General features: G+C 24.7%; 4 protein-coding genes across 4 annotated transcripts; 2 read left to right on the forward strand and 2 right to left on the reverse strand.

Moving 5' to 3' along the window:
* The first annotated feature begins 12298 nt into the window (after nt 1-12298).
* Nucleotides 12299-14952, forward strand: LOC129609780 (uncharacterized). The gene is made up of 3 exons (XM_055521900.1): nt 12299-12683; nt 12743-12859; nt 12962-14952. The coding sequence occupies exons 1-3, from the start codon at nt 12617-12619 to the stop codon at nt 14950-14952; spliced, it is 2175 nt and encodes a 724-aa protein (XP_055377875.1). The 5' UTR covers nt 12299-12616.
* A 4127-nt stretch (nt 14953-19079) lies between these two features.
* LOC129609599 (uncharacterized) lies at nt 19080-22538 on the forward strand. Its single transcript, XM_055521617.1, has 7 exons — nt 19080-19463; nt 19517-19681; nt 19741-19935; nt 19990-20256; nt 20629-21578; nt 21665-21991; nt 22186-22538. The coding sequence occupies exons 1-7, from the start codon at nt 19329-19331 to the stop codon at nt 22349-22351; spliced, it is 2205 nt and encodes a 734-aa protein (XP_055377592.1). The 5' UTR covers nt 19080-19328; the 3' UTR covers nt 22352-22538.
* A 399-nt stretch (nt 22539-22937) lies between these two features.
* On the reverse strand, nt 22938-32561 carry LOC129609518 (putative uncharacterized protein DDB_G0282129). Its single transcript, XM_055521470.1, has 7 exons — nt 31718-32561; nt 26774-27045; nt 26358-26658; nt 25716-26221; nt 25216-25633; nt 25057-25155; nt 22938-24552 (listed from the first exon to the last, which is right to left on the reverse strand). Exons 1-7 carry the CDS (start codon nt 31979-31981, stop codon nt 23209-23211), a joined length of 3204 nt encoding a protein of 1067 aa, XP_055377445.1. The 5' UTR covers nt 31982-32561; the 3' UTR covers nt 22938-23208.
* A 4899-nt stretch (nt 32562-37460) lies between these two features.
* LOC129609614 (ubiquitin-conjugating enzyme E2-17 kDa) lies at nt 37461-45690 on the reverse strand. The gene is made up of 5 exons (XM_055521641.1): nt 45185-45690; nt 43032-43095; nt 42880-42911; nt 37773-37956; nt 37461-37701 (listed from the first exon to the last, which is right to left on the reverse strand). The coding sequence occupies exons 1-5, from the start codon at nt 45206-45208 to the stop codon at nt 37562-37564; spliced, it is 444 nt and encodes a 147-aa protein (XP_055377616.1). The 5' UTR covers nt 45209-45690; the 3' UTR covers nt 37461-37561.
* Nucleotides 45691-72089: the final 26399 nt, after the last annotated feature.

The following is a 72089-nucleotide window of genomic DNA, read 5'->3' on the forward strand; positions in this document are numbered from 1 at the left end:
TTTTAAATTGACTTCAACCTTTTAATTCTTACTTATATGCTAAATATAGTATAGAAAACTATTTCTAAAAGTTATTTTTTCTCAAAAATATTCAAAGGTAAATAAATTTATTCAATTTTTTTCGCATTTGTTTTATATTTTTAGTTTTGCATATACAAAACAAATTTAAATTAAATAAAAAATGTTTTAAATAAAAATTTTTCCTAGCTAAATTTATTAATAACGAAAAATATATATTTTCAGTTACATTTCAATATTTACATAGTATTTACGAATTCTAATTAATTTCGAAAGAAAAAGAAGCTAGAAGTAAATTCAATCCCCCCCGCACCCCCTTTTATTTGTAACTGTATTATTACACTAAACTGATCACTCTACTATGCTATTTATTATTACATGTAATAAATAAGAGTAGCAGAGAAAAATTATGATTGCAATGCATTATAAACCAAGCCAGAATTTCCATGAAACCCTAATAAGTCCCGATTTCTTTTTTTCGAATAGAAGCAGATATATGCGATATTAAATATATTCCATCTTTAAAAATTTTTAAGCACTTAATTATTAGTCATTCGGATTTTAAAAAAAATTTTTGAAAACTCAATGATAACCTAGAGAACTACAAAGACAATGTGTTCCAAAATTAGTTCTCTAATACAACCAGAAAAATTTCATATTCATTCTTTAATAGCATTCTTATTATTTAAAAAAATAAGTTCTAATTATTTAAATTGAAAATTTTTTTATAAAAAAATTAATATCTTGTATATGGTGCTGACTATCTCAAAGCACCATACACAATATACTCCTATAAATATGCAATTTTTATATTAGTTTGTAACTTCAAAACGAAATGATATTGTATTATCAACAAGCAAAATATGTTTTATAAGATGTGAAAGCATTTTTCTCATTCATACTCTAAATTTTATCAACAATTTTAATAAATTTAAGTATTAATTAAGTATTAATTAAGTATTAAATGTATTGAATTTAAATAATGTAGATTTGTGTATCAATTTCCAAGTTATATGTATAATTAATGTTGAAATTCATGTATGTCTTACAAGCTCAAAATACAACAAGTTAAATTTTTTTTTTATATATTATAGATGATTGCTTAGTACAAGCATTTAGTATAGCAAATTAAACATAACTTAGCCAATTTAGAAAAAAGTAATATTAGTAGTATTAATTTAATTATTAATAAATAAATTAAAAATTAAACAGCCAAGACTAAACGTATACAACTGTACAGCGAATTAATAGAAAGCGTCACATAAATTAAGAATAATTTAAAGAAAATCAATGCTACCGTATAGTTTGATCTTAAGCACCCTCTTACTTATGATCGTATAAAAAATAGTCGAATACATGTTAACTTTCTGCAAAATATCTGTTTGCGGGCTCATGAATCCCTCATAGTCCGTAATAAGACGCGGAACATTGAAAAAATCTTAAATTACTAGGATTCTACCTGTAAGAAATTCAATCCAATAAAAATGGGCCAACCACGTTATCAATACAACTTGTTGAATGAAAACTAAATCGGAATCCAACCTACAACAACGAAGCACTCTTCCAAAATCTGAAGTTTACTCACATAAGAGGGCAATCTAAACAGATAAATTTGAATACTTTCATTCATAACAACAAAAATTGAAGAATCACAAAAAAATTATGCATATTAGTGCATTACCTATTAAAAATAAATATTCTTGGGTTGAAAAATATACAAGGCTGTTAAATGTAATTTTTACATTTTCTCATAATGTACATTTAATATTAAAATTAAAAATTTAAGTATAGAAAAGAAAATAAGAATAATCTACGACAAGATGTTAACCAATATATTGAATAAATTCTAAAAACTCAAAATTACAATAAGAACAGCCCAACATAATTCTGCAGACCAATGATTAATAATTAATTTCATATACAATAATAACACTATAAGTACATGAGTACATGAGTAATACGATTATGATCCCATATGTAATATTACATTTAGAACACCTACATTAAAATATTATTCAAATTTTCGGAAAAAAAAATTTTTTTTTTCTTGTTGAAATCTAATAAACGTTTTAATATTTCATTAAATATTCAAAATACATGAAATATAATACACTACACATACATATTATAATTAATATTAAATATAAATTAAACAAATAAAGTGTAGGAGTTAGTGATATCATATTATATAATAAACGAGTACATATACACATGTACATAATCATATATTAATCCCATCATTTCCAATAAACAAAATCTATTTTTTTACAAAGAAATCGAATTCTTAATCAAATATCCTTGAACCTAAAATTGTTGAGAAAAAAACAATATTCAATTTGACTAGACTTAGAATTGGTTATATAGAAAATTAAATCAATGTTAATATATGCGTAAACATACATATACAGGGTGATTCAGTGACAAGTTAAGTACCATATACCATCGAGTAAACGGTTAAAAAATAAGTAAAATTTTTGTTCGTAACAGACTCAATTTGAAACCGTTTGAACAAAATTTAGTTCCTTTAACAATATAACAATTCTTGAAAATGTCAACTTCTATCTAGAATGTCTATTTTGTTCAAAAATTATTGCATAATCAAATTAATAAAATTCAAATTTTCATCATTTTTTGAGTTTATATAAAGTCTTTGAAATCTTGAAATTCAATACTGGTATTATTATATCTGGTGTTACTATAACTCCTGTACCATAAAAGCTGGACAAAATTCTGCGTAGAGTGTTTTAAAAATTTCAAAAAAATTTCATGAGAAATTTTCGGGACAAAAAAATGTAAAAATATAAAAGATAAGGAAAATTTGAATTTTCCTAAATTTCGAATGTTTGTATTTCCGAAAAACATTTAAAATACAATAATACATTATTCTTTTTTTAAATCCTTCTAATAACCCTTTCAAAAACTGTTTATTTGAAGCGTCTATCTTTTTTCGAACGGAAGTTACATTATATGCAAAATCAGCTTAGAACTGGTAAAATCTCGCCAAATTTTATTAAAATGCCTGTAGCTCTGTCACAGTTCCGATTTGATACTATGTTCCGAACAAAAATTTTATTTATTTTCGACCGTTTATCTAATGGTATATGGCTCTTTACTTATTGTTGAATCACCCTGTATATAAATATATATATAAATTACAATACAATTATAGATTTTCGATATGATCTATAAATTGATTTAATTATTATCAATAAATGTACTAAAATAATATTAACAAAAGAAATATAAAATTTATAATCATGTTTTATACACACAGAAAAAAATCGCGTATCTGAAGTGGTCATAAACAATTTCGAAAATCATATTAACATTATCAAATGATCAAGAATTTATTTCTAATATGACTATAAATATTTCTCAATTCTTCAAAAAATATTTTGAATTTTGGCTACAAAATTTATACAAATTTATACAATTTGTGCCAAAATTAGCTACAAAGTATGGTTGTCGTGATTTCGAATATAGTTTTTGTCTGTTCTCTTAAAAAAAAAAATCATCTAATTTAGATAATATTTCCCTCAGTGCACATGTAAAATTTTCATAAATAATTTCGTTTAATAATAGCCCCGATTATGAATGTATACTGAAATTAAATTAGGTAAAGTATTAACAAGTTTATCGAAAAAAAAAACCTGCAAGAGAAACTGTTTTTTTTTTTCAAATTGCTCTCTATTACTCAAATTTTTCATGAAAATTTGAACTCTTTTACACTTCCATCTATTTTTTCATCAGAAATTTTTCATGAAACAAAGCGATAATTATTTAAAGCCAAGGAATAAATAAAAATTTAACTAATAGACATTCATAATACAATATCTACTGTTAGCATTCAAGATGGGGACCTGCTAAATATTAATAAGTTTAAAAAATTCATAATATGTTTTTATATTCTTCAGAGTAAGCATAATATGTTTTTATATTCTTACCGTTAAATTTTTGTTTTGTAAATATGCAATTCGAAATTCCAAAAAACAATTAAGTTTTTTCCAAAAAAAGAAATTAATTACTATTTAATATAAAATTGCATACACTCCAAAATTGTAACATTATTAAATTTCCATAAAAACATATTTTCACATAAAGTGCCACTTAATCACTTTTTTCTTATAATTTTAAAAATTTCATTTACAATTACATTTTCATTTGTGTAACAATAGAAATAACAAATTCTCATTTAAATCGGAAGTTTGTTCAATTACAGAGTTCAAAAAATTTCAACAATTTTAATAGCAAAATCCGCTATTTATTCCAAAAAATTTCAAAAAATCCACAAACTATATGAAAAACATGAAAGAAAATTAACACATACACAAAGTTTTTTTTTGTTTTTCTTTTTCTTTTATATTCAATTTCAAGAATTTATCCGTGGTTATAATAATCCGTAAAAATAACTAACATCGTTCACAATAACTCTTTATAAACTAAATTATGAAATTTTCATCATTATTGTAGAACGGCTTAATAAAATCTATTTTTCATTAAAGGACATTTTATTAAAGTTCCAGGAAATTATTCAATGGGATATCCTGAGAATATTCAAATTTTTACTCATTTGTTTAAAATAATAAAAGAAATGTGTTTTTTTTTTCTCATTTTCACCTGGTATTCTCTTACTACCTTAATTCTTTTCTTTTAATTTTATGTAAGTATACAGGGTAACTATTACAGTTTAAACACAACCTTGTATTAAAATGAAAAATAATTTGGATCAAACTAATGGTTTATAAAGAAGCACATTTCTCTTTAAGAAATTCCATTTTTTTAAATAAGAATTACTTTTTCTTTAATTATTGCATACTTTTAGGGCCAGAACAAAAAATTAAAAGATATGTTCACATAATAGTCGAATGCGACGATCAATTGGGTGAGTTGTAAATTAAAATATATTATGGTGGAAAAACATTTACCGTTAACTTTTTATTTTTATAAAAATTTGGAAAATCTTATACAATATCACGAAAATAAGAAAATTAAGATTTCAGAATTCAACAAATTACTGTGTAAGAGAAAATTGATGACAAAAATTTTAAAATAAAAAAACGGGTTCAATCTAAAATGCAGTTTTGTCACTGTAATTCTCATATATAATATTTTACCGAAGAAGAAACAGCTCTCTATATTCCCCCTTTTTCGAAATACGGAAAATATTTTTATGGTTTCTTTATAAAAATTTTTTTGGAAAATTACATTTTTGGTTTTTGAAGTGGTCATAACTTTTAGAATGAAGAACGTACAGGTTTTCTGCCGCAAAAACTCTTTGGTTCTTTAATTGTTACAAATGTAAGGGAAACCCGGTTGTTAAATTGAACATTTTCATAACATAGTACTTCTCTTAAGAGAAATACTATTTTTAACATTTGTTTAGGACATTGAAGAAAAATAATTGCTATAAAATAATATTTGCAGTTTAGGAGATTTTTTTCTCAATAACAGTTAAGAAGTTGATTCATATATCAAATTTAAGCTCAATTGCCAGGGCTACCAGCTATACTAGTATTAGAAAAAAACTCCAATGAAACGTCACCTGAAAAATGAACGTTTTTAAAAATGAAAAGCGATGAGCCGTTTATGAGTAATATAGATATTAATGAGAAAGCCTGTTATTCTAAGATTTCCAAATCATATTTAATAATGCGCGTATCGGGTACATATACTGAGTTACCCTTAAAAAATTAAAAAAAAAAAAAAAAACAGTCGAAATTGACTTTAAGTTCCTTTAACTCGGAACTTGTTGAGTACGGAACATCGTCTATATACAAAAATCATTTAAAAATTGTACGACACTCTGTACGAATCAGAACAAATTCTTAAGAATATTCTGATATTCTTAATTTAACATAAAATAACATTCATTATATGGAAAACTAAAATTTTTTCTTATACTCACATTCAATATTTTCACTTCCTTATACAACCTTCACAAAAAAAGAACTTAAGTTCAAATATAAAAGTACAATTTATAATGTATTACATTACCTAGACAACAGAAAGAACCAAAACATAAAAGTTGCCTGCGCACTTAAAATTGGTCAAAAAAAATTTTTTCATCCATGCTGGGTTCTTTATCAATAATTTGTTGTATATGTATTTTATTAAAACGGAAAGAATAACGAAAATTGTTTTCCTTTTTTATTCTTGTAATACGGTTGTATACAGTTAATTTAGTTTAATTTAGTGGTGTGACATAATTTTTGGATTGAACTTGAAAATTATTTAACAATTTTTTTAAATAATTTTCTTAATATCATATAAAAATTTTAATTGAATGTGATAATGGTATAATTAAAATTTGGTATAATTACAAATTTAATTAAGAATTAACAAAAAAGAAGTGCCATGGATAGATTTCTTATACTGTTATACATTATATGTATACTATGTATATCCATTAAACTTCTCTTTATCCTAATTATTGAAGACTTATATTTACTTGGATATATAATTTCAAGTTTATTGCTTTAAAAAATTTTATACAAAAAATTTAGTACATATTACAAAATTTCACTCAAAATATGGGTTAATTGGTTGTGAATTTTCTTTCGCATCATATACTAAATGCCAACAAATGAACTTTAAAATTAAATATTTTTATAAATTTTTTACATAAACTAACTGTATTTACTATATATATAGAATCACTCAAAAATGAATTTATTGCAATTTTGGTTAAAACATTTATAATGCTTCACTTGTTCTCAACACGAAAGCAAAATCAATGTTTTTCATATATAGCCAAAAAAAAACTGTGATATACTCATATCAAATCAGATTCTTCAAGTATCTATTGGGAAATCATGTATTTTTATAAAGGATCTATAATAAACAACTTTAGTATTTTAATCCTGTTACATGTTCTAGATATCATCGTAATAAAAGGTAACACATAAAGTCTATAATTTATATACCAAATGTAATACTAAAATGGAAAATTCACTCGTATTTTTTAGTTCATATTTTTATTTTGGTATATTTAAATAAAATATGTACATAAAATAAATTGAAAAACAAAAGTCTTTTATTTTAAAAAATCCGATTGGTTTAATTTTAGACACATACTTGCGAATAATTGCTCACGATACATAGAAATATTGCATAAATCGCTGTTAAATACACTGATTTTCCAAAAATTACATTCATGTTTTGCTATTTTCTGAACAATTATGAAATAGTAGATATATTTCAAATAAATGAAAGAAACAATAGTAAACTGAACATATTCGCACCAAAAAAAACAAAAATATGCAACAAATAACGCACAGTTTGCTTATCGTAAACAATACTCGTAAGTACACGTAATTCAAACTTTAAAATTTTTGAAGTGGAAAACTATAATCAAAGTTAAATAAAAGTTTACCGTATGTGCCTTTTATAATATAGTTACATATATCGTATATAGAGTAACATATTTAGTAATTTTGTAATTTTCTTTTTTTTTACAATTTTTTTTAATTAAAAAATTTCCCCGCATGAATATTTTTTTAAGCTTTAATAACAAATTTAACATTTGATAGCCTGATGGTAATTGATACGAGTACAATTAATTTTTATACAAAATATATAAAAATATAAAATTTGTGTGATTTTTTATGTTATTAGACATAACATTTTATTTTCAATTATTTTTATATCCACATGTAAATTGCATAAAGCAAATACTATTTTTCTAATAATAGATAGTTTAATTGAACTTTTCCATAAAATTTAATTGGAAATTTATTAAAACTTTTACAATATTTTCCACATAAATTACAAGGTCTTTATCATTTTGATTGGACAGCCTTCTCTTGAATGTATTAAAAGAATCGAAAGAAAGTAATACAGGATTTCTACAGAGTATCGCCAAAATCTTTGCATTTACACATAATTTGTGTAAAAAAAATTAAAGATTTACTTTCAATCAAATATTTACTTACATTTGCAATTTCCAGAGCATTAATTTTGTTTCAAATCTAAATCTTGGAAGTTTAGTTTACGTATGGATATGAGGAAGACAATTAAATTAAACATGTAAGTTAAAAGAATTCCAAAATTAATTATTATGGAATATTTATTAAACGGAATATTTTCGTGCTGAGTATTTGTTACAAAGAACTAGATCAATTTACGCAGGATGTTTCGCAAAAATGTGGCATATAATTTCAGGGATGCTTCTTTGATCAATTTCCAGCAAAATAAAATGCATAGGTGGGAGGAATGCAGATGTACTCGTTTCCGAACTGCAGCCTGTTGAAAAAAAAGGACCAAATTTTTCCTGCATATAAATAAATGATTATAACTTCTTAACCATGTGGCATAAAGCAACCATCGGCAGCTTACTTTACAGGCTCGTTATTTTCTGTCTTACGATTAATTTTATTTGAGCAATAGTTTTCGAGATAAAGCTGATCAAAATCTGAATTTTTTATTTTTTTGAAAAACTCAAAATTTCTCGAAATTTTTTTTTATTTTTTTTTTGTTTTTTTCGGTGCTCTACAATGACATCTAAAAATTAACCCATATAATATTTTCATCTATCTCTCATAGTTTTACCAGTAAAAAGTGTTAAATGTGTTTAAAACATGTGCGTACAGTGCAGTCATACATTTCATACAAATTCCATATTATACTAAACTAATAAACTTGGGTCAAATCCAAGTTGAGCTTCGGTATATACTTATATGATCAAATAAAATTATGTCGCACACGAAAATTTCTTTTAGAAAAATATTGGAATGTGAATTATTTCACCAAAAAATTTTTGTTTTATAAACAAAACTTTACATATGAAACAACAACAGGTAGAGTTGATCGTGATACATCTTTTATGCCCGTGCGAATAAATGATTTAAAAAGTTGAATATTAACATGATATCTTCGTTTTTTGCAAAATTTCAGTACTATATAGCTTCAATCACTTCTAAATTATGTAGAAGTAAATTCTAAAGTTTCATAAAAGCTACCATAAGGTGCCGTATTAATTCAATAATTTAGTAGCTAACTAACTTTTGATATTACATTGCAGCTACTCGAACTACAGCCTCGATCACATACAATTTAAATAGGGTTCTAATATTTCTTAAATTTTATACCCTTATCATATTATTTATAAAGAAAAATTACTTTATATCTAATATGAAAATAATATCATAATTATTGCTTACTGTATTTTAGCCGCTTTCATAAACACAATAGTTCGCGGTATATAGTAAAAACTGCACTGTCTTAATATTCATAACAGAATATTGAGAACCAATTCCGTTTAAAAATTTCGAACTTGCATATCAATATAACGAAATTGTTATGAATAAAATTTCCAAAAATAAGGCATTACAAATGCATCAAATTATTGTTCTGCTGCAAATTAATCCTGTTTTTTTTAATTCTCGGAACATAGTAATCTTTTTATATTTAGTTATCATACATATTCTTAAACTTTCTGTTTAGGGCTTTGTTCATCTCTTTACTCCAATAAATTTCATCATTATGTTATGCTAAGGTAACTATATTTATATATATATATATATATATATATAAATATACTATAGAAAAATATTTTTAGATAATGTACATAATCTCAGACATATCAACAATTATTATTATTTACCCTAAATAAATTCTATTATTTCATAAATATATCAGCAAAAAAAATAAAGAAAACAAAATTAAACTATTTTATTATTTTTTTTTTCTTCTTTTTTCCATAATAAAAAAACAAAATTATACAAAAACTCACCTTGTTATCATGAAACGATTAACACATAAGCATGTGAAGCAAAAAAAAAAAAGTTACAAAATGCCACACTTAAGTGCATAAATTATAATATGTTATTGTCCTTATGTAAATCTAAACACTATTAATATATATACATATAAATATAAAATTATTAAATACACTATTATATTCCAATAGACAAATTCTTTTTGGTTGTTTATGCATAAAAAAAAGGAATATATTTTTAATCCTTTGTATATATATATATATATATATATATATATATATGTATATGTAAACGAGTTTTCAAAAGAATGAACAATTGCGAAAAAAGAAAAGTGGAAAAAAAAAATTTTTTTTTTACTACAAAAATGTTTCAAATTAACACGTTTATTACAATATTCTTGTTAAAAGAGAAGAAAAAAAACAAAAAAAAAAAAAACATAGAAGAGAAAATCAAAAAAAAAAAAGCCTAAAATGAAATTTTTGTTTTTATTTTTGATATTTTGGTTTGACATACATGTGGTACGTATGTATAATGTATGTATGTTAAGAGCATATGATATTTCAGTACTATACACATAGACAGTCATAAAAAAAACCCTGTTTTAAATAATTCGCTCACATGCTAGACATTTTATATCCTGGCTTTTTTTTTTTGCATTTATTTTTATAATTGTTTTGTTTTCAAAAATAAAAATATATAGAACGCAATGTTTTAATAATATAATAAAAAGCACATGCTATAATATCCACATAATTAGTATATATATAATATATACATATATGTATATATAATATGTATACATATATATATATATATATATTATATATTTAATATATATATATATATATATAAGATTTCAATTATTGCTCATTCTAACGCATATATAAAATTTTCACATAGAATTAGAATATATTTTAAGTGTATGTGTGTTTGTATTGTATTGTACTCCAAAAAAAACCCATTTATTTTTATATTTTACACATATATATATATATGCACATAATATTTTATTAAACACTCTACATAATATATACACTTTTCATTACAATATGTTGGATTTTATATATATGTATATAGGTACTTCAAAAACAGTATGATAAATACATTTATACTTGTATATATGAATGTATGTAATGCATGTACATAATTATAATATGCAAATTTAGCACATTTCTTTAAAAAAAATGGTATATTTTTATAAACGTTACTAAGGTGAACCTATATAATAATTTGATGTTCGTTTTGTTTTTTTTTTTTTTGTTTTTTGCTCTATTTTTATATTTTTCTTTATTTTTTCGAACATTTTTTAATTTTTTTTTTACCTTATTTATTGTACATATTATTATAGTTTTAATAAACATTAATAAAAAAGAAAATTAAATAATCAGGCGACATATTAATTAATACAATATAAATAAAAAAGAATAAAAGCACTTCAAAAACACTTTCTATACAAAATTCTTTTAAATGCAATTAATAAAATATACCATATAGCTATATATATATATATACATATAGAAACTAAAATAGAAATCACACAAATATTCTGTAAGTAATTTTAAGTATTCTGTTAATTTAAAATACAAATATCCTGTAAATAATTTTGGGATATATGCAATGAATTTTTATCTTTTAATTTCTCATCTGATTATTTTATTAATTTTCATATTTATATTTTAGTTTATTAGATTTTTATTAGATTTTAAATATAATCAGTTGAATATTTATTTTTATAACAAATTAATATATGAAAGCACCTATATAATTACCTCTAACGTTTTTATAATATTAAATTCTTACATTTTAACATTACTGTTAAAATAAATTTTTTAAATTACATGTGTTAATATAGATGTTAGAATTTTACATTAATATCGCACCCCTAAAATAATATCGCCACAACTCAAAATGTTGCAAAAACGAGTTAATAGTATAGTAAAATCCGCGCATTCATTAGCTTTATTTTGGTCTATTCAACATTCTTCTATGACAAAAAGTATTCACTGTAGAAAATATTTTATGAAAGAGGGTTTTGTATGGAAATTTCAGCAGAAAATAAAAAACTGCATTATTTAGTCTTGTCCACCTTTAATTCTAAATATTTAATAACTAAGTTTGCTGAATATAGCTTTATTTTGAGTTATAGCAGTGTTATGTTGCTCAATTAGTAAATTATTTGTTCCATTTTCTTTTGTGGCACTTTTATATTCACAATTTTCAAAATTTTGACGTTATACATTGCCATAACAAAAAATGTGGCATTTTAATATTTGGAAATAGTTGTTAAATTTGTATTATTTTTAGTTGTGCCCTTAAATAAATCAATTTTTACATGAATTTGAATTATATTGTCACACAAATACAAACGCATTTCGTTTTGTTTCATTTTATTATAACATTTATTGAATATTATTGTCCATTATTTCATATCAGTGCACTTTATTTCATTGTTTTGTTGTTCTTTTGTTTTGCAAGAATAAACTTGCCGAGAAATATAAGACGTAATAATGTTAATTGATAAAAAAAAATATTACATTAGATGTTCTAGTATAGTGCGTGTTTGAAATAGTTTATACCGTTGCACTTTACTTTTATCAATTTTTGTGGTTTTTTTTGCAAGAATGATCCTGTCGAAATAATGTGACGATTTTGAAGCTTTGTTGCTTTTATTTAAAAGAAAAAAAAAGAAAATACATAATTATTAGATAAAATATTCATTGTGTCGTGAGTGCTTGGAGTGTTTAGATTACTCAAAATTTAATTAAACAAATAAAAAACTATCAGAGCTATTTTAAAGGTACCAGTATTTTTTTTAAATTTAAAAAAGTTTTTATTTTATTTGCGTTCGTGTAGTACATTATCGTACTAATATATAATAAAAAATGAATAATTGTTCTCGTGGTAAATTGCTGGTCGATTTAGTGAAAAAATATAAGGAAGCAGAAAAAGGTATTTTTGAAAATAATAGTTATAAAGAATAATACTACATGTTTTTATTTTTCTTAAAGTGGAGCAAAATTTAAATGCAATTTCGGAAGAAAATCATAATATTATGCAAGAAGTAGCAGCCTGCACATCATCACAGAATCCAATAATCACAGAATCATCCAGTCAAAATTATGCTGGTGAGGAAATTATTTTTAACTATTTAGTTAATTTCAAAATTTTGTTCCTATTAAATTTTATTAAAATAGTTCTTCTTATTAAAATTATACCTTCTTTTATAGATTTTGACGAAATTTCAAACGATTTTAGCAGTGACGATACTATCAGAGATAAAACATGGCAGCCTGAAGACGATCAAGAAGTCAACTTCACTTTAAACGAAACGAATTTCAGTGCAGAAGAAAACATTGATCCTAACAAAAATAGAGAACACGAGAATGTAAGTGTAATAAGTAGAAATAATGATGGTACTGAGGAAAATAACGAAAATTGTGAGGGCGTTAAAAAATCAAGGAAAAGAAAACGGAATGTGGAAAATTGGAGCCAAAATATAAGAAAAAGCAACAAAAATTCGGGAAAATCGTATACAACAATGAAAGGTAAAATAATACCTGAAAAAAAAGTCAGAATAGCATGTCCAGGCTCTTGCAAATTTAAGTGCAATATGTTGTTTGATGAAACTATGCGTCAAAAAATTTTTGATAATTTTTGGGGATTAAGTGATTTAAGCCTGCAACGAAATTTTATTGCCAAAAATGTTGACAAGGTTGTCACAAAATACCGATATACAAGAGAAGGCTCCAAACGAATTGGACTGAACCACGCCTATAATTTTTACAACTCTGAAGGTGATCGAACTAGAGTCTGTAAAAAATTTTTCATGACGACATTAGATGTTGGTGATAGATTCATAAGAACTGCCATTTTGAAGATCAAAGACAATCTACATTCAATAGATGAAGATCGAAGAGGAAAACATAATAACCACCAAAAAATACCGGAAGATGTTTTAACTTCAATCAAGGACCACATTAATTCGTTTCCACGCATTGAAGCTCATTATATAAGGAAGCAAACGGAAAGGGAATATATTGAAGGAAGTCTAACTATCGCTGAAATGTACAGACTGTACAAAAAAAAGTGCGCTGAGAATAATATTGAACCAGCTAAATTATGTACTTATTCCAAGGTATTTAATGAGTGTTTCAATATAAGCTTCTTCTTACCAAAAAAAGACCAGTGCGCTTTTTGCGCTAAGTACAATAATTGCAGCAACGAAGAAAAATGCCAAATGGAAAACGAATATGAGGGACATAGGAAGGAAATAGCAAGATCAAGAGAACAAAAAGAGAAGGATAAAGATATTTCCGCAGCTGATGCTGAAAATTTTATCACAGTGTGCTACGATTTGCAATCAGTATTAAGTACACCATCATCTCACGTTTCGAATTTTTATTATTCTCGCAAATTTTCATCTTATAATTTCACTATGTTCAACATGGCAAGCAAAAAAGGTTATTGCTACTTATGGCATGAAGATCAAGGCAGAAGAGGAGCTAATGAGATAGGAACTTGTATATTTAAATTTTTAACTACTAATTGCTCACATAAAAATGTAATATTTTATTCGGACAATTGTATGGGTCAGCAGAAAAATAAGTTTATTGCTGCAATGTATATTTTTGTTGTTAAAAATTACAACATTAAATCAATTGAGCACAAATTTCTTATTGTCGGACATACTCAAAATGAGGGAGACTCAATGCACTCCGTGATTGAAAAAAATATAAGCAGAACCGCTAAAGCTGGACCGATTTATTCACCAATGGAGTGGCGTATAATATTGCAAAATTCGAAAAAAAAAAACCCAACATATGAAGTTAATGAACTAAACTATAAAGATTTCTTGGACTTAAAAAAGCTGACCGAGGATTTGGGAAAAAACTTTAACATAAATTCAAGAAAAGAAAAAGTCAAATGGAGCGACATAAAAATTTTAAAAATTCAAAACGAAAATCCTAATATTTTGTATTACAAAACAAATTATGATTCTGATTTTTCAGAAATACATATTGTTGAACAGAAAACAAGAAAATCAACTTCAAATATTCCAACAGAAATGAGCAACGTGTTCTCGGAACCAGTGGGAATATCTGCCCAAAAAAAAAAAGACCTGACTGATTTGTGCGATAAATTATTAATTCCTGAAAATCACCACTATTTTTATAAAAATTTAAAAATATCAACACAAAGTGTTGATGAACACAAATAAGTTATTTTAAAAATAAGTAACTATTAAAGATTTTGTTAAGTTTGAGCACCATTTTAGTTTGTTTTTCATATTTTTTTTTATTTATGAATGTATAAGTTGCCATACAAAACAAAAAATAAAATATTAAAATACTTTAAAAATATTAAAAATGAAAGTTCAAAAAATGTCAATATAATTAGTATTTTACGGTAGAATGCCAGTTATGTTTAAATTAAAATTTTTTCAAAAAAATTTGAATAGAATTTGAATAAAATTTATTAAAAAAAAAATAAAAACAATATTTTATGTTTTTCAAATGTTGAAACCATACCAAAAAAAACAAAAATTTAGCCACATTTCAAGTTATTGCATAAGTTTTCAATTTTTAGTTTAGTAAAAAAGGACTTTATTTTCATTTGAAGCAAGCGATGTTAATAAAATAATTCTCCCATTTTAGTAAAAAACGGACTTATTTCAAGAAAATGCATGTATACCGATTTGGCATGTAGTAAAATAGTTCACAATTTCGTTTTGTTGCGCTTATATAATTTTTTTCTTGGTAGAATACCGCAATATTTGATTTTAAAGCACGAATTTTATTTCAATTTTTAATATAATAGCGCAATATTTTGTGTAGTGGCATCAAAATTCTATATTTTTTTGTAAAATAACACCTTAAACAAAATTACTACAAAAGAAAAAATTAACTACTTGTGAAATACAGCCATAGCTTAAAAAGTGGCTGTTTTCAGTTTCCATACAAAATTTTGCAAATTTTGAATCTTAAATATCTCGAAACTTCAAATTTTGGAATGTGGCGATATTATATTAGGGGTGCGATATATTATTTAATTATATAAATAATAATAATAATATTATTTAAGAATAATATTGCATTTTTATAAAAATCATAAGAATTTTTCCTTTTATTTTTACAACAATTTTGCAATTTCTTTTTTTGTAAACTCTTCTTGCTTTTTATTATTAATTATTTTTAACAAATGTATATACATGTATAATTTAAATTTATTTTTTAAAGTTGAAAAATATACAATAATATAGCTAATCACTTTATAATATTTTAAAAACAATAATAATAAACAAAAAAAATTTAAAAAAAATAAGCTGCAATTCGTTTTATTCCCTATTATAACACTGTACACTGTCGATAACAAACTACCAAAGAATTTTTTTAAATAACTTACCATTTTTTATACAATATTTACCATTTTATATATTTTATTGGAAATATCTATATATATACATAATATATAATGGTATTAGGTATATGTTTTGTATGTTGGTATGTATTTAAAATTACATTAAATAGAATTTATTTTCTTTTTGTCCCACAACGCGAAAACTTATCACTTAGTTACCAAATAAAGGTGTTAAATAAACATTCATATACATATATAATTATAAGAGAGAATTTGTTTTATGAATTAAATATAATAATGCGAAAGAAGTGAAAATTTGCAATGTTAAGTTGATTTATTAAAAATAAGAAAAAAAAAAAGGAAAAAAATAAAGAAAAAATTTAAAATTTAAAATTTCCTCAAAAAGGATTTCACGAAATTTTTAGTTATTTATCATACTTATTATTAATCATACACAACATACCTATGTACATGTGGAATTAAAATAGCAAAGTTTTTATGGAAACACAAATTCGAATCCATTAAGATATAAAAAATCTCTGTGTTATAATTTGGAAATAGTTTCTTTCAATGTTTTTAAATTTAAACCAATTTTTTTCACAATATAATATCACAGGACCTTTTATTGTTATAGGACATATTAATAGAGGGTAAATATATTTTTTTTTTAAATATTTTGTATAATTGGCAATATTTCAAATTATTTTAATAAAATAACCGGGTATTTAAACTAATTTTTTGAAATTTATAATTTGAATCTACTCCTACTGAATCATAAAATTTTTATTGAATATTGCCAGAATTTAGCTATATAAATGTATATACATACATGTATAGATAGAATAAATAAATGAAAAATTCTCCCAATCTAAATTCCCTTAAAATTTATTATATGTTTGTATGTCCTGTAGCCCAATTATTTAACTTTTTTTTTTATTTTCTGTTACAGAAGGTATATCTTAGGTAATCTTATATTTAGAGGACACTTGTAATTATTTAACGTTTTTCGATTTAATATTATTTTTTTTTTAAAGTATATACCTTACTTGTTTGATTAATTTGAAATTGTATAAAAAATGACAATCTAATATATTGTATCTATCATCCATAGACCATATAATGTATGTGACATAATATGTATAAATCATAGGTGTACATACAGTCATATAAGATAATTTAGTTTTTAATTTTTATTAATTAAAAAATTTAAATTGAATATTTATTTTTGCTAAAAAGAAAAGGAGGGAAATAAAAAAATACAATGGCAAGTACGCTAAAACAAAATAAGATAAAAACTTTAATAATGCTGACCAGCACCAGATAATGAAAAGTACGAAATAATACTAACAACGGCCTAGCAAAAACCTTTACTATAACGGATTTAACTTACTCGAAAGTCTAGATTTAATGTTAATAAAAATTAACACATGCAACATTCTTGTATCAGACTGGTTCCTGCCTTAATCAGTGTAATGAAATCAAATATTATATAACAGACCTCAGATTCTTTACATTATTCTTAAGAGAATATTATCCTAATGAAGAAATCTCATTAGCGTTAGGCAAAATCTGACAGTTAAACACTATATTTACAATCATTCGACACATCTATAATGACAGCAAGTCGACCAGCAGCATTCTAGCTTCATATAATATAAACCTGTATATGGATCAGACCAACCCATTCCTCTTAATACTCAAAACGTTACACTTGATAAGGTCACGTTTTGAGTTATTTTTTAACCATTACTTCGAAACCACAAACCAAAACTGTCCAAATTTCTCTATAAAGTGAAGCAATTTTTTAAAGAGACCCCGAAGCCACAAAAGCCGCTCTAGCAGAATTAAATAAAAGCACGCACGAAAACAGAACATTGAACAGAATTTTCATTCGAAACCCGAAAACCAACTCTAGGAAAATAATGATTAAAGTCATGATCAACCCCATCGCAGTAGCAGAACCAACCATCTCTACAAAAAAAACAACAGCAAACTGATGGTAATCACCAGTGCTACAAATAAAATAATCTCAACGAGACACAGTAAAACTTCCAAGAACTAACCAAACGGATAAGATCACATAATAACACATAATCATCGACAGGAAAACCCACTCCAAATATAGCCATAAAAGAGGTTCACTAACAAAGAATGAGTAAGGGTTACCAACACAAATCTTAATGCCGTAATTTAAGTCCATACAAAACATGTAACGGCTAATTGCTTACCTTTGTTACTTTGCTGCTTTAAAAGCTTTGAAGATGAAACAAATTACACAAGATCACTTCACGAGATAAAAATTAAAAAATAAGTTAGTTAAATTTTAATAAAAATAAGCCAAGAGGCTAGTTTTAAAGCAACTTGATTAAAAAATAATAAATTATATAAAAAATTTGTTAATTTGTTAACATTTGGGTAGCGAGTGGACTAATTTGCCAATTTTTCACGCAATGGCAACATTGTACGATATTTACGGTATTCTTTATGTAAATAAAATTCCTTATACTCTTGACAAATTTGATCGTATTTTTATCGAATTCGGTATACACATAAAAGCAAGTTGTTGCATTAGATACATTTTTAAATACATAATAGCTAATCCTAATTTTATGGTATGTTAGAGGGTTTAATTTTTGGTTAAAATTTTTTCATGATCGTTTTTGTTTTTCTGATCAGAACTTGAATCTGATTTAATTCTGAGTTGCCAGAGAATGCACTGATAAGATTGGAGTGTGTAGTAAATGAGATCTTTGAAATCTGAAAAAAAAATTCAAATCATTATTTAAAAAAATTGAATAAGTATGTCAATTTATAATATTATAAATGTTTAATTATATAATTGCTTGCATTACTCTATTCGCAATATTTTATTATGTATCGTCAAATTTCATATTGTGAATTGATTTTGAATTTTAATTAAAATGAATTCTATCTTTCAAAAACATGTAAATTCATTTTTCAACCAACGGCAGTACTGCTCCAATTTTATATTTCTTTGACATTTATTTACAATTTTTTTATTGGTAAAAAATATATTTTTCATAAATAAAAGATTGGTGCAATTTTATAAATTTGGTGTAAATAGCTTTTATAGTTTCAATTTTATTTAAACTGTGTAACAAAAATTGGTATTATTGGAAACAAATGCCGTTAAACGAAAGTTAGAAATTTACGATTTTTATAAAAACATATGGGATAAAAAAAGTCGAAGACAATAAATTTATACAAAAATTTATAATGTGGGAATGCCACAAATGTGGGAAACCAGTTTATTTTGCTGAAAGAAAGCAGTCACTTGGGTATGATTGGCATCCAGAGTGTTTGCGATGTGAAGAATGTGGAAAACGCCTTAATCCAGGGCAACATGCTGAGGTAATATTAATGATTAACATACACCGATCGAAAATTAATTTCAATAAAATTAGCATAAGGGCATACCTTACTGTCATGTTCCCTGTTATGGGGCGCTTTTCGGACCGCAATTGTTTGGACACGGGACAAGAGTTGAATCTCACAAAAGTTATGGCCAAAAAGGAACACCAAAAACATCTGGGAATATTTCAACGAATAATCTCGAAACCAAAATAAAGGTAGCTAAATAATTAACAAAAAAAACATGAAAGATAACTACCTATACTTATATTTGCAGCTTTACAATAAATTCTTCAATAATAAGAGCATGGAAATACGTAGCCGGGAAGTTAATAATAGATTAATTCTAGAAGGAGCATTACGTGTTTATTGGGGTGTTCATGGGGTTATCCATTTGAAGGAAGATGTTGATCAGAGGCCAGTTGTTGTTGTTAGGAAGAGAAATTCCTGCAGAATAGGGAATGATGATGAAGTTAGTTTTGTTTCTTTTTATTACATTCTAAATACTATGTATTTATCGTTATAGGAAGGCAATGACGCAGAAACGTCCGACAGAGAAAATGATGAAAGCGAATCTGGATTGGAAAGTACTACAACAAGTGCTTTGGATGGTTACTCAACAGACATATCAATGTCGGAAAGTATGGCTTTTGATTCAAGTATAGCAGAGGACACTGTAGCAGAAATATCAAGTAACGAGGATGAAAACTCTCCAAATAAGATTGCAGCTACTCTACCGAGCAAATTTGATACTATGAATGCGGAAAAAGAATATTTAGATGAACTTTTGCAGGTAAAACTAAATAAAATACTGGAGTTCTTTACCCCTTTCGACAAAAGGATCTCATCCTTTTTGATACAAAAAGAAAAGATTCAAAACTAGATTGAGCAAAATGAGTTCATTGAATCAGTCGCCCATTTTAGGTCTCTACAACGTCAATATAAAAACATTTTTTTTTGTCCTAAAATCTAATTTTCGCCGGTTAAGTATTAAGCAGTTTTGAAAATATATCTCATAACAATATTTGACTGCAAGTATTAGTAAAATTAAATATTAAAGCTCTGTTATAAAAATTCGCAGAAAAAGTTTAGATATTGTAAATCTTTAAACTGTGATAAGAACTTGCTAAAACTAATCAAAGCAAATAACATAATTCTTTAACAGGTAGAGAGAAATCTTGACAGTGTCAATAAAGGGTACCAAACTATGCCATCACCATCACAGTCTTCTTTAAGCGAAACATCAAAATTAAATTCTAAGCAAAACAGTATCGAAAGCACCGACAGTGATTCTAAAAGTTCTTCTAAATATGATAGTATTGAAAATGATATTCTTGATTCTAAAACTTCTACAAAATATGACAGCATCGAAAATATAAATGAATCAGCATCATCTAATCAGCTAGGCACAAATACATTCTCTGAAGGTACTGAAGATGACAGTACATTAAAGCCATTAGATTTCGAAGATTTCAAAAAGAGCATGTATTTAGAATATGCGAACGGTTCTAAAGAAATGCTAAATAACGACAGTTTAAAAGCTAATCAACCAATAGATCCATCCCGAATAAATGATTCCTTAAAACTTTATAATAATACTACAGATATGATGAGCAAAAGTTTTAATTGTGAAGCTGCCCTTAGAAGTATTAATTCTCAATATCCAAATGAACTGTTAAACGGGAGACGCGTTTCAGAAGACTTATACGCACTTAAATCATATGCAGTACAAAAAAGTGCATCGACTTCATCAAAAAATACTGCAATATACGAGAATCCAACCCGGTATGAAAAGGGTTTAGTACATTCAAAATCGGATCACAATTGCTTTAGTTTCCTGGATAGTGAAGAAGAAACGACTTTAAGACCCTCAACAGTTAAAAGAAATGATGCCAAATTTATTAGTATCAATATGAACTGCTATAATCAAAACAAGCAAGCAGACATATTAAATAAATCTTTGGAAAAGAGTACCAATAATACAGTTACTGATGCATATGAAGATCCGAATTCACTATCGGATGGGAAACCCTACATAACTGAAGATGGTGTTCAATTAAGAAGAAAATTCAAAACAGGTTCCACTGCCATTAAACGTCGCTCTGGAAATAAGAGGTAATTTTGAATTCCCCATAATTTTCAATCACATTCCTACTTTATGTATTTTTTTTTTTTTTTTTCATTTTTATATTTTTGTCTAGAACTCGAATAAAGTTAAAACGTCGTTGCTCAATTAATGGTCATTTTTACAATCGTGAAACATCATTTTTTACTCCTCCATATGGATCACAAATGAGTGTTTGGGTAACATCATTAGTAAACAGTCTCGAAGTTATAAATTTGTTGTTGGAAAAATATAAAGTTGATAGTCAGGCACAGAATTTTGCCTTATTTATTGTTAAAGATAATGGAGAACAAAGAAAGTTAAAAGATGATGAATATCCTTTAATAGTTCAAGTTATGCTCGGACCGCATGAAGATGTTTCAAGGATATTTTTAATGGACTCGAAACAAACTCAAGAAATAAGGTAATTTCGATGACAGAAAATTAATTCACGTGTCCATTTAGAAATTTTACAAATATGTATCTAGACAGTTTTTTGTTTTGTTAGTTTTTCATTACTTTTTGTATTCATTATTTTTTATTTTTGCATAAAATTTTCCTTTTAATAATTTTTATTCTATTAAATAATTTGCGAATAATTCTCTTTTATTGTTAAAGTAATGAAGTCGCTCAATTCATAAATTTATCAGTACCGGAGTGCCAAGCTATTTTATCAAGATATTCTTTAGAACAAGAAAAGGAAGTTGTAAAAATTAAAAACAAGTATGAGGAAATGCGTCGTCGAATCGTGCATCGCATGGAAACTTTGAAAGTTCGCCTTTAAGATAAAAGCAAATAACGTGTATTTATTAATATTACATTGCAATTATTATAATAGAAAAGTAAAAGATAAAAAACTTTTATAAAACACTTAAATCGAATATTATATCATCTCTTGTTTTTATTTGTTTGGATTTTATTAATGGCATATTTTATGTTATATTAAATATTTTGCATATACGTGAAGTATAGTTTCTGTTTTATTTATTTTTTTTGGAATCAATTATTTCAGTTTTGCAAATTTTGTTATTCCTCAAGTAATCAGTTAAAAAGAATAATTATATAAATAAAAATTTGCTTCTTTCACGCCAAAAAAAAAAGCAAGTTGCGTTAATGACCTCTAAATTTTTGTTGTCCTTTGTGTTTTCTTCTACTAGAATTTTTAGCTCAAATGAATATTCTATTATATATTTATTAGCAAAATTCATCAAATTATCATTTATGAAGAATTGAATGACTTGAGTCTAGGTAATGAAAATTTTGAAACTATATAAAATAGAAATATTTGGATGGATCTGTTAACTGACTAATAATCAAATCCACCAAAATTTTAAAATTTAAAACTTAAGCAAAATAAGTCAATAAATAAATACCGATAAAATAAAATATTTTATTTACAATTGCAAGTACCATTACACGTGTTTAAATAATAAATTGGATGGTTTTTTTTTTTATTTTTTGAATCTTAATTTAGCTAACTTAAATGAATATTATGTTTTATTCTTTTAGGTTATTTTATTAAAAAAAATAAAGTAAATGTTTATCCAATAAATATCTAATTATGTTATATATATAATACATATTACAACAAGTTTGGTAATTTTATATTTATATATATTTTTAATATGAATTTTTATATGACTAAAATTTAAGCCAACCTAGTACAGTGGAACGCAAATTTCTAACTTTTCCATTATCTACATCAGCATTTTGACTATTATTTTGTTGTAATAAAAGTTGTCCTTGCCCTTGTGGTTTTTGCTGTAATTGCAAATGCTGTTGTTGTAATTCAGTAATTGGATTATTAGTAGTGCTACGGCCAGCAGTGCTTATGCGACGAATATTAGTTGTAATATTCATTTTAGGTTTGATTGATTTCGAATTGATATTATCTGTTTGTGCAAAATTAAAACTAGAGTCTTTTTTAGCATTATTATTAAGTCTATGAAAATTTGTTGAACTACTATTAAAAAAACTTCTATCATTGTTATTCTTACTATTATTATTAATATTACTATTATTGTTATTAATATTATTATTACTACGACCAGGTGCTGATGATGAAAAACTGCTAATGTTACTATTATTACTATTTTGATTATTTCGTGATAATGAGTCCAAGTTACGAGCTCGTGATGAAGACATGTGTTCACGTTTATGCTTTATTATTGGTGAATTACTGTTAAATTTTGAATTATGAAAATTGTGTTTATGTTGTTGATTTTGCTGGGACGGATTTAATTTTCCTTGATTTAACGAAGAAGACATTGATTGACCAACACCTGCTGAAGTACTACTTCCAGTACTTTGCAAATTCGACGAAATGGGTATAGATGATGTAGAACTTCTATTTGCAATTAATAAAGAATTTTCTTTTCGCAGACTTTGTGCTGAACTTGGTCTATTTAAATTTGTTGGTGATTTCCCACAAAGATTACCAGTGCTACGGCATAAGTATTTATTTGAAATTGAACCCGAATTGCTCATATTAATTGATTTTGTATGTACAACGCTACTTGATAAACGTCCAGTTGGAGGTTTTGGTGATGTTAATCCGATTTTGCTACCTGGTAAAGGAATTCTACTTGGTGGTCTTGGTCTTTCTCGACGTTGTGCCATATCCGTTATTATATTAGTTTCAACATTTTCAGCTATGCATGTACCATTTTCATTATGATCTTGTGCTGATTCTGTACTACTGCTATTATGCTGAATAATATCTTCGATTGCAATCGGTACCATAGCTTTCATGCTTGGAGTTGATATTTGCCTACATATATCTTCCATATCGAAAATGTGTTCTGATGCACTAGTTTTAGCTGACAAAACTGTATCTTCGTGATTCGGATTTGACATTTGTGAATGAAGTATTTCATCAGTTGATGAAATTGTCGAGGCATTGTTAAAACTTAATTTTGAGGTTTGCGATTCTAAGATTCGTAACTGTGCTTTAGTCCCTTCCAATTCAATTTTCTTTTCTTCAAGCTAATTGAACAAAAATGCATTTAATAGAAAACATAAAAAATAAAAAAATTAGTTATCTTAAATAATTGGAGTAATAATTGAATGTTATAATATTTTCGGAAAGGATGTTTCTTAAAATGTATGTAAAATGATTTTAGACAATCTTACTCAGAATTTACTTTAATTTACAGTATATTCAATAAAGTTTAATTAATTTGCAAATATGGATATTTTTATAATTGTAGGCAATTAAATTTGCAAGAATTTTAAATTTAGAATTACAGGAATTTCAGATTACCGTACACCGAACATAGCGATAGAAAATTCGAAATTTTATTTGATTTTTTAATTGCAATTATTTTTTTAAATAATTTAATTTTTGTTTAGCTAGTTTAATTATTACTGCTTACTTGGTAGGAAAAAATGTAGCATATCGAAATGCATAGTACAATCGTTTTAGTAATTCTTCTTTTATTTAAAAGAAGAATTACTAAAACGATTGTAAAAAATGTGCGTTTTACTTACCTGAAAACGAAAATCATCTATGTCTTCTTTTGATTTTTCAAATTTTTGACTTATTTGAAAATTCGATTTTGTCGCTTCATCTAATTTTTGTGTAAGGACCTTAATTTAAAAATTCAAGTAATAAGTAATTAAAATTACCTAAATTAATATTTTATTTACCTGATTTTGAACTGTTAAAGTCAAAAGATGCCTTTGTAATTCAATTACATTAGTTTCTTTAAGTATAGCCGAAAATTTTCTCGAATCAATAGCACGTTGTTTAGTTAAATGGCAAGGCTCGCTAATGAAACCATCTAAATGTCCCAAATTAATTGTATTGTATTTACTACTTTGTTTAATATCACTATGGAATGTATTTGCCGATTTTTTTATATTAATGCTTTTAGATAATGGTGTATTAAATGTATCATCGCTTTCTATAATGGCTGGTGAAAAAACGGTTGCTGTAGATGTGCTTTTACTTGAATTATCTCTATCTTTTAAGCCAGTCGTTGGAGAATATCTAGACATGAGATTTAGTGGTCCAGAAGCTAAAGGTGTTGAAGTATAATGTCGATGATTTAGTGTATCTGACGGACTAAAAGATCATAAGAATATTATTGATATTTTCGTTAGAATTTTTTAAATTAACTTGTTTTAAATTAACTTTGTTCATTTACCTTGAGGAATTATTCGTAAAGCCACTGTGGTATTTATTAAATTCTTGTAATCTGGAATTAAGCTCCATTTTTTGATTAAGGACTAATTTTAAATGCTCTTCTAGCTCTCTTTTTATTTTAGTTAATTCATCAACTTCATTTTCCATTTTAGTCATTTTAATTTTACCTGTTAATGTTTCAGCTTCCATTTCGGCCAATTTATCTAAAAGTTCATCGCGTTCCTTACGTAACAACTGTACATCATCTTTATTTAACTTATCCACATATTCTTGTAAAACTTTTTGATTTACACAGCCTTTAGACGTTGAAGCAAAACTACATTTGTTGCCAAACTGATCTAAAAGCACTGTAGTCGCTTGATTTTTATAATTTCTATTTGTTTCACGATTTTGAATGCTCTCAATTTCTTCTCTAACTTTGTTACTCTTTCTATGAATTACATCTAGTAAATTTAATAATTCATCGTCCAACTCATTGAATGTTAATCGGTTAGCTACTACAACTCCCTAAAAAAGATTGTTTAGTTTTTTTTTGAAATATTGTTCTTCATTTTAAAATAATATTTCGTTGTTTATTAAATAGATGAAAAATAAAATGTATTGTTATCTAATCTAAGGAATAATCATTTTTTAATTTATATACCTGTAAAGCACCCGTTGTTGAAGAAGCGCTGTGTGCCTCTTTAGATGAACTTGTTTCCGTCGAGAAACCAGAGTCTTGAATAACAACACTGCCATTTCCCTCACCACTTTTTGGTTCTTTTTTACCACTATGGGAATTACTTCTGCTACGAGTTAGCGATGATGAAGACAATTCAGTGTGATTTTGTGCTGAATTAATAGTGCTATCATTAGCACCACCTTCAGCAAATATTGATGATGATGATGAATCTTTTAACTGTACTAATTTTCTTTTGATTCGTATCCCCGGTTCCCATTCTAGCCTAAAATTAAATGAAAAGGAATGTGATAAAAATTTCTGTAAAGTGTTCTGTTATCATATATTATGATAAACATTTTTATAATATTAGAATATCAATATAGTCACTGTAAAATTACCTAGAAACAAATGGTGAATTAGATCCTGAATTACCAGTCAATGTATGAGAAGCTGACATAGAAGCCATTTTGCTTTTAAGATCTGGAAAAGTTTCTATTACTAGATTGCGAAATTCAAGTAAAGCTCCAACTTCATTTTGTAATTCCTGTAGAGACTTTGTTTGATCCGGTATATGATGGTAATGATGATGATAATAACTGCTTCCACTTATTGGTTGTCTTAATGGACATTCCATCATAGCTTGCCCTGGTCCGTTATGACTAAGATCACTCTTTAATAAAATTGAATATATGAATAGTATTATAAAAATGCGAGTTTTAGAAATATTTATAATATATAATATAAAAAAATATGAAAAAAAAAACAATCGATCCAATCACATCTATAGTATAAAGCCGAATAAAAATTAAAATGTAAACATTTCAAAAAAGTAAATTTAAAAAGGCAACAAACCTACTTGTATTTATATACATATATTCCTTATTATGATAAGAAAATATGACGGATTTTTTAACAAAAGATTCGGGTACATAATTAGGAGCTACTTTATCAGTAAAAGTTATTTTTCATATTTTTTTCCAATTCAGCAAGACAAACAGGCAATTTACTTTACAACATAGATAAAATAATAAAAGGATACTAGGTATTAAACTGAGTATATCTTTTGTGTATTATACAGTAAATTCAAGAACAAGTAACAATTGAAGAGTATTGTAAAAAAAAAGGTAAAGCCTGAAATAGGTAGGAAAAAATCATCACACATGTGCGAACACGATATAAGATCTTATTCTTCTTAATACTGATAATTGATATTATTTGCTAATAATATGGAAAGAAAGATTGAAAATTATTAGTCAAGCAAATAATAATTGTGTAAATATTTAAAATTAATAATGATTAATTTAGTAAAATTTAATTTTTATTAGAATTTCGTGTTTTCTCAATTTTGCTGTACATATTTTTTTTTTTTTGATTTAAAAGGTCCTAAAACTCATATTAGCTGGAGAAAAGACTAGACACGTAGATTGTATATATTGATATTTAATAAAATCTAGACAAAGTTTATTTTGAACATCGTTCTCTACAATGTGGTTGATGATTCCAATCCAATTTTTATAACTAAGATCTTTTATAACAACAGCTATAGGTCACTATAACTGTAAATTACATAGGTATATTGAAAATTATTTAAAAGGTAAACAAAGTTTATAAGAGACAAGTACATAAATATGTTCAAAAACCCTAGAATATAAAAAAAAAATTAATTTTTCAAACCTTCTAAGGTCAAATATTTTTTATATTTTCAGTCATTTAAAATCAAAATAAATATCTGGAAACCATTGAAAAAATTTGGAAAAATAAATTTACATATGTATAAATATTTAAATTCTATAGTTATTCAAAATTCAAAATTTAATAAATGTATATCACAATTGAAGTTTTTATTAACTTGTATTCAACATAAAAAATTAGTTACTTTAATAAGTCCAATAAATCAACTAAATAATCATACAGATCATGTTAAAAAAATTGATATTCAAAAGAAATTTTCAACAAGAAATACCGAAAATCATAGAGTTCCTAAATTGTACTATATTCAAAATCCATTAATTTACATAAATATAAAATTTAAATTTCTACTATTAAAATTTTTATGGGATTGGGATTTTAAAAATGAAGATTTTATTAGAGGATCTACTCAGGTTAAATTAAAATTTTCAATATTTTATTAAATTAAATAATTGCTCGTAATAAAATATCATATTACTTTTTTTTTTAAATTTTAAGGCAGCAATTGTTATTACGGATTCAATTCGAAATTATAATTTTGATCAAATCATATTTTATACAACTGCAATGGGATTTCAACAAATAAAAAATGATATGATAATATCAAAAAATGATATTAGATTAAAAATGGTTCGTTTTCGAAATATTGATATTATGAATGCAATTCCAATGAGAGTAAGGCTAATAAAAACAAAATGTAAATAAAAAACAAATTTTATCTACTTATATAATAAAAAAATGTTATCACAAATATTTATTATTATTTTTTTAGATACAAAACATTGTATTATCGATATGTTATTTGTTGGACTCCGGAATATTAAAGATTTTGAAGAGAAAAAAGATTGTGATGAAATGCAAAAATTACTTCAAAAATATATAAATTTTCTAACAACACGCTCTAATGCATCATTGATCAACAAAATGAGAAATAATGAAATACAATTAAATAATGATTCAATGCGTTATATATTTGCTGAGGTATTAATTAGGTTTTGTAGAGATTATTCCGATGAAAATAATTTTAGTGACTGGAATATTATATTCTATAAAATAATTAAATTTGATATTTTAATATCACATGAACATAATAATTGAGATATTAGACATTAAAAAATACAAAAAATTTTGAAATAAGTAAAGTGAAATTAACAAAAAAATATTATGTAAATTTTTGATTTATTTTTAATTTATTTGCTGTTAGTGGATAATGACAATAGAGAACGACTCAAAAATCAAATAAATACCTATTTTATATCGACATGGCGTTTTTAACATGTAAATATTTAAATATCAAAATTTGAGACTATATTTAGAGTAAACCTATAATTAGAATAACAATCCCTACCTGCTTATATTGTATAGAGGGGCGTTTATTGTTTTACAAAAAATTGTGATAACACAATATTATTCGTAATTTATAACATCTCCATGCTTATACGATATGTAGGTATAGATAGTTTCACCTAATATCTTGAAATTCAAATTAAATTTTGATAGCTGATAGGTAGTGTTCCTTATTTTAGCAATATTTGTTTTATTTACAATTATTTAATTTACTTTACTTAATTACTTATGAATTGTGTAGGTAAGGTTAGCCTACTTTGACGCGGCCATCCAAAGATACACAAAAGTAGACCACTTGGACTCGTTGTGATTAGCCCGAGTTCTTTATAAACCGGTTTACGTCCCTTGAATTTACATTCGCCAGATCCGTAACGCACAGAGATCAATGAAATCCAATGAACATACGCATTTCCCGTGCCAAAGACGGGCTCGAGCAAAGAAAATGAGTCATTAGAAATTAATTGTGTAAATTAGGTACCAATTTGAAATTTTGCAATTGAATTTTGTACATATTTATATATATTTTATGAATATGTATTTCCTACCAACATGGGTATTACAGAAATTTTGTAAGGAATAGGTAGGTACTTATATGTGCATACATATATATAATTATTTACTTATAATATAAATTTTAAATTTTTATATTGTCTAGGGCACGACATGATACTTAACTAATTTACTTGTAATTTTTGGTTTAAAGTGGAAAAGACAAAAAAAAAAAAACAAATTTTATAGCCTTGGATGTATTTGACCTTGTTTGAATGATACAATAGTTAGCGTTTTTTTTTGTTTTTGCCTTTATTCTTTGCTAACTTATTAATACCTACATAATTTCATTCACATATATGAAAAAATATCCATATTATTAATAAATAGAAAAAACATGAATTTACAAACAACGTACACAATTTTTTTTTTTTTGCATTTTCCATTTTACATCTCGTGAGTAAAAAATAAATTTTAATATTATTTTCTAGTAAAAGGTTATTGCTTCTTTACAATAAATGTATTTACATATCTATTTGTGTACTACACTTAATTATTATATTCGTACTATTCGTACTAATTTATTAAATTTGTAGTGTATTACATACTTAGTTAGTATTACTGCAAAATTATTTTGTGTTTTGCTCAATTTTTGTTTTCCGAGTAAATGCAAAATATAAAAAAAAAATTTAAATATTTTTTTTAACATAAGTATAAAATAAACTATTGATAGGTTATGGGCACCTAGGGTACCATTACGAATAAAAACTACAAATTTATAAACTTTCGTATATTTTTATGAAAATTATATTTAGTAGGTAGGCAGTTATTTACCTACCCTTTTTATAGTTTTACGCAATTTTTTTTTGTAGGTAGATATCTAAGTAAAGGTTTTTTTTTAAACAATTTGTGTGTGTGTTAGACCGTACCTTTTACATTATTATATATTGTATGAAAAAAGGGAAATCACTTGTTGAAACCACTACTTAAGTAATACTTTATTTGTTTTTCATCATTTAGATTTAATGCTTTCGATTTTCCTATGTTTTGTTTTTCTTTTTGTTAAATTTTCATTCAGTCATTTTGTTTTTTCTTAATATTGTCGAATTCACATTAAAAACAAAAGATACAAAATAAACATAATGTAATAAAAAAAAAATAAATTAATTAAGCTTTCGATAGAAGAGAGACAAAAAAAAAAAAAAGCAAAATAATGAACAGGTAGGAAGACATTCCCTATTCATATAGTCAAAAATTAGGTTTGTCGCTAGTCTCAATTTTTCTATATCACTGATTCATACAGACTTGCTTTTCTAAGAATGGAAATAGATTAAAATTATGGACTTTTTGATAATGATTTTAAATTTTTTAGGGAATACCTAATAAAATGTTATTTTATTTTACATATTTTCTTCTCTAATTTTAAATCAGTTGATCTAGATATATATACATGACTAGGTACCTATTTACTTTACCACATACTTACAGACATTTCATATTATTTACAAATAAAGATAATTGGTCTGATTTTAAGTTGTTATGTATTCAAAATAACAAAATGAATATTTCTAGTATGTTCAACAAAAAAACAATACCATTCATAGCGAATTAAGAGTACATACATATGTATATAGGTATGTATACCTACATAAATAAAAAAAAAAAAAACATTCAATCTAAAATTGTGCTGATGTAGGTAATTTTCAGACAAAATGTTCAACTAAAAAAAAAAAAAAAGTAATAAAACAATAAGCACCCTAAAATTATAAAATAGTAAAGTAAAAGTAAATTCACAACAGTGATCAAGGTAAACTTACCACATAGTAAAAGAGAGGAAGTGAATTAAAATTTTTTGAAATTAATTTTTCTTTTTCTGCTTTTCCACATTCGTCAAATTTAATAGAAAAATTCTTATTTTTAATATTATCAAAATGTTTTAAATTTTGATTTTCTTCTTGCATATTGCATTTCTTCCCACTCAAAAATTCTGTGATACATCCAGTCGGTTTTATTAAGCCTTTACAAGATTTTTTAATATTTGATTTTTCAGTGCATAAAGCTGAAAGCGGTTTTTCACACATAATTCGAATTTATATGTATAACTATAATAAATTTCGATACTGATGACTGAACATGATACTAACAACGTTATAGATATATATATATATGTATATAAAGACAATTAAAAAAAAAATTTAATTTCAAAGCGTAAAGCACTACTTCCTAATTTTGCATTTTTTTTTCTTTTCATTACATGTTACGCTTTTAAATTATTTGACTTAGCGTACATACGTCCCGTATTTTTTTTTTTTCACTTTAATTTATATATTATATTTAACATGTATGTATGTAATGTAAACGGATATATATATGAATTTTATAAAAAGATTTTAATTTCGTTTATATATTTTTAAATAAAATTAGAGCACCAAAATGGAAAATATTTTAATTTAATATTTTATTCATCGAAATTATTGAAAAAAAAAAAAATATGATCTCAATTAAAAAAATTTTCACTTTTTTTTTATTTTATTACTTAGAAAAAGAAGGAACACTGTTATTTTATCACCTCATTTTCTAATTATGTTTTTTTAAGCTAAACAATATAAAATTTCTATTTTAATTAATTTAATATCCATTACACTATAATATTAATGTTAAATTTCCTCGAAAATTTCATATTGGAAAAATGAAATGTCAATATAATAACCCAAATTAAAATATAACAAAAAAAGAATGTATTTCGCCTGAATTGAGTTTCATTTATTAGCAGATGTTGAGATACTTTTCTAAATGACAGTAAAATAAAATACATATATCCCTGGTGGCAGTTTCTAATACTAAATTCTGAAATGTTGCTATAAAAAATTACAAATTTCTATTGAAGTAATATCTTGACATTAACATTTATTTATATATATTGTTTAATTCACAATTGCATTAAAAATTATTTTTTATCAGTTCGTTTGTTGCATAGTGCGTTTTCATTTCATGATTTTTTAAATTTAAAGTGTCAAAATAGTATATACTACGACTACGAAAATTATAGCCAAAATAAAAATCAGCTGATTGCTGTTCCAAACTCTTACAAAATTAGCAGATAGTTTCATAGCTATAAAAATCATTTATCTGATAGTTATATGATTTTTATTTCGCCGTAGTATCCATCATACATAGAAATATTAAATTTTTTTAGTTTTTAAAAAATAATTACTTTTCACGATAAGTATTGAGAAGAATTAAAAAACGGGAGCTCAGCTGTTTTTCATTTTTGGGGGCAAAATTTTTTTATCCAACTATTGTGACAAATTGTAGTTATAAGCATGTGTCACAATTGTATAATTGACGCTTATTAAAGTTTTAAGATTCAAAAAAATGAATAGATTTTTATTTTAATTCATTGTTTGAGCGTTTTCGCTTTTTAAAGAAGCGTAGAGTTACATTTTGTAAAAAATGTTACTGCTTTTAGTTTTTTGTACAAGTTTTTGCGAACAGTTTTAGGTACAAATTTTTACGAACAGAAAATGTAGATCGTGTTCTACACGTTTTCTAAAAATTAAAAAAGATTCTACAGAAAATTATGTTTAAAATTTTGACACATCAAATTTGAAAAATTATTAAATTGTAGAATAATCTGATTAGACTCAACCTGTGACTTAAAAAACGACTGCGCTTTCAAAAACTGAAATAAAGCTCAATAAAATAAAATTTAGAGCACTCCGTACATAGTGAACGGAGTTAAATTTGCTGTTTGTTTAAACAGTAGATGTCAAGGCAGCAGATTTGGTGAGCTTTCATTTAATTACATGAAAGTGTAATTCATTTTTGTAGGTGTCAAAATATGAAGTTCACCCTTGAATCTTGATTATCCTTATTCATTAATACTTAATTTATTTTTTACAGATTGTTCAATCAAAATTTTAAAAACATTTGAAATTTGATATTACAGAGATTTTTAAACTATAACAAGTTAACCTCTCAAAACATTTTATGTTTAAAATACTCCACTTAAAGTTTGGCAATTTAACAATACCGCAAATTCTTTAACGTCAAAATTTTGTTTTCAGTCTGCATGTAAAAAAACGTCAGACTGTCTGCATGTAAAAAAAAAGAATCTACAATTTTGACGCTTATTTGACTTTTTTTAAACGTTTAAGAATTTAAACTTTGACTGAAAGTAAAAACGCAGTAGAGTATTCGTAAACTCAGACAACTCAGATTTTGTAAAATTTGACGTTTAAGAATTTACCAATACTTTTGAACTAAGTAATAGGTGATAATTGAGATTTATGAAGATTAACGAAAGTTTACGTTTACATTGCAATTAAACATTGTCAATCTTTCATATAAGTGCATATAGAAAGGTGATAAATATTGATTGACATATAAATGCTCATCAATCTTAATCAATTCATTCTTGATTGTCAATCTTGGATTCATATATAACCACTGTCTTTCTTTAAAAAACTTTAAACATAGGAAAATGTTGACGTCATAATTTTCTCCCATTTCTTCTCAAAAAAGTATTATAATCAAACGCTTTGCATACTAAAACTTTAAAAAGTTTTAAAAAATTTCCATATACCAGACAGACATAATATTCAAAATACTTTCATCGTAATCCAGCAACTTTACAAATATTAGCTTTTAAACTTTAAGTTTAACACTATAAAATGGTACATACTTACTTTCAATTTAATTTTCAATAACAATCGTACATTTTTCGTATTTATCCTTATATTGATAAGAATAAATGCGAAAATTCAAAAAGGATTTTTTGTTTTTGAAGACAAATTTATTTGTTCTTTATAATAAAATGATTTTTCTTATTTTCTTATAATGTATGCACATATGTATGTACAGTTTACGTCTATCAAGCAACCAAGCTGAAATAATTTTCAGAAATAACAAAATTTTCGAAGTACATATAACAATCGAAATTGTCTGTTTTTTTCAACTTTGAGTATTTTAAGCATTATTCAAAAGCTTATCTTCTGTACACAATTGTACAAAAATATACATACATAGAAAAATGCAGGGGTGGGAGTGCATTGAACATACGAAGTTTCATTATGTTGTCCAACTGCCGTTTTTTAAATTATTATTAAAGTTTTTAATAATTTTCATAATACATACCTACATACATTGTACACTTTCAATATAAAAATTAATAAAATTTTATATTTAACCTTCCAGATGTTGTGTTATCGGTGGTCAATATGAATTTATGTGTATATACATATATTTAAATTGAATGAAAACGGTGATTTAAGAAGTGGGAGATGCTCTCTTCTCATCAAATGAGTAAATAAGTATATATTAAGCCTCTCTTTTTCTTGTTTCTTGTCAATTGGATTTTTTTTGCTTTTACATTGAAGCAGGAAAACATTGCAAATTATGATATAAATTTTTCTTATACGTGATAATACTTACGTCCGATAATAATAAAACTTTCTCAAGCTAAAAAAAAAAATTAAGTGTGGCAAATTGTATTTTTGTTATACTAATGAGTTTCTTATGTTATGGGCAAATAAATCTGTTTACACTTTTGTTTTAATTATAATAAGTAACTTTAAAATAATATTTTCTAGTTTTATTAGACAAACCGATGAGCAAAAAATTCCTACCTGCATTGAATTTTGTGAGACCTCATTCATTGAATACATGAGAATTCTAACATCGCGGTTAAAATAACACTTTATTATTATAAAATACAGTTAGAATTCTAAATACTGAATATTTCAGACAGTATTACTGTGATTCTGGTGATTGGGAGCGATTAAAAAACATTTGAAAAAGGTAATTAAAAATTCAATCATACACTTACATTTCGATATTTTGCATGTCAATAAATATATCTGAATTTCGCGACAAAATCACTTTATCGAGTTTTTCGTTGATGGTATTAGCTATACCATTACAAAAATAATTACTCAAAAAAAAGAGCTTCTCATCTTTGTTTTAACTTAAAGATATTAAATTTACATTCGAAAATGTTATAAAATTTCAAACAAATAAATTACACAGATGTGCAACAGGTAAGGAGAAAAGTTTCGTATGAAATTTCAATTGCAGGCAAAGCTGTTTTTAATGTAATGCTCTGTGGATAAGAAAACAAACCAAACCTTTTGCTTGCTATTATTATTTCATAGTAACTTTTCTTGGACTAGTTTACACATTTGGTATTATCTGTGAAATTACCAATTTCAAAGGTTTTACTAATCCTTATATGATAGATACTATTATAACTACCACTTAAAAGTTAAAGTTCCCTTAACAAAGGACTGATCTTTTTTTTTTGTTGAAGGAATTGGTATCTATTATTAATTCTTATTCATCAACAGAAATTGAGTATTGAGCAAAATTTTCATTTTACTTAAGATATTTTATCAAACATGTAAGTATAATACACAAATGGACTAAAAAAAAACTAAAATAATTTAAGAACATTAATTCAAAGTCTTAAATTAAAATAATGTTATAAATATGTATATAAGTTTAAAAATTAATGTCTGATTAATAAATTCTAGAAGAAACTTTTCTTTTTATTTAACTGATTTACCGAAATTAAGAAGCTTAAGAAGTTTATTTGAATAATATTACTTAAAGTCCTATCAGTTATAAGTTTTTAGCAAAAAAAAATAAAATCTAAATTTATAATGAATTATAATCATATTCAGATGTAATTTATATTGCAATTAATTATAAAAGTTTATAAATAAAAGAAAATATACCTATTCAAAATTGAAATTCTTTTTAAGTTAAAAATAATTTGTTTTTAATAATAGAGCGCTAAATTTTTATATTATAAAGCGTCCAATGTAACATTGATACCTGTAAAAATCTACTTTTAAATATTCGTTCCATATTAAAGTTTATATATTATATAGCTTTTCATTATTATCATTTTTTTACTTGTTGTTTTTTTTTTTGTATAATTTTTCATATTTTAATGAAAAATAATTGTTTTTTTTACATTTCTTTCTTAATTAACATTTGTTTTTGGGAAGGTATGAAATGTTTTCACGGTGAAGTGAAAGCGATAAATAATTCGATATCCTTTGAAATTAATTAATTATTATTAATATCTTTTATAATTTAATGTTTTTTTTTTAAATTTATTTTTAGAATTTGAAAAAAGAAACTAAATTGTTCTAATTAAAATAAACGGCAAGGTAACAATTAAAATTGCAGAATGAAGTAATGATTTCATCATAAAACCTAATAATAATTTAAACACAATTTATGAGAAATTGCTAGAAATTGTTTTAAAAAAAACTTTTTCAAGTTAAGAAAATGTTTTTTTCTAATCTTTTAATTTAATTTTTTATTCCTTCTTCTAAACGTCTTCTTCCATTTTTTTTTTATAAATTTTCTGTTTTTTATATTTTGTTTTAAATCAGTTTTTCTCTTGAAATTTTTGCTTATTTGTTTTTTTTTTTATTAATATATTAATATTTTCCTTAATCATGCAATTTTTATATCGTTTAGTTTGGTTTTTCAGTTTTTAGCACTTTTCAAATGATGATTGATTTGTAAATTTTTTAAAAATTGTAATAATCATTAATGATAATTATTTTAATATTTATATTAAGTAGATTTTATAATGTAGCATTTTTTATTACAATATTATGACGGATCGACTGTAGTACTGGAACGCATCACATAGCATATTTTCTTGTCCATTCTCGTGCCAACTCATTATATTTCTCTCGATCAGTTTTATATATTCTTGCAATCTCCGGTACCAAAGGATCGTCTGGATTTGGATCACAGAGAAGAGAGCAAATTGATAATAAAACTAAAATAATAAAACAAAAATATATTAATAAAATAATTATTTTTTTTTTGTTTTAATAATAATTAAATTACCTTTTGAAATAGTTAATGCCGGTGACCACTGAGATCTTAATATATCAAGGCAAATCGACCCATTACTATTTATATTTGGGTGATATATGCGTGTTGTAAAAGCGACTTTTGGTGGTTTAAAGGGATAATCTGTTGGAAAGTGTATTGTTAGGAAAAATACGCCGCCTTGATAAGGACTATCGGGCTAAAAAGAAAAATTAATATATACATGTATATAGTGAACTAAAAATATATTATATGTATGTATATTTTTTTATATAAATAAAGCAATAAGTTTACACAATGTCAAAGTGTTTGTACCTACATATGTCAAAATTAAGATTATTTTTTAAAAAAAATTAAAGGATAATTTTTAAGAAAAAAAAACACCTTCACGAAACAAATCTTATTATTGTTTAATGGAAAAACTAAATTAATTCTATCTTACATATAATGTGTTTAATTACATTTAATGTGTCTCGTTAAGGGACCTATAGAAAGGACCTATTGCAGTCAAATGCAAATAGAAGTAGACGCAATGTCGGTAAATTTAAAAATTAAATTTTTCTTTCATACTATTACTGATATTAAAAAATATATATAAAGGTAAGTATTTGTGATTGAGTAAAACCAAAACAATTGGTATGTACTTTTTTTTTGTAATTTCGTTCTCCTTTTCTCGCTTATATTTTCTATGCTTTTTTATTTTTCTATAATATATATACATATATATATTTTCTAACGCTTAAGGTGTAATTGAAGTAATTCATCTAATACACATTTTAGTTTTACATGCTTTCTAAAATTACTATATTACAAAAAATACTTGTAGAAACCACAAGGACGAACTAAGTCCTTCATACTTCTCATTTAATGCATACGTTTGTATATGTGCATAATATAAATCTACATATTTGTATGAATTTTTGAAATATAAATATTTAACATTTATTATATTAAATATAAATATTTAATATAATATTATAGAATTTTAAATATAAATTGAAATTTGGCAATCAAATGTTAGTCAGTAGAGGAATTAAGTTAATTTCTTAGTTTTCTCATTATTTTGTTTACAAGTTGAACAATACTTAATATTTTTTTTCTAATTTTTTCTTATAATTCAAATTTCTTATCATTTATTTAAATTTTAAACTCAATATCGAACTAAAACTCATTTAATCTGTAAATGTAAGTAACATTTTGCTATTTTCGCTAAAAAATAAAAGTATCAAGCTGAAAAGTTTTTGGTTTTCGGTTATTTTTGAAATTGAAAAATAAAACAAAGCTCAAAATTTTCATTTAGTATGACGTATGCAGATATGTAAGGTCTATTTTTTATAATTATTACGAACACTCTCATCATTTATATTTTTTAAATATATTTATTAATAAAAAAAATGTAAAGAATAAACTGTTTTTTTTTTTCAAATTAATATGTAGGCGGTTGGATAACTCCTACTCTCTCTCTATAATATGTTTATAATATATAGAAATTTCAATATTCACATTATGCCTACTTTCACTGTGCTTTTTTTTTAGCTTAATTAATATTAAATTTGTGCTTTTTTATGGCACTGTAAAAAAAGAGACCAAAGAAAATTTTAAAATATTTTTCAAGTACTTTTGTAAAGATTTCTGAAATTTTAATATTTTCATAAAAATATTAAATTTTAAGTATGAGTATTTCTTATATTCTTCTATCTATACAATTATAATTTATGGAAATCATAAAATCACAATTGTACCTATGGAAACTTTTATTTGGTGAACTGAAAACTTGGAGACTTCAAATTAAAAATTCTCTAAATTTTTAATTTTCAATTATTATTTAATGCAAAAAATCTGTTATTAATTAAATTAAGGATTCAATAGAAATTTGAGGAAGCTTTTCCTAAAAGAAACGGTTTTTTCTTTCCGAATTATACATACATACATACGTAGATAAATATTTATTCCCTATAAAATAAATTGTTTTAAAAACAAAAATCGGATTTTGTTTTTTCTTTTTCAATATAAGAATGTTCCATTGAACATTTTAAAACAAAATAAATGAAAATATTCAAATAGTACAACATACCTTTAAAAATTAAATTTAGAAGAATAGAAAAACAATAAGAAAATACTAAAAAAACAAAAAATAAAAGGAAATTTATTTCAGAGAGAAACGTACTCTAGTCTAGTTCAAGGTTATTTTCGTGCTAAAACAGAAGAAAATATTAAGAAAAACTTTGAAAGATGTAAAAAATTTCATTTTAAAGCATTTTTTGACGTTAATATTAAATTATTTTTAGTTATGTTTTTCAATTGAAAGCTCACCTGGTACTAATTCTAAATTATGTATTAAATAATTTTGATTATATATTTGATTTTTGGAGAAATAATATGTAAATTGCCTACAAAGAAATTTAGAGTTAAGATTTTACATTTATTTTTTATATTTTTCATCATTGTATGAAAAAAAAAATTTTCCTGCTTAACCTTTTATGACCTTTTCAGCAATATTATTTTATCCGAAAATAGAAAATTGCTAATTTCAATATTATAACCGTTTCAGCTTTTTATACCCGTACGAACGTATGTTCGAAGAGTATACTAAATTTTTCTTACCGTTTGTAACTCTAAGAAAATATAGTCTAAGATATAGATTCAAGTATATGTTTTTTATCAATGTCGAACTCTGAGACAATATGTTATCATAGAAAATATTGAAATCACAGTACTGAAATTTTGTATAAATTAATATGGTAATACGGCAACTTAAAGTACAAGTCTCTCTTATAGTCAGCTATGGCATATTTACTCGTACATAGGATAACAAATTCGTAAGGGTATCATAGAGTTGACATGGTCAACCCAATTTTTTTTCGTTTTTTTATAGAATTGTTTAAGTAATTAAAAAAAAAAATAAAATAAATAAAATGAATGTATCTTAAATTAAAGGACGATCACATATTTAAATTAATTGTGAATTCAAATTCGCATTTCGACAGAATAATTCATTTAATATTTGTAATTTAATTATTAATTGAAAATATAAATTTTAACATTAATAATTATTTTTTTATTTAATTTTCATGGCTTAAGACCACAATTTTTTAAATATTCGCATATATCAATAAATCATATTTTTATTTAAAGGAATTAAAATTAAAAAGTTAAAGGTTATTGCACCTTCATTCTCACGTATAATATCGGATTGAGTCGTTAAACATATTTTAAAATATAAATTTTTTCTACGTAGCCATATACAGATTGTACAAGTGTAAAGCTTGAAATTAAAAATATTACAAAACGCCCAATAAACCCAGCAAAAAGTTTTTGTAAAGTCAAATAAAACAATTAAAATATGAAATATTTGCTATTTCTGAGTTTGTCTAAATTTAGATTTAGTTCAACCATAACCATGACTTCTAAAGAAATGTACATAATAAATAAATCTGTCTGCGCCTTTAAATTTCCTTCGAGCCTCAGTAGAAAATATAATAATAAAAAAAAATAGTGATAGATAACAAAGTCTAGATAAATAAGAACTTATGCAACATAGACACATAACATGACTCTAAATAAAGTAGTTAAATTAAATAGTATAATCTTCACAAAAGAAAATGGTCTTAAATGGATTGCAGCTTGTCAAACAACTATGTCAACATAAACATGCTTGAAGGCAATGAAGAAAATTGAATATCGTTTTCATAAGGTAAAAATTTCGTCACTGTAAAAAAATATTTACTTAGTTTTAGTACTTAAGTGTTAATAAAAACATAAATGTTTAACACCAAAACAAGAGAAAAAATTTAAATTCAACTACTTAGTGAAAAATATTCTAGTATAATTATTTTAACCAAAATCTTTCTTTAAGCGATTTAACTTCAATTTTTAAACAATATTAAATTATGTTTTACAAGTTTTTTTGAAATACATAAATAGGATTTAATTGTTAAACTATTTTTAGTAAAACTAAACCGTTTCTTCTTAAAGGGAAACGGAAAATTTCACATATATTCATTTGCTTATAAGTCAAATTGTGCAATTAACATGGCCTTCCAAAATTTAAGTAGCTTACTATTATTCTTAGTGTAAATAAATTTTCAAAATATTGTTTTTTTATGATAACATAATAATTTTGTTTTAGTATGTGTGAATTTTTTGAAATTTTTGTGAATTTTAATCAACTGAGTCATGTGTTGAGATTGTAACTAACCATTATAAAATTGAATTTCTTTAGTAAAAAATAATTCAAACAATCACAATTTGCTTTCCAAGTTTTTATGAAAAGAAAACAAGAATGGCGATAGAGAGGTGTTTTTTCTTTAAAAAGAATGTTTTACCCTTGCATTATTTTCGGCTTTACAATTTTTCAGTTTTTGTTTTTAGTAACTGAAGCTCTTATAAGTATAATAGGCTGAACAGTAATTAGCGTAGGGTCCTCTTATGAACAAAAACGCAAAAATCCAAAATATGTGCAAAATTTGAAAATTAAAAAAGTAATTAATATTATAAAAATTTTAGTACGAAAAACAAAAATTACTGATTAATATCAGGAATGTGAAGCATTATCACTTATATGATATCTACTGACTTTACAGAATACTCGGTACGTTCAAATATGATCAATTTTTGCATATTTGATTTTGAAAAAGTTAGGAAAATTTTGGTTAAAATGAGAGGAAAAAATTTTACTTAACTACTACTTGATAAATAAAATATTGTACCAAATGGTCTAAAATATCGAAAAATTAATGCTTAATTTAAAATTGAATACAAAGTTTGCATGTTGCTTTAGCAGTTTAATTAAAACGTCTTATAAATTGGATGAAATTTTTGACATGTCATGGGTTCTTCTTAAGCTAGTGATTTTTGCTCCGCAAACAACCCACTATAAACTTAATTTAAAACACGCAATTTTTAAGTAGATGCGATATTCCTTTCATTTTATACATTTCATTTAAGGGGTTCCGTTCATAGCAAATTTGGCTTTCATCTAGTTATATGAATTTAAAATATAACAATGTAGGATCTTAAGTAGATAGGTACATAATTGAAATTCAATATATTCAATGAATTAAGTAAATTTGTGTTGGGATATAACTTTAACAATTTTTCTATTATGAAAATTTTATCTTACCGGACCCATTATAGTGGCTTGCCAGTGAAACACTGAAAATATAACAATAAAATTTTTAAATACATAAAAGATTTTCTAAAACAAAATAATTTATAAAAAAACTAAGTGAGATTTATTTATATAAAGCGTTTATAAGCAAAACTTTTACTTACAATCATCACCAACTGGCCCTGCCGAGCACTGTGCTGGAGGATCTCTACCCAAGTCCTGAAGTTCCTGTAAAAATTTTTAAATATTAATTATAAGAAATAGATTTAATTAAAATCATTTGGTTTTTAATTACAGTAACTTAAGTATTTAATGAATTCCATAAAACAGATTTTAAGATTATTAACATAAAACATTACAAAAAATATTTAAAAGGGTTTTATTTGTATTACTGTGGGTACTACAAATTTACCATAGTAAGAATTACTAGGTAGGTACTTAATAATCTACTTAATTGTAATTTAATATTTCACAGCGTAGACGATAATTTAGATTATTATCTTTAAAGTAGATCATTATTTGGGTGATGGTTTTGATGTAATTTAAAATTTAAAATATGAAATTTTATATGCATCTACGTACGTACGTTGTATGTATTATTATCATAAAAAAAAATATAAGCAATTCAAAATTTGCGATGCTTATCTTGAAGGAAATTGTAAGATTTTATAAAATTAATTTAAGTGATAAAAGTTTTATATTATAGGTAGATGTATACCTATCTCTTTATTTTACTTTATCACAATAAAAAAATAAAGAAAACATTGAAGATATTAAAAATACATCATTTGCACAATTTTTTTTGGTTGGAAATTTTCACTGAAAGTAGATACATAGGTAGGTAAGTATATATACAAGGTAAGTTACACTTTCAAGGAAAGAAACAATTAATAATAAAAAAAAAAACATGTGATAGAACTTATTACACTTGCGCATTTAAGTCATTGAGATAAAGTTAGATTTAATAAAGAAAACATATTTAAAATTAATTCATTAAATGCACTTATTAAATTTCCTTATAAAAGATATTTGTTACTAATTGATAAATTATTGTAGTTTTAATGAAAAGTTTAAATCATCTATTTTTAATTGCAAAATACCCTCCAGTTTTGAAATTTTGAGCTAAAATAAAAGAAGAGATAAATAATTTTAGTTTCGTTTTTTTTTTCTGTGTTTTTTACTGTTAGAAAAAAAACGTTACAAGTATGATATTTGAAAATAAGAAAACAAATCGCGCTTTTTTTTCATTTGAACCAAAACTGTTTCTTTAAAAACATTTTTCTTTATATGGGAAACTACCTTAGAAACATTTGATTTTATAAAACATTTTATTCATACTAAAATTGTTTACGTGTTTTTAAATAATTGATACAATAAAATTTTGATGCAATGCTCTATCGCAGCAAAATTTATTACAATGTGACTAAATCCTATTATATAAATATAACTATGTACATAGGTATAAGGAAGTAGCTACCTATGTATTTATCTATACTTATATTATCGTTATAAGTATGGGTTGTTTTTTAAGGATAGCAGAACAAAAAATAATTTGTTGACCTTTATATTCTTATTTATCTTTTTATAAGTATTTTTAAAATTAAACAAAATTTATTATTTTTTATTATTTACTTGGAAGTGACTAAGTGTAATTTGATTATTCTGGAATCTAGACACCAAAATTATTCATACAAAAATGCTTAACCTTGTGGGAATGGTGTTCTTTGTGAAATAAAAGAATAAAGTGTTATTTGATTTATGCGGTTAAAAACGAATCTCGTTTACAATTACTAAGCATGTACAAACGACAGGAACACGTAACTTATACATTTTTTTTTTTATTTCATAAATATAATAAAGAACGAACATCTATGTATTCACTTATGCTAGACTTTTTTTCTCTCATGACACATAAAATTACGAAAAACTAATCAATTTTAAACTTTAAATATTCATATTTTTTTTTATATAAAAATAATAAATATGACACTGCACATTTAATAACAAAATATTTCAATTTTTAAGTATACATAATGAAAATTTTAATGTTCTATTCGTTAGTAATCAATTTCGACCAAGATTATTATATACTAGCTAGCATTATATATATTTTTATACATATGTATGTATACATACATCATGGACGTACAAAGGTACTTTCCAAAAAAAAAAAAAAATGAAAACTAAAAGAAAATTAGAAAAATATTAAGGAATTTATCGAGATTTCATTTCGATACTTTTTTTTTTCAAATTTTGTTGTAAATTCTGGAGATTTTCTAATTTTTAATAATTAACTTTCCAATAAACACATATTTACCTTGTTGATTCTTTTTAACGCCATTTTTTTACTAAGTTATTTTGGATTAATATTCACGTTGTAAGAAAGAGCTTTCCAATTTAATTTTTTTTTCGCCCGTTCCAAAAATTATATATTAAAATTAAAAAAAAAAAAAAATGCTTTTTTAAAGCAAATTAAAATTTTTGACGTCCCCTTCTTGCTTTCACACAAAATTTATAAAAAAATCGTCAATTTTTTAACTTGGACCGAATAGACTTTCTTTAACTACTTTGCACGCAGTGCGATGAAATTTTAAACCAAAATGGTCTTTTTGGTTTTTTTCTTTGGGATTTTAAAAGTATTTTTGATCGAACTATAATTATTAAAGACTTCAAAAACCGTCAATCAAATTAATAATTGATCTTTAAATAACAATATTGAAATTTCAAAAATACTTTTACAAATTTTTCCTACTTTTTGATGAACAAATTGGAGTGAGCCGACCCGAAAAAGTCTGATGATGGCTACCATTCGGCTACTTTCGTTAAGTGTATCGTTTTGTCCGAAAATGGAAGTGTTTGGACGAAGTAATTTTGATAGATATGTCAAAATAGGGAAATACTAAACTCAACCATTTTCGTTAAATAAAAACAAGTTAACGAAAGAAAAATCTCATATAAATTAAATAATGCGGTTATATTAAACGTAAATGCGCTCTAAAATTACTAAACTTTTGTAGCAATTCTGTATTAATACAACAAAATTATAAAAATAGAAGTATTTTTATTTGGATAGATTTAAGGTGGTACTGAACTTAACTAAAAAAGATAACAATAAATTTTAATATATGAGGGATAAATCAAAATAAAAATCTTTGTTTTTTTCCGTTTACTTTATTCTTCCTTCCTTCCGCATTTCTCTACATTCTTTTTTTCCTTTTAAATATAAAATGTCAAAAGTCTCTCAACGAGCAAATAAAAATAAACAATATTGAAAAGTTGAAATGTGAGCGAGCTTTGAACATTATTAATTTTTGTTGTAAGATTATCTCGTTTTTTTTTTTTGGTGTCACATGTCAAATTAAAATATGTATGCATTTGTATATATGAGAATTTGTATTGCTCTCAAAAGAGTAGTTCTCTTCCAAATACCTATATATGTTATAAAATACAGATAATATCTTATATTCAATATATTTATCCGTTTTCAAAGTAATAAGACTCAGTAATATGAAATAAATTGACGCTTTTAGGAATATTTAGTCTAGGACTCGTTATATAAGACAATTTGTCTCAATAAGGTACTGTGTACATACATATATCACAAAATATAAAACTTAAAGTAAGCGTGATGAACGTCCTATATGTAAACATTATTTAACATCAGAAATTTTAAAAATAACTTCCAACATAAATACAAATCAGTCCATTTGATTTTAGTGAACTGGATTGTGTTTTTGCAGAAAGTAACCATCTACGAAGAAAGTGAGTAACTATCATATACTTGTAAAATGTAATTTTCGAGTTAGAAGAATTATTTAGTATTGCGTATCTCGTTTTTTCGAAATGCATACAAAATTTATTCACTTTGTTTTTGAATATGAGAAACGTTCGGTCGATAATTTGAACAAAAAAAAACGCAAAAATCCAATTGAAAAAATTAATAATTTTATTGGAAAAGTAAAATATAAAGAATTTTGATTTGAAAGTGAATGAAAAGTGAATAACATGCGAGATACACGACGAGGCTGTTAAAGTCAAAATCTACAAAGTGTCAATATTTTTAAAAAATGGAACAAAACAACATACTCGTAATATAAATTCTATATTTTTGTTTTGTAAAATTATAATTAAAAAAGATTCAGCGGATAACAGAAATTTATTGAGTTTACTTGGTTTAGAATTTATTTTAAAATTTTGTGAAACAGCATTAAAATTAATTTTACTGCAATTCAGAAAGGTAAGTTGACGTAAGAGTTTATTTTTTATAAACGCTTTATTATTGCAATAGATATCAAGAGTCGTCGTGTAAACTTAAAGTGTCAAAGTATTCGTCAAAATTTAGGTGATTGACATTACAGTTGCCATTAATTTAATCTATTGCGCACTAGGTGGCAACATATCTTCTTATACATTTAAATTGAAGCGCTGCTGCTGACATCTGTTTCAAATTTTTTAAAAATTTTTTTATCATAAACCAATTATTGTCAACTTTTAGTTACTCAAGGGCCGGCAATGCCTTTTTAAAGGAAAGACTAAATTAAAAACAAATTTACTTATGTATAAATTAAAAAATACAATATAATTAAAACAAATTTTATACTAATGTGATAATTGTATATAACTGTATTTCCATAATAGTTTCTTTATTTAATTGATATTTTAACTTACATTTTGTTTTAACCTGTGAAACAGAGAAATTTTTGAACATAACAAGTGATAATAAATATATTAAAAAGCAAAGAACATTTGCTTCATAATAGTTCAAATATACTAACCATTTCCTTAAGCAATAAATACATAGGACAGAGGCTAATATAAGTAATTAATTCCTCCAATTTTTTGATCTAATGTGCTTTTTTATGGCTGCTCAGGAATATGTTTTGTATGAAATGACTTTTTGCCTGGCACCATTTCCTTTGATATCTGATAATATTACTTGTTTTATATACGTATGTACTTTTAAGTACATGTTTTTTATATTAAAGGATACTATTAATTTTTATATATGTACATGTATATATGTATACGTAGTGTTAAAATTTAAACAATTTTTTTATCAAATAAAATACAATAGATTCGCAGTTTTTATTAACACGCATGATTGATTAGCTATGTAAACACACAATCTTTGGTGAACACACAATCTACTTACTAGAAATTAGATCTGGAAATGTAATATTTATATAAAATGAATATATGCATACATACATATTTACTCCATAATATATAACATGATATGTATTATTTCTTACTAAAAATTGCACGTATTTTGTATGACCGTACAATACACACACACCTAACTACATACTTTATTTTTTTGTTCTTCGTTTTTTCTCATAAAAAAAATTAAAATATTTTGAAAATAAAAATCTAACTCCAATTTTTGTTCTTAAAAAAAATATTTTTCTTATGATAAACAATCTACATATTCTCAATGAATAATAGAGTGGGTATAGGTTTCCTCCACAAGCCTGCTATACATATGTACATATTTCATTTTTTTCTTTAGTAGTGCCTGCCGACGGTATAACAGATGTAAAATCAAAATATTAAAAAAAATAAGTTAGTATAATAATAAGAGAGACACTCTCTAACTAATATACAAATATGTATGTGTATATGCACTAGGGTGAAAAAGAGAATCAAATTACAAGCAATGGGATTTGATAAAAAGGGGTGAAAAACACAACGTAGGAGACAGCTTTATGAAAACTCGTTGTATTGGAGGTTTGGGGATCATATACTTCGATCAGTTTTCTTAGTTTTTTTGCTAAGACAGGGTACTTATTATTTGAATGTTGGTGATAAAGGATTATTGAATTTTGTTTGCTGATACTCCATTTCTTGGTGCAAGGTCACTAGGGATTTAAAAAGAACAGTTTTCGCAAATCAAATATGTAAGTTCATTATAACTTCCTTCAATGAAATTTGAAGTCTTATGCAACTCCTTCTCAAGCTGGTTATCAGTAATTGCAAATATTTTGGGGAAGAAACCAACAGATATAAAAGTTCTTAGCAAATAGTTTGGAAACTGCCTGAAATTCCTTCTCGATGTTAGCTAGAGGCGCAGTATTGATAATGTAAAGAATATTTTCGTGTTGTTAAGAAATTAATTCATGTTGGTTTTTTCATATACTGTCTTCAGACCATAATTTTGACACCTTATAATATAGTTGCTTGCTTGAAATGGAAAAAACAACCCAGTCTTCGGCTTTCTGGTAAAAACTTTTTAAATGAATAAATTGCCACTAGTTATATTAAATTTATTTTTTAATAATTTCTAATAATTTATTGTACATCTTAAGCGTTTTACCAGTTTGTAGTCCAAAAACTGCCGCATGTTCAATATTTTTCACAAAGTGCAGCATATACAACTGGTAAAACAGCAGTGGTGCAATGGAAAACGTAACATCTCCCAACCAAATATCAGCTAACTCTAAGGCGCAACCCTCTCTTTTTTTTGTAAATATTATTTAGATATATTGGAAAGAATAGATCTTATTCTTTCCAATATATCTGAATCACACAACAATGTGGTACTAGATTTTCAGGCATGTCGGAAGAATTTATTTTAAAATATTTATTGTAATGCCGCCTTAGAGACGCTTTCAAACTTTTTCGGACGGCAAACAGAATCTTTCTTACATCGACGCCTCGAATGTGACGCCCAAAATACACTGCAAATAAGAAAAAAATTTGTTTTTCATATTATAGTATTTTAATTGTTGCTCTTAATATTATTGCAGTGGTCGTGGAAAGTAAAATAGCATCTTTCATTTTAGTAATAACTTCCTCGACCACCCCTCTTTTGTTAATGTCGGGCCGTCCGTGGCTGCGGTGTCTTTTCCTTATATAACTATTTTGATGGGTTGATAGTCATGCCAAATATAAGATTAAAGAGCAAGTAACTGCTGTAAATATATTTGAAAAAATAAAATAGTTATGAAGAAAACGTGGTGTGTATAAATTCAATATTTATGAAAATAACATGTCTAATTAGTTTTCTTAATCAACGATAATATTTATACAATTTATTTTATATAAATTGTGCAAAATGTTGGAAAAATTGTTCTTAGATTGTTAACAGAATTTAACACTTTTCTCGTATTCCATATAGATAAATTTTATAATAAATAAAACGGGTGCATTTAAACTCATTTATTTTGTTTCGTAAATAAATAAATGCAAATGAAACCAAATTAATAAATTATTGCAGTTCGTACGTAAAATTTTTTTTTTTTTGGTTGGGTATCATTACCTATATTTTTATATTTTATTATTGTGTACATAGTTTAGGGTTTTGTTGCATTTAACAATCGAATACAATGGGCAAAAATACAATATTGAACATTTACATTGTTGCAAAAAAGATTTATTGCTGTTGTGTAATACTCTCCTCTGTACAACAAAAAAAAAAAAAAAATGGAAAACATAAAAAACAATAAAATTTATTTACCACGATTACAAATAGAAACAATAGGAAATAAAATGAAATTATAGAATTTAGAATTTCCAACTTATATGCTTTTTTTTTTAAATACTAAATGAAGAGAAAAGGTTAGAATTTATTTCAAATTTAAAGTTTCGCTAAGACTTAATTGTTAAAATATTTGGGTTTTTAGTCGATACCTATAGCCATATGAACGTCGATTAAGAAAATATGTACTCGTAGTTCAATAGAATTCAGTGGTCTAAAATAGTTTTTCCAAAGTCTCCTTTGAGAATTATAATTTAAAGCGATAAAAATTACACATATTCAATAAACGTGCCCTAAAAATGGAAACAAAAAACTTTTCAGGTCTCTTGAATTTTGTGCGGACATTCTTTTAATACAAATTTATGTACATACATATTCCTCTCAGTGTGCAAAAAAAAATTTATATTTATAGGCTTATTATGTTTAACGAATAAATGAGCTGGTGAAAGCAAAAGGCAAATTCGTGTACAAGTCCCATCATATTTTCATTGACCAGATCTTTTGTCGAAATCGAAAACTAAATCTTATGAATTCGACAGACTTAAAACCAAAAATTAAAGTAACTCATTCGCTAAACTGAATGCTTGAATCGTGGATTAAAATACTATATAATTGTACATAAAAATGCAATATGGATAGTACGTATATAGTCTAATAACAATATATGTATAGTCCAAATAAATTTTACCGTTCGAAGTGAAAAGAAATATTGCAATTTATTAAATGGCTGAACAGAGTCTGTAAAAGAAGGAATTAGATTTTCTCAATTTAATGTATGTATACAGTCGAACTCGCTTAATTGCAACACGCATATAAGCAAAACTCCTTTATGCGCACAGCATATTTTGCCCACATGCAATTTCTATAATTCTTCATACTATTTATAACGCTTAACTGCAACTCGCTTAATAACACAAAACTCTTATAAGCATACAATTTTTTGACAGTTTTGTAATTTTTTCATACAAAAGTTTTCGCTTATAAGCACAAAATTTTTTTTTACAATTAAATAATAAAAAAATGTTGGTGTGAGCCATCTGGTGTAAGACTATAATTGGCCATCTGGTGTAAGATGTATTGAATACTAATAAAGTTTAGTATTCAATATATCCCTAATACACTGTCATCCCTAGTACAAACTTGACATAAAAATTTAACTTTGAAATTTATTGAAGTGTCAAAAAGGCGGGTGAATACGGACGTAATATTTAAAATTTGTACGGATTGAATTACATTTATGCATGATACAATGAAAGAAGTTGTAAACTCATTCAAAATCATTCAAAGTTATTTTAAAAACTGTAAAAATATTGTAACATGCGAAGGTATAGAAAATTTAGAAGATATTATTATTACAGAATATTTAAAAGGCAAAGAATTGAAACAGAAAAAAATATCTGATTATTGTTTAAGCCAAAATAATTAAAGAATTATTTTTATAAAATAATTGTGATATGTACATACTATACATGCACATGTGTACATGTATGTCTAAAGTAGTTCCAATGCAATTCTGTACGTACAATTCTGTTAGTCATTTTTACTTTTTTTTTATAACACGTACAAAACGTAAACAGATCTATATGTTAACTATGCAATTCCTTAAAATGCTTTTTTTTACAAACAAATTTAATTTTTATTTTGTTTTATATTCAAACTAATGAATTGTTAACCATTATAATTTTATTTTTTAATAAAACTTACAAATAGATTTACATAATACATACGTGTATTAATATGAATAAACAATTTTTATGTGGGACTAACAATTTTCGAAAAAAGGTTTAACGCATAATTGCAATTTTTTTGCATATAGCCGTCAAACGCATATATGCAATTTTTTTGCAATTAAGCGTGAAGTGGATAATTGCACAATATGGATATATGCACAGAAAAGTTTGCCAAAATGGGTGTGCATATAAGCGAGTTCGACTGTATATGTAGTTGATATTTTATTAAAGAATTTCATAATAAAAATGTAGATTTGGTTTGTATACATCCCAGAATTGTGCCATTTTTAAGTTAATTTTTAGCACTTTTCCAAAAAATTTTTTGAAAAAAGTGCTTATTAGTTTCACTCTGTCCGTCCGTCCGTCCGTCCGTCCGTCCGTCCGTCCGTCCGTCCGTCCGTCCGTCCGTCCGTCCGTCCGTCCGTGTGTCTGTTTACAAAACTTCTACGCCTTTGAAGATAGAAAGCTGAAATTTAATACGTACATAGATCTTCACTAGAAACTTATTTCCGTAGAACAAAATTTTTACCTATCTCCCCCCTTCTAGAAGTTATACCCCCCCAAAACCCTAAAAATGGCCTTTTTTAAATATTTGTTGCAATGAAACCATAACCATTTTTGAAATTTTGCAAACGCAGAAAGGCAGTGGCTTGCTTCCCCTTGCGTGGTATACTATAGTTCAACTTAAAAAAAACAAAATGGCCGCTCAAATTTACCGTTATTTAAAGTAGTTTTTTTCCAAATTTTTGATGTCGTTTTTCTTCTAGACCCCAGACTGTAGAAGCTTGAAATTTTAGGAGCTTTTAGATATTAATAAATAGTTCATTTTGTTAGAAGAAAATTTTTTTCCATCTCCACCCCCTCTCAAGTTATCACCTCTTGAAATTCGTAAAATTTGAATTTTTGACACCTTATATTTCCGAAACCGCAAGCTTTTCCAAATTTTTATAAACGCAAAAAGCTAACGGTAAATTCAATGAAATTAAAAAATATAATTATTTTTCTTAACTCACAAAATTAACCCTTAAAATCGAGCATTATGTTAACCCCTTTTTATATTAATTTTTGCTTTATTTCAAAGACTGCATATATGCGTCATCCTAAGTATATGCAATCCTAGAAATAGTTTTGTATATGAATGAAAATAATTTTAATAGTGTGATAGGTATACATAGACTGTATTTAAAAGCAGAATTTTCACTTGTTGAAGGGAAAAGTGCTAAAATACAAACCATTGGTTTGACCCAACTTTATTTTCTTTAGGAGTTGTTCATATATCAAACTGCACAATTGACAACATTCAAACAACAATACGTATAACTAATAAAGAGTTTGATACATACGTTTTGTATATGAACAAAATTTTTAATTAAAATATTTTTATATATTATTTCGGCATTGAATGTACGTATATTAAGCCTTCAAAACTATAATTAAACATTTCTCTTTTCAATCAAAATATAATGTTTTGTAAATTTATTTTATATTATTAAATATAGAATAACTCTCTTTATAATAAATTGATTTTATATACGAAATTGAACTTTGCGAAATTAGTACTGTTAATATATTTGTATAAATTAAAATGAATTATTGAATGTTATGAATGAGAACGTAAATAATACATACATTATTATACATATGTAAATATAAATGCAGAGTGTGCACCAAAAAAAAAAAAAAAACAAAACTATTAAGCAAATTCATAATTTCTACTGATTTTCATATACAAAATATTCTTATATACATACAGTCTTGCTCATTAAAATAGCACACTACGTAAAATTACGAAAAAAAGTGTTTGGATTGTTAATAACTTCCATGTTCTTACTTATTCTTATGTGATGTAGGTAAATTTTGTAATTTCAACTCAAAGTCCAACTTTTGCATTAGATTTTTTTTTGTTTACTGATTTTGTTGCCCTTTTTTATTATATTTGTTTTTAAGGGCACAGTTAGTCCTGTGCTCATTTAAATAGCACACTTTAATAAAGGAAGCTAATACATTATTACAAAACAATAATTGTTTCCGATTGTTATAAAATAGCAAATTTAAAATTAAATTTACAAGTTTGAGACAATTTTTAGTTTGGAATCATGAGTAGGTCTAAGCATATCAGCCCTAAAAAGAGATCGTGGATCTTAAAATTAAAATCCGAAAAAAAAATTGGTTTCGGAAATTTCTAAAATTGTTGACTGGTCTAGATGTGCTGTTTATAATGCAATACATTATTTCTCAACACACAATACTTGTGAAAAAATATTACAGCAGAGGAAACCCAGAAAAACCACTGCATGTGAGGATTATTTGCTAATAAATATGACGAAAAAGGACCCATTTGTAACATGTCCACAAATTAAATCCAAATTGGAATATGAACATAACGTGATAATTAGTCCCCCCACTATACGACGTCGTTTGAGTGAAGTGGAATTAAGAGGGTCCATACCACAAGCCAAGCCATTTGTTTCGCAAAAAAATCTAAAAGTCAGAATTTTATTTCCAAAAACTTATGGCAAAAATTGTGTAAATTTTTGGAAAAATGTGGTTTGGTCGGATAAATCTAAGTTAAATCGAATGGGATCTGACGGAAAAAAACATGTTTGGCGTCCATCTAACTAAAAGTTCGATTCAAAGTATACTACAAAAACTGTAAAGCATGGCGGTGATAATGTTATGGTGTGGGCAACTTTTTCCTGGCATGGTACTGGCACGATTGTGCGAATAACTTCAAAAATGGATCGTTTTCTTTACAAATCAATATTGGAGTAGCATTTGGAGCCCTTTGCTGATAATAACATGCCGTTGTCTTGGACATTTATGCATGAGAACGATCCCAAGCACACATACAATTTAGTAAAATCTCGGCTCAATCAACAGAAAATTAAGGTTTTGGGTTGGCCTGCTCAAAACCCAGACCTCAATCCGATTGAGAATCTGTGGAAGGTGTAGATGCTTATGTACAAATAAAAAAAACAAAGAATTTGAATGAATTATGATCCGTTATAAAGAAAGGTGGGAGTCCATACCTCCCGAAAGATATAGAGTTCTAGTGGAAAGTTTACCTCGAAGATTGAGTACAGTTTTATCTAACAATGGTTGCCCAACCAAATACTAAGCGACTAATTTAAAAAAAAAAATGATTTTTGCTAAATATTGTCTTATTTTATTAACATTCTTATGCGTGTGCTATTTTAATGAGCACCTGAATTTCAACTATTTTTAAAAAAGTACTCTATTTTATTATTAATTCTTATTTTTTGTTTCTTAAATGAAGTTATGTTCTTTGTTTTAGTTAATTAAAATAAATTTATGATACAATTTTTTTAATATTACCTAAAATTTACATTTTTTTTTAACATTTTGAATTTTTTCTGAAAGTGTGCTATTTTAATGAGCAAGACTGTATATACTTATTCCTATAATGACATAAGAACGTATATATTGATTTAACACTTTACAAACGTATGTTTGTACAAAAAATTGTGATTGAATTTGTTATGCAAAATAAATCTAATTGTTTTTCAATATTTTTATTTTACCGCAATACTGAAAAAAAAAAAATTTCAAAATCATATTTACGTGCGTGTTGCTTATTTCTATCCGCTTTTCATATTCTTTCAAAAAATTTTTAATATTTATATAAGTAATATGTAAGTATAAGTGTTTAGAATAGCGGTCTTCTAGTTACTGATCCTTGTGGAAGAACTCTGGTTATTATGTAGGTAACTTTTTTTTTTTTTAATATTATTTTTTATTCTTTATTTTTTACATTCCACATCAATTTTTTTTTTTTTAATTTGTGTTTTTTACAACGCAACGCATGTTCTGTAAACATAAAACATAATAATTTATAAACAATACATTCTTAGAACTGTATTACACCGAAAAAAAAAAAAATCTGATTTGCGTAATAGTAGCAATAGTAGCACCTATAATAATTATGACTTTGTATAGGTGCCGCACATATACACCTGTTATTCTTCTTCTGGGATGGTTTCTATTTTAACACACACATATTATGTATATTTAATTTTGGTTAACTTCAAACACATATAAAAAAATTATTTTAAAAAGAAGAAAAAAAAATAAAAAATTTTTTTTTTTTTACTTTTGTTTATTTTTGTTTCTTTAAGCCCCGCCTATTCGTTTGCAACCATATGTAAGTGATATGCGGAGTTTTTTTCTTTTATTCAAAGAATTCTATTATACTGTATATATTTATGTACTTATTTGGTTGAATGTTTTCCAAATTTGTATTTTTCTTGATTTAGAATGGTTTTTTTGTTTTTTTTTTTGCTACTACAATGCGTTGTGAAAGCTTGTGTGTGTGTGTGTTGGTAAACAAAAGGTGGAGCAATAAATTGAAAATAATTGCGTGTTTATAAAAATTAAGAAATTCGTAATACGCGTACATGTTTGTGTTGATTTTCATTTTTTCGGTTAAATTATGAAATTGTTAGAGTGTATAGAGAGGGTTGTTGTTCGATTTTATACATACGAATATTGTATAAATATGCTTATTTATGTGTGTGTGTGTGTGTGATATTGTTTATATAAGTTTAGGACATGCGGATATGAACTTATAAATTTTGTTTTATAAAGTTGAATTTGAAAAATTCTTGTATATTTTTTTTTTGTTTTTTGTTTTTCTTCGTTTTTATGTGTTTGTGTTGTGTTTTGTCAGAAAAAGGAATTTTTTGTTTTTTTTTTTTTTTTTTAATTTATAATAATTTATTCAAGAATTTTCTATTATGTTCTTATTGTATTTTTCATTTTTAAAATGCAAAAAAGAAATGTTCTTAAAAAATAATAAAAAAAAAAAAAAAAGAATTATATACATGAAAAGAGCATGACAGGGTTAAAGTATGTAACTCAATTTAAAATAAAAAACAAAAAAAAAATAAATAACAATGAAAGAGGAACAAAAAAAAATATTTGTATAGAATAATAAAAGACAAGAAATAAAAGAGTAAATGAAAAAAAAAAACTGATACACAGTCATTTTTCAACGATTTTGCCTTTCGTTTGGCTTTTTTAATTAATTTAAATGTTTACTTTTTATTTTTCTATATACATACATACATACATACATTTTTTTTCTCTTAATATTCATTATACAAATAAATGTATACATACAATATTATTTTTATGATAATATAGGTATATAGACATATTCCATATATAATATTATAGGAGCTATAATAAAAGGAAACCCAACTCTATTGTATTAAAATAAAAGTATAAAATAAAAATAAATAAAAATAATCAAATTTTTTTTTTCTTATATTTTGTTTTATTTTTTTTTTTTACAAAATGGTAAGTGAAATAGAATCGATTGAAATAAAATGAAGAGAAAAGTAATAATTTACTTTACTAAATTCAAAAATATAGGTCTTTTTTTTTATATATATACGTACTTAGTCTATATATATATACATATATGTATAACACATATTATATCTAACTGTATTACAAAAAAGAAAAAATAATAAAACAAATTTTGGTTTTTTACTCTGATTAAAAGAAATATGAAATTCTGTTATAGAATATTAAAAATATTATTATTATTTGGACAATCTTCTTTCGAATAAAATTTAAAAATAGTAATTTTGTAGGGGTTTCCAAAAATTATATTAATGTATGTACTTAATTTAGACATACCATTGCAGCAAATTCGTGAACTTGTTTTTATTATAGCAATTTCATATTCTTATTTCTGACACATTTTGCGGGGTTTTCAATGTTGTCAATACTAAATCGAATTATTTTGGTCAGAGAGACTGATGCCAAAAAAACGTTTTCAAAATCTAATATCTATGCTTGCGAGAATATACGATATGACTGTTGTAGATTTATTCTATTAGGGGTACGTAAACTATTATTTTATAATTTATTTATATAGTCCATGCTATATAGCATTTTTAAAAAATTAATATTGAACGTATACTGATTAATGATATTGCAGATTCAAAATTGGATTTTTCTTATTTGAAAAATTAGAACCAACAAACTGTTTATCGACCAATAAAAGTTTACATGTAACTTTTCAATTTTTTGTACATTTGGTTACAAGTACATTAAAATAAATTTTCCACTCCGTTCCAAGTTCAAACTTACTTAAAAAAGTATTGGTTTGAAGTAACATTTTGGAAAATATTTTTTAACGCCGTTATTGGTACCAAGACGGAATAGTATATAATGTGCAAAGTATATAACGCAAACATCGAATAAAAAATAATATACGAATTTGAGAAATGAAATCATCATTCAACATGCGATCACAATGTCAAAAAACTAAAAATGTAAACTATAATCAGAAATAAGTAAAAACTTTGATCATACCGATTGAGAACTTCGATTCGCATTAGGGTATCTAATTAAATTAAAGCTGGTGGAAAAATAAATTTTAATAAAATAATTCAACGAGGGTAGATATAATTTATAAAAATATAGGAGTGGTTTTTGGTTTATGTGTTCGGCGGGTTTTTTTTTTAAATTCTCTAAATTGGCTTAATTACGTGAATTTCGAATAAGTTTGGATTGCCCTTTAGTTTAAACATCGACAAAAATAAGAAAGGCATTTTAAAATTTAAACAATTGAAAAACAAAGTGGCGATGCTTTTTTAAGTTAGCCGTGATATTTAGTTTGGTATCAACCAATAATTTAACAATTGGTCCTTGAGCATGCTCTGTTATATTAGATCAGTATACGGTAATACGATACCGTAATTAAAGTAAGCAGTGTAAATTTTTATTGTGCTTCTTGTTTTATCATGATAGTAAAGGTGTTATGGAAAATTCATTTAAGATTGATTCAGAATTGAAAGCTTGAAGGTAATCGTGTGACGAATAATAAATCATTATGTTTTTTTGGATTTAACTCGATAAGTCTTATAGAAGATTTATATTAATGGGAGCAAGTTATTTCAAAAATAGGTAAACTAACAGAGTTCACAAAAATTTTGGTATAATATCAAGTATTTTTTAGAGACTTATAACAGAATATGTTTTCAATAGATCTTGGATAAAAAATCATCAGTTATCTGTTATATACAAAATTTTAAATGTAAAACTAATACTAAAGTTAAATAAATTTACAGCTAAGATTGTTTTTTTTTTCGATTTTTAACCGGCACGAAATATTTTTGATATATTTCAATAATTAATACGTTCGCTATACTCAAAAAATTAGTGAGAGGTTAGAAAATTTAGTCACAGAGAAATTTTGAGCTGTAGCATATAGTCTAATTTAAAGTTTATTAATATATAACATAGAATATTGTATTCGAAGTTGTATAATAAATGGAATTAATAATTCATACTGATATCACACAGTTAGCCTTGCTCACAATTAAGCTTCTCTTTGTTTTTTTTCAGCTGAAGGATGAATTTTGTGTTGCAGAAGCTTTTAAAAACAGAATTTATTTAGTCCAAAATTAAGCTTTTATTACACAAAAATTGGTTCAATATAATAACTGGTGATTTGCACTTTGGAACTTCTCTATGCCAATAAACATGTTCCAAGATTTTGATGATATAATAAAGTTAAACCTCAGGTATATATTCTAAAAACAAAGGATCAATTTATTTTGGGAACTAGTTATCGTATAGCACTGATCGGAGATTTTGCTTGCGAACTGGTCATATATTTTTAGCCAAACAAAAACTGATTTCGTAAATTTAAAAATGGTATTGTTATTGAAACAATTGATGGTAAATTTATGAAATACCCAAAACTTGAATTTAAGATTGCCTACTTTATATGGTGGCCTGTGTTTTGCGATAGTTATATGAATAGTGTATTAATTTGTATATTCATTTGTATAATAAACAGTTAAATTTGATTATGGGACATACCCCTATCATTGAAATAATTTGTATTTTTTTGTTTGCAATTCTTGTTAGAATATTCGGCTCTGAAATTGCATAAGTGAGGCTTCTTCTATAAGTGCCATAGTGTCGATATTTTAAAAAGTTCTGTTATATAAATTCAACTCTGTTATACAATCCATGTATAACTATATATTAAAATTTTATAACAGTTTAGCTACATAAATATGTTTATTTATTACCTTTTTTTATTTCAAAAATTCCCATATATTCATATGTATATATGCATAAATATATATACACATAAATAACCATACTTTTAAGTATAAATCAACTTTGACATAGAGAAGAATACATAATAGTATATCTATGCTGTATTTTGATATTATTTCATACATAAAATTTACTTAACTTATATTATATGAGTGTGTAAGAAGATGCTTTATATTAATGTATTTATTATGTATATAAGCATGCATATAAAATATAAATAGAAAATGTAGGGTGGATTAAATAAATATTATCTGATTTCTAGGGAAAATAATATGTTTTTATTTTTTTTTTTTTTGTATTATTGTATTATATAAATATTATGTGCATTTACATATATCGTAAAAACAAATGAACTTATATACGTATTATATTTTATGCTAACACTGTGCAAATAATTTTTATGCGTAACCATTTTATAATATGTATTGTACATATTCATATACCTATGTACATATATATTTTATACTCCAAGATTGTAAAATGTTGTCAACATATTATGTATACACTATATACATATTTATATAACAATTATTGCTATTATATATAACAATTATATAAGAATCACACTATTATACATAATTTGTTATAACTATTAATTTAAATGAAACGTTTCTATATACTAATATTATATATATATACAAAAATACGTACTTGAATTTAAAATTAAATAAATTTTTGTTTCATATTTTTAATGCGTATTTATATGTATACATCTTACATATAATGTTATATATAGTTTCTAATATAATATTTATTAAATATTTTTTGTTATACATTATATGTGTACAATGTAGATGCTTACTTGTATATATAATAGGAATTATAAATTACTATACCCATATTTGAATTTCGTTAACATAAATATTGTTATAAAATTAAAATAAAATTTTAAAAGCGTTCAAAAATATTGTTATACTCAAACATATGTATCTGTATATAAGTATGTATTAAGGTAGATTTTTTAATGCTACATTTATACCTAATTATTATAAAGTACAACATCTATACATATATGAGTAATTATATGTTATACATACAAGTATGTATCGAAATAAAAAATTTTATAAAAAAAAAAAATAAAACAAAAAAAAAATAGAAAATTAAACTTTCATCAAAAATTAAACAAAACAAAAGAAGCGCCATAAATCATAAACCTCTGTGTGTATAATAAAAAAAGATATTTTTATATTCATAATAATCAAAATATTAAGAATATAACAAAAAAAAAACAAACAAACAAAACAAAATTTTATATTTAACACATAATATTATACAGTTATACGCATACATTAATATAAAATATACATATACCTATAAACTTACGTGTATAACAGATATATATATATATATATTACACATATTATACAATAAATATATAGCAACACAAAAAGAATAATTAAAAATAAAAGTTAAAATAATTATAATAAAAAGGGAATAATTTAAGTTTAAAAAAGGCTTTATAAGAATAAAAATATACATAATTGGTATGCAAGCAATCTTTTATATATTTATATATTATATTGTTATACACGTACTTATTAAAATTTGATTGTACATATAAATACCTTCATGAATAATATTTATAATATTCATTATTCTTTTGTTTATGACAGTATAACAAATAACAATTTTCGACTTTTAGAAAATTAGCTCGAAATATTTTTTGAAAAATGAGTTTATTTATTATAGATCAAAGCGAAATTATTTCATAAATTTCATAACTATATACATACATTAATATGTATATGTACAATATGATATATAACTTCTTATCACTAATATTGTATGTATATATACGTAATGTATTATTGTTATATAAGAAATAAATACCCTCATCAATTAATAAATCTCAAAACTTGTATGATATATAGTACAATATATGTATAAATATATATACATATAACAACATTGTGTGTATGAATATTAAAATTTATATATAGTTAGAAACAATTCAATCGAGGAGTTTTAAAAGACTCTTCTAAACGATAATTTAATGAATTGCTAATTTATTTACAAAATGGCGTTTGTTTTTCCATTATTTTCTTTTAAGGAACATAAAATAGATTTTATTTTTTGTTTTTTTTTTTTTAAATTATTTTTAATAACTGATAATATTATTTACTTATCATAAATATGAATAAATATAAACGAAAAAAAAAATTGATTGTTTTATGTATACGCACGCATAAGATAGATAAGATTTTCCATAGTGATAGTGTTTTGGATTTAAAAATAAAATTTCCAGCAATAAATGATAAAATAATTATTTTTAATTTATAGAAAATACAATTTTTATTTCGATTTTGTATAATAAAATAATCATCATCGAATAAAGAATATAAATTTTAAAATTGCATATGTATAGGGGATGGACCATTTTACCAAATTTTGTTTTCGCGAAAGCTTTACAACAAATTGTATACAAGTGATATACAGGGTGATTCAGAAAGGTATACAACAACACATACCATTGGTTAGAGGATTTGTTTCGGACTGAATGCCAAATCTCAAGGGTTTTCGAGTTCCAAGGATGTTATCGAATTTTTACGAAATTTTTACTTATCCAAGTTTTTTTGATTATAACTTCCGTTCTGAAAAAGATGGGGACTTCAAACAAACAGTTTCTGAAAGGTCTAGTAAAGGGTATTTAATAGATATTAGAATATATAGAATATATTAGAAAGTATTAGAAAATGTTTCATAGCTGCATAGTTCCAGAAAATATTTTTCATTTCCCAAAAACACTATTCAGGTCTTTTGAAATAAATGCTGCTGTATATTTATTTCAAAACCACAATCAATTTTTCATGTTAAATGTTGACTATAAAATATTTCAATAAATATGGGCCATTTCATAAACTCAGTATATCGCGATATATAGCGAGAACTGCATTATATTTGTTTTCATAAACAAAAATGTTGCTAATCCAATTTGTGCATAAACATTGCTAACCTATCACAAAAATATTTACATTTTTGCGCAGTTGTCAATCAACTGTACTTTTTTTTTCCTAGCTTTCGCAGTTTGGTTTTACATTTGTAAAATGTTTTAATCAGATCCGATTGGAAGTCAATTAAAGTAAGAAAACATAATTTTAATAAAATTTCTTATAACATATTTTCCTGTAATAGAATTTTCCACTATTTGGGCCAAAATAAATAAATTTTTTTTTTTGTTAACGACATTTTTTGTTTATATGAACAGAATACTGCAAATTTAAAACAGCAAAAGTTTTTATACAACTGTCAAAAATGTATTGCGTATGTATCACATTATTGTTTTGCAGTATTGTGTTTATGAAAATTCCTAAAACATTAATTATAAGAAAATGTTGCTTGCGAATAACTTACAATGTACATTAATATAGGTCTAGAAGTATAATGCATTGCATATGTTAAGTTAGACTTCCACATTTTTGTTAATAATCATTTGTATTTTTAAGCAATATGAAGGAAATCTACTGCATTTCTTTTTAGAAAATTTCTAAATTTAAATGTTATCTAGTAAATATTAAAAAACTTTTTAAGTATTAATTGCACATAAACATTATATATACAAAATTCTTTTTTGAGATGTGTTTGGAACATGCTATTTCGATTTTCGATTTACTTCGAACGTACATTCTATTACGTACATTAGGCCATTTATAAACACGTTCACGTTGCATGTACTCGTAAGTAGATGTTTTAACAGCGGAAATCATACAAAACAGTTTTAAAAGTGCGATTATTTAAATATCAAAATATTTGTAAACATTTGTATTTTGTTCAATAATATTATAAAGAAAATAAAAACAAAAAAAAAATTCAACAGGAAACTAAAATTTGAAAAAAAGGACTTCGAAAAGATATGGTAAACTAATTTTAATGCATGCATTTAGTATTAAGCATTATCATACTTTTTCTATATAATATATTCGAATTATTTTTGACGATGCATAAATCCTTTTTTGATCCAATATAGAATTTTAAGCAGATTTATGAAAATAATTTTGTAATACCGGGAACAGATTGAAAAAATTCCTCAATTGCAATTTAAAACAAGAGCTGAAGAAGAATCTACTGATATTGTAATAGAGACATGCCTAAATAATAGACAAAGTTTTAATATTAATTCTTTTATTTTTTGGTTCACTTAACCTAGATAATCTGGTATATTTGACATGGTTTATGAAAATTATAATGAAGCAAAATAATTTGAATAATTTGAATGAAAAATTTGACTTTTGTGTATTCTTTTAATTTGTTATTTCTAAATTATGCATCTTTTGTATATAATTAAACATATGCGTTCAAATATTTTCGTATATTTAAAAGCAGTTGTTCAAATATTTTACTAAAGCACAGGACATTTTCATGAGGTTTAAATTATATGAGAAAATTTGACAGCTAATTTTTGTATTAACGCAAAGATTCTTGTATAATTTAATAGAACTGTAGTTTGCAACATAATACCAAAATGAATTTTAATCATGGCAATTGCCAAAATATGTCTATTATATAGTAAATAATTCCTCAATTACTTTTTAGTGCTTTCTGAAAATATCAAGAAGATAACCGTAATCTTATGAGGTAATTATTCATTTTAAGAATATAGAATAAATATTTAAGCAGAAAATTTTAATTTGTTATGTCCTATGTTAAAAAATATGCTAATTCGAAAGTAAATTCATTTAGTGTCTCCAATAAATAAGTTAAATATACAGTTTTACTTACAAGCCTTTACCGCTAACTGCAGTAACTATCTGAATTTTTGAGATTATATGTGGTTTATTATGATAAAACCGCTATTTGATAGTGAGGAATTGCATGTTAATTATTTAAAATTTAGTTTTCTTAAAGATGTCAATGCAGAGTCATATGATGAGACTCCGCAAATGCTTATAATCTCGTATGCATTGTTAATATGAAGGCTTCCTTTTTTGCAAGGTAATCCATAGCGAGGCATAGAAACCTTTAATAAAATGAAATTTCGTACGCACAATTACACTTAAAATAGTCTTGATGTCTAAAAGTTTCTAAAATTAGTTTACAAAAAATTTTAGGATTCCTTGAAAAAATTTCAAGTTTTCAATTTCGTAAATTAAATGTATATGTATATTACAAAATGGGATATTATTTAGAAAAACATAAAAATGGAACACAATGGGAACTAATAAATAAAAAATAATGAAAATAAATTACCTGGGTTAATTAATTTTATAAGATTATATAGGCAATTCTATGTTACGACAATCCATTTTTGACATTTAATTATGACCACAATTTTATATTCACTCTTTATGCCATTCTAGTTGAGCTTTCATAGAAAACTTATCAATTTTCAATTAGTGTTTTCGATATAGCAAAAAATTTGAAACTTGCTCTTAGGCTTTTTCTGAGACCATCCAATGTAATTGAAATACATATATGTAAAAATTGTATACAACGACGTGATAATAAGAAAAGTGTACGCCATTTAGTATTTAAACTTACTTTTAAAGCGTCAGGCAGTCGTAATAGAGTCAGATAGATTAATCAGTATGGAATACAAGTACAAAATTCTCATACTAAAGTAAGACAATCTCCAACGTTCAGGCTTTTCCATTTTCAAGTTCAAACAATTTTAAAAAGCCAACAAAATTTGATATAAAAGTTAAAATAACACTCAATTCTGGTCTAGATAAATTGAGTGTAATTTTTAAAAGCTTCATTGATTGTGCATTCTTTTAGATCCCATGTAGTCTAGAATCTTAATTATCTAAAAATTTACTTTATAATAACAAAGCTTAAAACAAATTTTAAAAATTTTCTAACTATAAATTTGTGACGAATGTCAAAATGTATTCATTATAAATGTATGTACAATTAATTCAAGTTTTTTTTATTATAATATATCTGTAGAATATTTTTGAAACCTTTACAAAAGTTAAAAAAAAATAACATCACATAAAATTGCCTTCCTATTGAACTTTAAAATTGCTTAAATTTTATTTATCGATCAAAATCTCTATAAGTGTATAGGAAAATGGTTTATAAAAAAAAAAAATTAAAAAGTTATAAAAATTTTAATGTGACTGATTTCAGTTTAGGAAATCAGCCATAAATTTTAATTGTCAAGAACTTTTTTATTTTTGTCTTATTTTAATGTTACTCGTATAGGGTGAAGTAGGGGTTGAATAGTTTCTTGTTTATAGAAGAATTTTTTCCAATTCACATTAGTAAATATGTAAAAGGATTATAGTAAAGAACTACTTATGTATCGGGTATACGTTTTACTATATTTTTTGTATTAAAATCGAATGAATATCGGTCTTAAATCATTTCTAAAAGCATATTTGAAAGATACAAAATTAAAATGAGTTATTTAAGAATTCTATAAAAAAGTTGTTTCAAAAGAGATGCATTTTAATTTTTAATGTATGCTTTCATTAATAAATTATCATGCTTCACTGTTAATAAAAAATTAATCTTACAACAAATATATTAATTTTTTTGGGATTTAAGGTCATTAAAATTATGGTAGTTTATTTTGAGTGGAAGTAATTTATATATATGTATGTACATACTATATGATAACTCTGAAAAATACTATAGGAAAAATTTGCTCAAATTTTAATGACTATATTTAACAATTTATAAAGAGAATAACGCATAAACAATTTAAAAGTGGTTTTATTTTATAAAGATCAAAAATTTGATTTATATATTTTTATGGAGTCTGTGTGACAAACAACAACATTTATCGAAGATATCAAATATATTTAATAGAAATTTAATCTAGAAAATAGAGCGCGTAAGACATACTCGTTTAATGCAAATTTCTTTTTATAGAGAAATTGAGATGTTGCTCTTGACGCAAGAGAATGAGATCATAAATTTGGAATCCAACAATCTTTTTCTAAGGTATATATAAATAAAGTGAAAATATAAACAAGAATATTATATATTTGATTTAATAATACAATATGACCTTACCAGATTTAATAATGAAACTACTTTAATTTACGGACATTCTTGTTATTGTACTGACAAATTGAAATTACATTTAGAGCTGGTATATGTTAAAGCAGAATTTTTCAGGAAAATTTTATATGCACTATTTTTAATTAAATTATGACCTCTAAATCAAATCTACTGCAACATTAATTTTGATCAGTCAATGATTATGTTTTTGAAAATATTACCAGTTTCGAAGAATCTTCTTGTTATATTGTAAAAGGAACGGCTTTTTACATAAAACAATATTTAATATTTAAGATTTTATTAACCACAAGGACAAAAAAATTTTTCAATAATAAAATGGAAAATAAAGGTTACGAGTATACATGATTCATGATTGTCTCAAAAAACTTTTGATAAGTAAGATGAAAAAAGCGATACGATAAATATAAAGGGAAAATTCGAAAACAATTAATCAATTCTTATTATTAATATATTGTAAAAGAACTTATGGAAATTGAAAGTTTAAGAACCAAAATAAAATAAAAATTCTGTAAAGCTCTATAGCTCGCTATTAACATTTTATACCTTTATATGTTACTATTAACTTCTATACCTTGTTATATTTTTATTTATAAGCATTTTAATGCAAAATAAAGACAATATTTTGCACATTAAAGTTTTGTTTTTCAATTTTCAAGAGGGCATTAATGCAAGCATCATAATAATAAACCGATTAATTTAATAAAATTGGATAGGGCCAACCGGTTAAAATTAAGATAAAAAGAAAGATGTAAGATTTAAGTAAAAAACATAAATAATGGAAAGAGAAGAAAAAATTATGGCTTTCTTAATATTCGAGCAGAATTTCTGTATCACATATCCCAAATTAGGATTTTAAGGGGCAGATGAACTACAGATATAATGTAAATCGACTTAAAATGCAACGATGATTAAAAAAATGTACCATAGCGTCCATATCCCAGAATTGTATTTTTCAGCGTCATAAATATGGAACGGTAAATATATAATACTCTTCAACCGTATGTTCGTATATACGGATACAAAAACTCTTTAAGTCTAATTTTAGTATTATGTCTGAATAAAATTTGGCTATATTCTCGCAATAGATATAGGGTGTTTGAAAAAAATTGTGTTACAAAAAAAATAAATTTTTTTTACAATTTTGTAGGCTTTAATTTTTTAAGGATGGAAGTAATGCCATATATATCTACAAAATATGTGGCATTAAATGGAAATATTTTCTTTGAGAGAAATGATTTTCCTATATCGTAAAAGTGAATATTTGTGTGTAAAATTTTAGTAGAATCATAAGTGTATACTCTTCAAGAAATAACTTGTTACATATACGGGTTAAAAAATGAATTCATGCACAGTATAATATCATTCCGTTACAGGAATGAGTTCATATAGAGACTCATATAAGGCACATATATGTAAGTATTTACTTTATATAAATTTTTAATAGATTCTACTTTCTATGAAAAGAAATTTATATTAAAATTTGAAAAAAAAAAAATTAAATGAAAAAAAATATTCCTATAGTTTTCAATTTTAAATCACCCTCGCCTTTATGACACGTGCAATACAAAATTAATAAAGTATAAAATTTATATGCATGCACATGTACGTAAATGAAAATTTCCTTATGTCTCCATACAATATCATCTATACATATATATATTTTAAACGGAATAATTAGAAATTTTCCAAATTAATATTTACATCATAGCATATATTTAAAAATATATACAATGTTCATAGTAATTTATATATACTATCTAGTATATTAGAATACATGAAGATTTCAATTAAGAAATGTGAAAAATATCAAATGAATTTGATATACGTTTCCATAAAGGATAACATTCACACTCAAATACATCTATACATATGTACTTATATTTGTATTTATACATGCATATACCTTTAATTACCCTGTGTGTATATTACTTAAAGAAAAAGGAATATTTCTTATTAGGTACGAATATTTTCTATTAGATTATTTTTTCGTTTATCCTTGAATAATTTCACAGTAGCTATAGAAAGAGTTTGATGTAAAATATTTTGAAAATTACTTATACTTACCATATTCAAATGCATGCTTACCATGACATTAACTTGCTCATTATCCAATTTCAAATTATTTTATAAAAATTTTCTTTAAAATTGTACTAGCTCCACGCATTAATCTTATTTATATCGAATTGTGTTATTAGTCGAAATTATTTCTCTCACAAATAACCGGACTAACTTGCATTCATAAAAAAAATGTAATGCATGTAGAACTATTTCAATAAACTCACAATTTAAAGTTCAGACTGAATGAACCTTTTGATTATGAAAAAAATGAAATTTTCAGAATGTCAAAACAAAATTTTAAGCTAAAACGATACCGTAAATTCAGTCTTAGAATAAAGAATTCTAGAATCAAAAGAAGAAACATAAACTATTTCTAAGAGATTTCGTAACAATTTCGTAAACATTAACAATTTATTCTTCCTGTAAAAGTAAAAGGAATAATGTAAAGAAAACATACGGTTTTATATTGTTCTTTCACTAATAGTGAGTTTAGACGTAATGTACTCAAATAAAAATCTTAGAAAGTTGGTATATTTAATATTTTATACGAAGTTTATAAAAGTTTCCTTCTAAAAAAATATGCAGAGGGCTTACAACTTAAACCTGAATTTGTTATTTTGATTTCCAGTAATATAACCGAAAGATTTTGTGATATTCAAAATATCATCGTATAATTCGAACTCAGTAAAAATTTTATCCAATAAGCAGATTCAAGATTTTTCAATATGAAGATATGAATTCGCATTTTAATTTGTAAGAATTTTATTTTCTTAAAAATTTTAATAAAATGGGCAACATTTAAATATTTTTATAGTTATTTCGGAAAAACTTTAATTGCAATAGTAAATTAGGATTCTATGTAATTCAGATTTTTCTAAATTTTAATTCTTAATTTTTAAAATATTGGAAGGAACTTTCATTCTTCTTCTAATTAAGATGCGAGTGGGTGTATTAGAAGGTAAATAAATTTATTCGAAATCGAGAAATTTTATTTAATGAAATTTAATTTACTAAGTATTTAAGAATTAAATATAGATTCTTAAATATAGCTAATATAAATTAGAAAATTTTAATTGATTATTTATAAATACTAAACACACTTACACATGTATTCTATGAATTATTTTCTGTATGTGTGTGTACCTGTTTCCTTTTCCTATCGTAATATAATGCTTATAATGAGTAACATAAGCGTCTATATTCCAATTATTCTTTTAGTAATTAAGTTGATTTGTTATTTTGCAAATTATGGAAGCAAAATTATAATTATTTTATTTTTTTCTGTAGTAAAACTTTAACACTTTCTGTTATTACTGGAAATCAAAATCATAAACTAAGCAATTTATTTATTGTTTAGCATGGAAAAAAATTGCAATCTTGAATTGAAATTTATTGTAGCATTTTATGTCCCTTATGTAAGTAAATTTTATAGAGTTTTCTTGACGTCCTTATTCAAAAATTTCTATTAAACGTGATGTTTTTTGTTTAAAAATTTTAAAAGCAGTTATCTAAATCATTATTAAAATTATAAATTAAGTATAGATAATTCGAAATCCGAGCAGCAACGATACTATACCATAATTCGATTTGGCAATTACGATTTATGATCTGAATTGTCTAACAGTAGATATCAACAATTTTCATAATAGTACAATTGTATAATTTTTGTTCTCTTTATTGAGCACTGGTTTTAGCTAATTTTCATATGATATACCTTTAGGCACAACGTTAGTTTTGTTTTTTAGTCAACGTAAGTTTGTTGTTTTTTTTTCCATCCAATTATGTTTTCCAATGAGTATGGCTCATAATATTCAAAGACTCCCTAAGCAGTATCAATTTTGAGAGCATCGAATTTATAATAATATTGTTTCACTACAAAAATTCAGCAGCTTCAATATATTTACTCTATATTCTGATAATTTTTAAATAAAATTTCCGTCGGCTAATTATCGTTGTTATATTTTAATTGTCTTCTATATGATAAGTTGAAAATGAATATTTTGTAGCTAAGTGTCCTGGTTAGAAGTTATTACTATAAAAGTTTTATATAAATATTAAAATTTATAATTAAAGTATAAATAAGAAGATTTTAATTTTTAAGTAATAAGAAGATTTTATTATGTGATTAAATGATGTGAAAATTTCTTTAATTGTGTATGCAAGTATATTATGTATGTATAAAAGTTAACAAATTACAAATCAACTATACGCCACTCAAAAAAATTAAATTTTTTTTAAATGATACTATATATAGAGTCCCATCATGCACCCACCATACATACGTCGAATTTAAATATTATTTCAGAATAAAATAAATAAATAAATAATGAATATTAATAATAAAAGAAATTTAAAATATGTTTTATGTTCAACTATATTATAAAAAAGAAAATACTTAATAATAAAAAAAAAAGTCATATAAACTATAAACAATAAGAAACTCTGCACATATTGTGTTTCTTTTTTTCTATTCAAATACCATTTTTATCCAACAATGTAGGATAAGACAACATAATGACTGCAATACTGTCGAGTTGAAATGAACTGGAATATTTTTTTTTATTTTGGTTGTATTTATTTATTCTAAAATAAGAATGCATAAGAGCACTCATTACACAAAAAATTTAGTATCTAGTACTCGTATAGTTGTAATGGATGTATAAACATTTTTAAAGAAATCAAAGTATACATAATGTGGTTTAATCCACTTATATTTGAATAGAGCTAATCACGCGTCAAAAAGTAAACGTTGGACTAAGAATAATAAAAAAAACGTTTTATCTCTGTATACACAATACAAAATAAATGTTCGTTATTCTTAAAAAAAAAAAAATTTTTTACCATTACCTTACCACACCATTGTTTTAAGCAAACATTTTGTTTCT

This window comes from Condylostylus longicornis, unplaced genomic scaffold (genome assembly GCF_029603195.1).
Source record: "Condylostylus longicornis isolate FDR11 unplaced genomic scaffold, ASM2960319v2 ptg000040l, whole genome shotgun sequence".
NCBI lineage: Eukaryota > Metazoa > Arthropoda > Insecta > Diptera > Dolichopodidae > Condylostylus > Condylostylus longicornis.

Excerpts from the sequence above, each read along its gene's own strand:
- LOC129609599 (XM_055521617.1), top strand. The coding sequence starts at position 19,329 with ATGTGGGAATGCCACAAATGTGGGAAACCAGTTTATTTTGCTGAAAGA. Across the intron at positions 19,682-19,740 it reads ATCTCGAAACCAAAATAAAG|CTTTACAATAAATTCTTCAA; the intron begins GTAGCTAAATAA and ends TTATATTTGCAG. Across the intron at positions 21,579-21,664 it reads CGTCGCTCTGGAAATAAGAG|AACTCGAATAAAGTTAAAAC; the intron begins GTAATTTTGAAT and ends ATTTTTGTCTAG.
- LOC129609614 (XM_055521641.1), bottom strand. The coding sequence starts at position 45,208 with ATGGCGTTAAAAAGAATCAACAAG. Across the intron at positions 43,096-45,184 it reads CGTTAAAAAGAATCAACAAG|GAACTTCAGGACTTGGGTAG; the intron begins GTAAATATGTGT and ends AAATTTTTACAG. Across the intron at positions 37,957-42,879 it reads AAGCCACTATAATGGGTCCG|CCCGATAGTCCTTATCAAGG; the intron begins GTAAGATAAAAT and ends TTTTCTTTTTAG.
- LOC129609780 (XM_055521900.1), top strand. The coding sequence starts at position 12,617 with ATGAATAATTGTTCTCGTGGTAAATTGCTGGTCGATTTAGTGAAAAAA. Across the intron at positions 12,684-12,742 it reads ATATAAGGAAGCAGAAAAAG|TGGAGCAAAATTTAAATGCA; the intron begins GTATTTTTGAAA and ends TTTTTCTTAAAG. Across the intron at positions 12,860-12,961 it reads ATCCAGTCAAAATTATGCTG|ATTTTGACGAAATTTCAAAC; the intron begins GTGAGGAAATTA and ends CTTCTTTTATAG.
- LOC129609518 (XM_055521470.1), bottom strand. The coding sequence starts at position 31,981 with ATGTGTGAAAAACCGCTTTCAGCTTTATGCACTGAAAAATCAAATATT. Across the intron at positions 26,659-26,773 it reads AATTCACCATTTGTTTCTAG|GCTAGAATGGGAACCGGGGA; the intron begins GTAATTTTACAG and ends ATTTAATTTTAG. Across the intron at positions 26,222-26,357 it reads CAACAACGGGTGCTTTACAG|GGAGTTGTAGTAGCTAACCG; the intron begins GTATATAAATTA and ends AATCTTTTTTAG.